Source organism: Salmo trutta, chromosome 7, assembly GCF_901001165.1.
Source record: "Salmo trutta chromosome 7, fSalTru1.1, whole genome shotgun sequence".
Taxonomy (NCBI): Eukaryota; Metazoa; Chordata; class Actinopteri; order Salmoniformes; family Salmonidae; genus Salmo; species Salmo trutta.
Window position 1 is genome coordinate 22436950 of NC_042963.1, and position 57235 is coordinate 22494184.

At 40.9% G+C, this 57235-nt stretch overlaps 3 protein-coding genes and 1 long non-coding RNA gene across 9 annotated transcripts; 1 reads left to right on the plus strand and 3 right to left on the minus strand.

Annotated features, from left to right (window-relative positions):
* Window positions 1-2911: 2911 nt before the first annotated feature.
* bbs4 (Bardet-Biedl syndrome 4) lies at window positions 2912-21158 on the minus strand. 3 transcript variants are annotated; one of them, XM_029758407.1, is made up of 16 exons: window positions 21076-21158; window positions 20094-20145; window positions 18728-18807; window positions 17583-17646; window positions 17339-17450; window positions 17031-17103; window positions 16806-16859; window positions 15387-15514; window positions 9468-9522; window positions 9297-9365; window positions 9036-9188; window positions 8417-8588; window positions 6257-6326; window positions 5963-6098; window positions 3668-3737; window positions 2912-3172 (listed from the first exon to the last, which is right to left on the minus strand). In XM_029758407.1, exons 1-16 carry the CDS (start codon window positions 21097-21099, stop codon window positions 3021-3023), a joined length of 1464 nt encoding a protein of 487 aa, XP_029614267.1. In that variant the 5' UTR covers window positions 21100-21158; the 3' UTR covers window positions 2912-3020. The 3 variants fall into 3 exon arrangements, with proteins under 3 accessions (XP_029614267.1, XP_029614264.1, XP_029614266.1); XM_029758404.1 differs by having other exon boundaries at window positions 3548-3737; XM_029758406.1 differs by lacking the exon at window positions 18728-18807 and having other exon boundaries at window positions 3548-3737.
* Window positions 21159-30926: 9768 nt separating this feature from the next.
* On the minus strand, window positions 30927-33182 carry LOC115197151 (uncharacterized). The gene is made up of 3 exons (XR_003878971.1): window positions 31829-33182; window positions 31568-31736; window positions 30927-31390 (listed from the first exon to the last, which is right to left on the minus strand). It is a non-coding gene; the product is annotated as an uncharacterized LOC115197151 (long non-coding RNA).
* A 137-nt stretch (window positions 33183-33319) lies between these two features.
* On the plus strand, window positions 33320-37273 carry ppib (peptidylprolyl isomerase B (cyclophilin B)). The gene is made up of 5 exons (XM_029758408.1): window positions 33320-33515; window positions 36195-36308; window positions 36407-36500; window positions 36601-36785; window positions 36881-37273. Exons 1-5 carry the CDS (start codon window positions 33381-33383, stop codon window positions 37001-37003), a joined length of 651 nt encoding a protein of 216 aa, XP_029614268.1. The 5' UTR covers window positions 33320-33380; the 3' UTR covers window positions 37004-37273.
* Window positions 37274-37462: 189 nt separating this feature from the next.
* On the minus strand, window positions 37463-54965 carry snx22 (sorting nexin 22). Of its 4 annotated transcripts, XM_029758409.1 has the most exons (7): window positions 54636-54963; window positions 44218-44301; window positions 43936-44040; window positions 42751-42845; window positions 40571-40603; window positions 40067-40134; window positions 37463-38280 (listed from the first exon to the last, which is right to left on the minus strand). In XM_029758409.1, the coding sequence occupies exons 1-7, from the start codon at window positions 54714-54716 to the stop codon at window positions 38126-38128; spliced, it is 621 nt and encodes a 206-aa protein (XP_029614269.1). In that variant the 5' UTR covers window positions 54717-54963; the 3' UTR covers window positions 37463-38125. The 4 variants fall into 4 exon arrangements, with proteins under 4 accessions (XP_029614269.1, XP_029614270.1, XP_029614271.1 ...); XM_029758410.1 differs by lacking the exon at window positions 40067-40134 and having other exon boundaries at window positions 54636-54965; XM_029758411.1 differs by lacking the exon at window positions 40571-40603 and having other exon boundaries at window positions 54636-54964.
* Window positions 54966-57235: the final 2270 nt, after the last annotated feature.

Below are 57235 nucleotides of genomic sequence, written 5' to 3' on the forward strand. Positions count from 1 at the left end.
AATAAATTATAATTATCAATTGATTTTGTTACAAATAAAATCCAGCAAACAATAGTCATGATTTATTTCAATAGCTCTAATTAAGTCTCTGCTTTACGGCTATAGACTTTTTTTATTTTCAGATTTTTTTTTTACACTTAGGAGAAAATGTAATAATTCTGAGAATGAATTTCTTAGTATTAGTATGCCTTGTGAATTCAAGCCCTGAGATCTTACCATCCTCAATAACTTGTACACAACTACTGTTAAAAAATGCTGATTCACAAAATACTTACTGTAAAACTTCAATTAAATGCACACAATCTCAAATAGCTGCCTGTCCCTTTTATTAGCTGCGCATCGGCACACATTTAAGCAAATAAACGCCTGTTTCAATGAAAACATTTATTATGAGTGAAGTACCGTAAAGATTGGGGAAAAGAAGAGAAAGGAGAGCAACATTATTGCCATGGATGAAACAGCAGTCTGGTTTGACATGGTTGGCTCAACTAGCAAGATCTCACGGTCTCACTTCAGTATTCAATGCTTGTCCAGGGGGGATAAACGTCAATGGGTGAAGTGAAAGTAGGTAAGGGTTAAGGTTGTTAAAACAGAAAATATATATTTTTAAAAGCAACAAAAACTTGACGGTTAAGTTGTCCCTAGTGGATGGAATGGGAGGTATCTCCCGATGTCCCGGGGACCTGAACAATCGTTGATTACTGAATTCTATCTGGTAAGAGCATGTTGGTCCTGATGCATGACATTGGGGATGTATGATAGGCAGCCAAGTCTTTGCAAGTCTGATCTGTGATGAATTTCTTATGTTTGTACTGGTCATAAACAGTGTACTAGTCTTTTCAACATTTTATTGAGGAAAAGCTGTGTGCATTAAGGATATAAACACCTGGCTCAAATAGGAGCCTGTCTCTAATAAGCGCCGGTTATGTTCAGTGATTGAAGCAAATAAACGCCCAGACTATTAATTGAAGTTTTAGGGTATTTGGACCACATCATGTTGGCTTTCCAAAAGCATTTTTTCTTATGAAAGGCCTTCCATCTTGACAGTGAGAGGATGAGACAACACACAAGTTAGTAACACTAACAGTTTATACATTTTTATACCACGGTTTTGTTGAACATGCGATTCTGATTGGCTGAAGGGTGCTTGATAGGTGGGCATACATTTGATTAACCATTCAGTTGCAACATCCTCCAGAGTTACACCTTTGTAGCTCTGCCAGAATAAACCTCTCCATATCAGTAGGCTACATAAAAAGACTAGCTAGCTTGCTACTTCAGCAGATGTAAACAACATTTAAATAGTACTTTGTGTATTATTATTGTTTTCTGTGCCAAACTGTGATACAAACGGAATATCCCTTACATACAGGGCATTCGGAAAGTATTCAGACGCCTTGACTTTTTCCACATTACAGCCTTAATGAATACGTTTCTTTCCTTAACAATACCCCCTAATGACAAAGTGAAAACACATTTTTAGAAAGGTTTTCAAATGTATTAAAAATAAAAAACAGATACCTTATTTACATAAGTATTCAGACCCTTTGCTTTGAGACTCGAAACTGAGCTCAGTTGCATCCTGTTTCCATTGATCATTCTTGAGATGTCTCTACAACTTGATTGGAGTCCACCTGTGGTCAATTCAACTGATTGGACATGATTTGGAAAAGCACACACCTGTTGACAGGTCCCACTGTTGACAGTGCATGTCAGAGCAGAAGCCAAGCCATGATGTCGAAGGAATTGTCCGTAGAGCTCAGAGACAGGATTGTGTCGAGGCACAAAACATTTCTGCAGCATTGAATGTCCCCAAAAACACAGTGTCCTCCATCATTCTTAAATGGAAGAAGTTTTGAACCAAAGACTCTTCCTAAATCTGTCTGCCGGCCAAACTGAGCAATCGTGCGAAAAGGACCTTGGTCAGGGAGGTGAACAAGAACCAGATGGTCACTCTGACAGAGCTCCAGAGTTCCTCTGTGGGGATGGGAGAACCTTTCAGAAGGACAACCATCTGCATCACTCCACCAATCAGGCCTTTATGGTAGAGTGGCCAGATGGAAGCCACTCCTCAGTAAATGGCACATGACAGCCCGCTTGGAGTTTTCCAAAAGACTCTCAGACCATGAGAAACAAGATTCTCTGGTCTGATGAAATGCCTGAATGCCAAGCGTCACGTCTGGAGGAAACCTGGCACCATCCCTACTGTGAAGCATGGTGGTGGCAGCATCATGCTGCGGGGATGTTTTTCAGTGGCAGGGACTGGGAGATTAGGATCGAGTGAAAGATGAACGGAGCAAAGTACAGAGAGATCCTTGGTGAAAACCTGCTCCAGAGTGTTCAGGACCTCAGACTGGGGCAAAGGTTCACCTTCCAACAGGACAACGACCCTAAGCACATAGCCAAAACAACGCAGGAATGGCTTCGGGATAAGTCTTTGAATGTCCTTGAGTGGCCCAGCCAGAGCCCAGAGCTTGATTGAAAATCTCTGGAGAGACCTGAAAATAGCTGTGCAGCGACGCTCCCCATCCAACCTGACAGCTAAAGAGGATCTACAGAGAAGAATGGGAGAAACTCCCCAGATAAAGGTGTGCCAAGCTTGCAGTGTCATACCCAAGAAGACTCAAGGTTGTAATTGCTGCCAAAGGTGCTTCAGCAAAGTACTGAGTAAAGGGTCTGAATACCTATGTAAATGTGATACATTTTTTATTTGTAATAGATTTGCAAAAATTTCAAAAACCTGTTTTTGCTTTGTCATTATGGGGTATTGTGTGTAGATTGATGAGGGAAAAAACAAATTAATACATTTTAGAATAAGGCTGTAACCTAACAAAATGTGGAAAAAGTCAAGGGGTCTGAATACTTTCTGAATGCACTGTAACGTCTCCCCCTACTTTTATTCAAAACATCTTAAACCTGCAATTAACAATCCAACCCCAATACAGTACATACTATTCAACTGTAATGTTGCTATTCAACTATCCACTGCTTCGCTTCACATAGCAGTGGATCATGGAACCCTACTCAGCCACAGGTTTAGGCTTGCTCTTCTTCTTTTCTTTGGCTTTGTGATCCTCTGACTCAGGATCCCCTAGGGGAGGGGAAGGGGCATTCTCCACATCATGCTCTTCATCTAGCGGCGTGGAGGTGGACTTGGGTGGAGCCTTAGAGCCTAAGGGATGAGATAAAGGATATTTTACTCTTACAACATCTGACACGCATTCCCGTGGAATCGTATTACATGGAAACTAAAAACGTTCTACTTCATGTCACTTTGTGCAGTGGTGGACAACCGTTAAAAAAAAGGTAGGATCATATGCAATCTGTGTTTGATCAAAGGTGCAAAAAAATCAAGTAAGGTTTGGTGTCTGGATATGGTTGATCCAGACCAGCCTACTGCAGAACTCTCTATTTAGAGAAAGATGACGTGGAATTACAACTAGAATCCAAAGACTCATTATAAATGAACGGGTGAACGAAAACACTCAGGCAGCAACATGGCGTCCATCTCTAAATTTGACCTCTGCTTTCACTACAACACACACACCTGCAGCTAGCTGGATGCTTTTGCTGGCAGCTGAAGACATGGCCTGCCCAAGGGCCTGGTTGGTGCCCAGGGGCTGCAGGGACGTGGTCTTGGAGTGCTGACTGACTTTGGAGTCCTTACCTGGCTTGGTCCACACCGAGGTCTCTCCCACCTGGAGAGCAGATGCCAACTTTTGGGCCATCTCAATGAGCTGGGACAAAAAGGGTACAGACCGCTCAACATTAGAGATGTGTGTTAGACTGGGAGCCAGCTTGAAGTGTTCCAGAAAGGAGCCCTGCTTCAGTATCAGAACATGGAGAAGACGGTCAACACACTAACTGACTTTTTAATGATGTGATTGTGGATTTATCAGGAGTCAACTGCACTGATATGTTTTTTTCTGGCTTTTTGAGTACCCATTTTCCACTTCTTGGTGTTAATGACATTGCATTATGAGCAACATGTTACATAACATCATTACTGCAGTGCAGAATGCACTGGTTACACATTATACTTGAGACTTAGACTGGAGAGGATTAGGTATATGATGTGTTAGCCTAGTAAACTCTTAAAGGGTCAATACACAGTTGAAACAATAACAAAATGGCACCCCGCCTCGGTTTTGGTAAAATTCATAGAGCTATTTATGCAAGGACTGACATTCCAAGATACAGCAATTATCATATTTTTAAAGCTACACAGTGTTTGTTTACGTTTACAATGTTTGTGGTAAAACAAGCTTATATTTTGGGTTTTAATGGTGTAAGACATTTGACTAAGCTCATGAGCATGGGTGATAGTAAGACTGGAAGGTCCGGTAGGGATACGTCGTAACGGTAAAACATGAGCCAATCACAATATTTTTTTTTTTTTAAGATTACAAGAAAACTATGCTATTACACCGTCATTTATTATGACTAACTGTCAGCCACATTACAAATATGGTAGGCCTATATACTCCAAAATGCGGTGTGGTTCGACGTGAACACAAAAATAACTGGCCGATACCGAGATGCACACGGACAGCAGTGGACGCATCCATCAATTCAGGTGTGCCTAATGTCATTACTATTTTTGGTGTTTTAATAGACGTCTCTTTCCATTCATCAAATGGCGTGTGCACATTGCACTGTTGTAGATGCTGGAATTATTTTAAAGTGGACAAACATGGGCAGGTAGCCTACTTTATGAAGTGACTTGTTTGACAATCAGATGAAAACATCATGCCACATTAAAAGGTCAAACATTTTTACAGTTAAATGACATGGTCTTTACTCTTAGGTTTCCCGGGAAGACACTATGGGTCTTTCTCAATAAGCATACTACCGCGCTCCACACTCTCATGCTCCGAGTGCATTCTCAGAGGACATTCTTGTGAGGAAGAGAGTGTAGAGAACGCATAAAACATTACATTTGAGCAGCACTTGCACTCCCTCTACTGTATTACCTCACGCTGCACCTCCCCATTCACTGAACTTTCATCCAGCCAGGACAAATGGTAACAATAGAGACGAAACAAGATACACAAAGCGAACGTTTTACATCATTATTATCAGCTAGCTATATGCGAATCGTAATAATCTAGCTAGCCAGCTAGTTAAACAGGCAAAAATGACCTGAAACTAATGTTATGCAAGGTAGATGTCAATTCTTCGTGGGTAGCTAGCTGCCAGTTATTTGTGTGTATCTAGATAGCTAACAGTAGTAGCTAACCAGATAGCCCTATTGACTTACTATGAGATTGCGATCTTCGCTACAGTGGGTATTGTAGGCAGGTAAACATGCCAAAATTAACACAGTATGTATTTATTAACGTATCAAGATAAAATATTGTAGTCAGGCAACATATGAGATGTGAATGGGCAACATTTTATTCTGATGTCTGGGTTTATTTTCTCTCGCTTCAGCTAAAATAATGGCCGCCATTGATTTCAAGATATGTTGCGCTATTTTTCTGCATGGTTCTACATATTTATGTGCAAACTTTCTATTGAAGCTTGCATCGATGCATGCTTTAAATATGTTCAAACGGAGTACACATCCGAGAAGTGCCCTCCATGCTCTGTTTCGTGTACTTTGATTTAGACTCATACTCCAACCCTCCCGTGCTCCAATTTGTGTGCTCAGAGCAGGGTAGTATGCATTTTTGAGAAACATCCTATATCTACTTTCACACCTGCTTATGAGGCATGTATAAGTTATATTCTTCTAGAATCAATGAGTATACAGTATATCACTCATTTATAAGTCCAAAAATGTATTTAGCAATTGCGGATTGACCCTTTTAAAGAGTCTGAGTGATGGTACCTCAAAAACACAGACACGTACGCATGCACGTTCACACACACACACACACACACACACACACACACACACACACACACACACACACACACACACACACACACACACACACACACACACACACACACCTACCTCTGGGTCAAATTCTTCATTATGGCTGCTTTCCATCACTTTACTCTCCATTACCAGGTACTGCTCTGTGGCTCCTTTTTTGTCTCCTTGATTGTACAACAGGACAGCAAAATTCAGATTGATCAAGGGGTTACAGCTGTAAAAGATAGGCACAGAACAGTATACATGAGTTTAAGAACTATTATACAATAGATTTTGTAATATTAAAAGGCCTGAAAATGTAGGCTTGAGGATGATACCCCCCACCCCGCCGTTCATAAAAAAAATGAAAATGAATTCAGGTAAAATACTTACTCATCCAACAACACTGCTTGCTCGTATGATCGCTTGGCATTCTCCCCGTCATCCATATTAGTAAGTGCAACTGAAAGAAAAATGTTAAAATCTGATTGTCAATCAGTCATGACCAATAAGCCATGAACACACATGAGAATTTAGACATTGCTTTAAACCACAAGAAAGTACGTGTCCACAATAAATTCAATAAATTGGAATGGACATTCAAATGCACTTGGGGGAAAATAGAAGAAGAGAAACACATCGGGCAGTGTCTGCTTGATGCCAAGTCAACAAGGTTAAAACTACAATCTGGGATTAACAGGCAGATATACAGATATACACACACTGCTCAAAAAAATAAAGGGAACACTTAAACAACACAATGTAACTCCAAGTCAATCACACTTCTGTGAAATCAAACTGTCCACTTAGGAAGCAACACTGATTGACAATACATTTCACATGCTGTTGTGCAAATGGAATAGACAACAGGTGGAAATTATAGGCAATTAGCAAGACACCCCAATAAAGGAGTGGTTCTGCAGGTGGGGACCACAGACCACTTCTCAGTTTCTATGCTTCCTGGCTGATGTTTTGGTCACTTTTGAATGCTGGCGGTGCTTTCACTCTAGTGGTAGCATGAGACGGAGTCTACAACCCACACAAGTGGCTCAGGTAGTGCAGCTCATCCAGGATGGCACATCAATGCGAGCTGTGGCAAGAAGGTTTGCTGTGTCTGTCAGCGTAGTGTCCAGAGCATGGAGGCGCTACCAGGGGACAGGCCAGTACATCAGGAGACGTGGGGGAGGCTGTAGGAGGGCAACAACCCAGCAGCAGGACCGCTACCTCCGCCTTTGTGCAAGGAGGAGCAGGAAGAGCACTGCCAGAACCCTGCAAAATGACCTCCAGCAGGCCACAAATGTGCATGTGTCTGCTCAAACGGTCAGAAACAGACTCCATGAGGGTGGTATGAGGGCCCGACTTCCACAGGTGGGGGTTGTGCTTACAGCCCAACACCGTGCAGGACGTTTGGCATTTGCCAGAGAACACCAAGATTGGCAAATTCGCCACTGGCGCCCTGTGCTCTTCACAGATGAAAGCAGGTTCACACTGAGCACGTGACAGACGTGACAGAGTCTGGAGACGCCGTGGAGAACGTTCTGCTGCATGCAACATCCTCCAGCATGACCGGTTTGGCGGTGGGGTCAGTCATGGTGTGGGGTGGCATTTCTTTGGGGGGCCGCACAGCCCTCCATGTGCTCGCCAGAGGTAGCCTGACTGCCATTAGGTACCGAGATGAGATCCTCAGACCCCTTGTGAGACCATATGCTGGTGCAGTTGGCCCTGGGTTCCTCCTAATGCAAGACAATGCTAGACCTCATGTGGCTGGAGTGTGTCAGCAGTTCCTGCAAGAGGAAGGCATTGATGCTATGGACTGGCCGCCCGTTCCCCAGACCTGAATCCAATAGAGCACATCTGGGACCTCATGTCTCGCTCCATCCACCAACGCCACGCTGCACCACAGACTGTCCAGGAGTTGGCGGATGTTTTAGTCCAGGTCTGGGAGGAGATCCCTCAGGAGACCATCTGCCACCTCATCAGGAGCATGTCCAGGCGTTGTAGGGAGGTCATACAGGCACGTGGAGGCCACACACACTACTGAGCCTCATTTTGACTTGTTTTAAGGACATTACATCAAAGTTGGATCAGCCTGTAGTGTGGTTTTCCACTTTAATTTTGAGTGTGACTCCAAATCCAGACCTCCATGGGTTGATAAATTGGATTTCCATTGATTATTTTTGTGTGATTTTGTTGTCAGCACATTCAACTATGTAAAGAAAAAAGTATTTAATAAGATTATTTCTTTCATTCAGATCTAGGATGTGTTTATTTTTTGAGCAGTATATATATATATATATATATATATAAGCCAAGAAATGAGCGAAACAGGCAAAAAAAAAAGTATGTGTTGAAAGACATTGAAGCGGAGATGGCAGCCATAAGGAAAAACACGAGGTAGATTTGTGAAACTACAGTATCACTGAAAATGCCCAGGGGAGCATACAAAAAAATCATCCCTGTATGGTGGCACTAAGAGTCAAAGTAGATTACAACATTTTACAAGCTACTTTGCCCCTTGGTGCCACGGTACTTTTGCAATTAGTTCCCCTGTACCTGCCAGCAGCATATAGAGCTCTGACATCTTTGGCTGCAGGTTGACGGCAGCACTGAGGAAGTGGAAGGCTGAGGCGTACTGCTGCATGGTGAGATGCACCAGGCCCAGGTTGTACAGGATTTTCCAGTCAAACGGAGACAGGTAATTGGCCCTCTTCAGACAGCTGATGGCCTGAGGATGTGGAGGAATAGAAGATAAAAGGCTAGAGAAAACCAGCTACTGGGTAGACAGGCTATGTCAATGGCAATAACACAAAGTGAATGGTTTGGATTTGTAGTTTAGATTTGTAGTGGTCGTAGTTTCACAAATGTATTTCTATGTGGTACATATTTGTAGTTGTTAGGTATTTTCGCATTCTTTTTTTTTAAGTTATGGGACTGAGAGAGACAAATATTGGTTACATGTAACAGTACCTCAAAACACACACACACACACACACACAACCCTCTGGGTCAAATTCGGAATTATGGCTGCTTTCCAGCACATCAAATATTGGGATCAGACTGAAAATGTGGCATCGGTTGGCCAATTGGTCGGAGGGAAGTCTAGTTCGAAATGAGTCGGAGAGATGGCGCGAAACAGGCAAATTGGAGGTTGTCACCCCTAGAATTTCCCTACCGCCACATATTTCTTGTTTCCGAAGCAGCACATGCCAATGTTATTCCAAAGGGGTGAGCTCTCAGGTACAGCATAAGCTGCCACGCGGTACTTATTCATGGCAACATCATAGTCCCCGTGCGTCTGCATCATGCTGCCAGCTGCCAGGATGGCCTGAAGAGGGTAAAATACACACACACATACATTGCTGCAGTGATATTTAAGTCAGTTGCAAATACAGCATCCAATAGGATAAGGAGTATTAGCGAGGGCCTCCCCTACCTTAAAGTTGTTGGGGTCATACGTCAGAGCATTCCCAAGGTGTTCAAAGGCTTTCTGATATTTGCCTTGCTGGAGAGGAAATAGACTGATTTAGTTTCAAACTCACAAACATGACTTGTCCCATCATGGTTGGAGTGTGATCTTAGGAGGGACTGAAAGGCCTCGACTTACCTGCATGTATAGCAGGCCAAGAGTGGTGAGAAGATCCGTGTTTTCAGGAGAAAACCTGAAATAAGAGGATTTTTTTATTTACTCAACTTTATTTAACCAGGATGTAGGAACTCCAAAGTGGCGCAGTGGTCTAAGGCACTGCATCGCAGTGCTAAGCTGTATCGCTAGAGATCTTGGTTTGAGTCCGGGCTCTGTCACAGCCGGCCGCGACCGGGAGACCCATGGGACGGCGCACAATTGGCCCAGTGTTGCCCGGATTAGGAGAGGGTTTGGTCGGCAGGGATGTTCTTGTCCCATCGTGCACCTACGACTCCTTTGGCGGGCCAGGCGCAATGCACGCTGACACGGTCGCCAGGTGTATGGTGTTTCCTCTGACACATTGGTGCGGCTGGCTTCCGGGTTAAGCGGGCAGAGAGGTTTGGCTGGGTTGTGTTTCAGAGTACGCAGGACTCTTGACCTGCGACTCTCCCGAGTCTGTACGGGATTTGCAGCGATGGGACAAGACTGTAACTACCAATTGGATACCATGAAATTGGGGTAAAAAAATATACGTATATTTTTTAAATAATAATTACAAAAAAAATTTTAAAACAGGATGGCCCATTTAACCAGGTCAGAAGACCTCTTTCCCAATGACATAATGTATGTTCGTACATGGCCTAATATACTAACTAGTGAACTAAGCAAGCTCATGGAAATAACGCTAACAAACATTTCCTTGTTAATCTATAAGTAACATTAAAACAACACACAGAAAAACATATACCGTAAAACTTCAATTAATAGCCCGGTCATTTACTTGCTTAAATCACTGAACACAACAGGCGATTATTAGAGACAGGCTTATACACTGAACAAAAATATAAAACGCAACATGCAACAATTTCAAAGATTTTACAGAGTTACAGTCAATTGAAATAATTTCATTAGGCCCTAGTCTGTGGAATTCACTTGACTGGGCAGGGGCGCAGCCAAGGGTGGGACTGGGGAGCCAGGCCAATCAAAATATTTTTTTTCCCCACGAAAGGGCTTTATTACAGAAAAGAAGAAGCCGGATGTGGAGGTCCTGGGCTTAGAGGACGGTTGGACGTACTGCCAAATTCTCTTGATATGCCACACCTGCCAGGTGTATGGATTATTTTGGCAAAAGAGAAACACTCACTAACAGGGATGTAAACAAATTTGTGCACAACATTTGAGAGAAATACATTTTTTGTGCGTATGGAACGTTTTTGACTTTTTATTTCAGCTGATGAAACATGGGACCAACACTTTACATGTTGCGTTTCTATTTTTGTTCAGTATATTTGAGCAAGCATCCATTTCCTTAATGCACACAGCTTTTGCTCATTTGCATAGTTAATTGTTTAATTCCAGAATTCACTTCCAGCATTTAAATATATTTCTTAATTTCCTGCACTAATGTGTTATCATTTACACACAGTAACAAGGTTTCCATCCAATTGGCAACAGATTTTCATGCAAATATTCTAAAATCCATATAAAGAAAATATGCGCATTTTCCCACTGGTCGTGTGTTTCCATCAAACAGACTTGCTGTGGATAAAAGAGAGTGATTATGTAGTGCTCACAAAATGTAGTTTTTGTACCGAATAAAAATCTAAAATTGTGTCACAAAAACTAGTGGTTAGTGCTCACAAAATGTAGTTTTTGTACCGAATAAAAATCTAAAATTGTGTCACAAAAACTAGTGGTTAGAGCATGGGACTTGTAACCGAAAGGTTGCAAGATCGAATCCCCGAGCTGACAAGGTAAAAATCTGTCGTTCTACCCCTGAACAAGGCAGTTAACCTACTATTCCTAGGCCGCCATTGAAAATAAGAATTTGTTCTTAACTGACTTGCCTAGTTAAATAAAGGTAAAATTAAAAACAATTAAAAAAATAGCAAATGTGCCTACTCTGGTCTTGGCACGTGCGCTCTAGCCAACAGCTCGCAGATACAGTGTGGGTAAGCTAGTCTACATGATGAGATTATTATGCAGTCAAGCATCGATCATCATGTCACCAGATTAAGACCCTCGATATTTATTGGAAAGGAGCATCAAGATCACCGTGCACTTTCACCGCCCTGTGAAGTTCATCATAACTTATTTCATCTGTAGCCTAATAAACTGTGGAAATACTCGGAATTCATATCCTGAAAGAAAGAAATTCTCACCACAATACATTTTAATAGAAAGTCAGCAAAAATAGATAAGATCTTGCTTCCATGGAAAGGAAAATACCTCCTGTCTATTTGTGGAAAAAGCACCCTGATTAACTCTAGTCATATCCCAATTTACCTATTTGCTTATGGCCTTGCCTACACCTAGCAACTTGTTTTTTTTTTTTATTATATGAGCAAAGAAATATTAAATTTTATTTGGAACGGCAAGCCAGACAAAATTAAACAGACTATTTATATAATGAATATGAATTCGGAGGGCAGAAATGATTAAATATTAAAGCATTAGACCTCTCACTAAAGGCTTCAGTCATACAAAAGTTCCGAACTGGTTCTCTAGCAGATGAGTATGAATGTCTCACCCCATGTTCAAGAATGGCCTTTTTCCCTTTATTTAGAATACAACCTCTCACTTGTGGTTATTTGAAAAATAAATAATCTCCAAAATAACGCGATTTTTAAAACAAGCCATAGAAAGTTGGTTGCAATTTCAGTTTAATCCACCAGAAAATACATAACAAATAATAAATAAAATATTATGGTTAAACTCAAATATACTAATTGTTAATAAAAGGTTATATATTTTTATTGGGAGGGATGGGGGATGGTATAATCTTTGTAAATTATATAATAATGGTGGCGTTATGTCACACAAAAATAAATGGAAATGTCTGCTCTACCCAAAATTATAGCCAACTAAGGGCAAATGGAAGAGGCAAGTGGAAGGGGGAAAAAAGCAAGGAACTTGTCTGTTGGCCCTGCATTGAATACCAAAATTGGTTAAAGAAAACTGTGATAAGTAAAAAAGTATACCAGTTTCATTTAAGGACCAACAAATTGACAGCTGTGCCATATTCTGTGCATTTGGAAAGTATTCAGACTAGAGGTCGACCGATTATGATTTTTCAACGCCGGTACCGATTATTGGAGGACCAAAAAAGCCGATGCCGATTAATCGGCCGATTATTTTTTGTAATAATGACAATTACAACAATACTGAATGAACACTTATTTTAACTTAATATAATACATAAATAATAAATAATGAAACATGTTCAATTTGGTTTAAATAATGCAAAACAAAGTGTTGGAGAAGAAAGTAAAAGTGCAATATGTGCCATGTAAGAAAACTAATGTTTAAGTGCCTTGCTCAGAACATGGGAACATATGAAAGCTAGTGGTTCCTTTTAACATGAGTCTTCAATATTCCCCGGTAAGAAGTTTTAGGTTGTAGTTATTATAGGAATTATAGGACTATTTCTCTCTATACGATTTGTATTTCATATACCTTTGACTATTGGATGTTCTTATAAGCACTTTAGTATTGCCAGTGTAACAGTATAGCTTCCGTCCCTCTCCTCGCTCCTACCTGGGCTCAAACCAGGAACACATCGACAACAGCCACCCTTGAAGCAGCATTACTCATGCAGAGGAAGGGAAACAACTACTCCAAGTCTCTCTTTGCTATGATACTCGAAATTGAGCTCAGGTGCAACCTGTTTTCATTGGTCATCCTTGAGATGTTTCTACAACTTGATTGGAGTCAACTTGTGGTAAATTCAATTAATTGGATATGATTTGGAAAGGCACACACTCGTCTATATAAGCCATGAGGTTGAAGGAATTGTCCGTAGAGCTCTGACACAGGATTGTGTCGAGGCACAGATCTGGGGAAGGGTACCAAAACATTTCTGCAGCACTGAAGGTCCGAGAACAGTGTCCTCCATCATTCTTTTAAATGGAAAAAGTTTGGAACAACCAAGACTCTTCCTAAAGAGTTCCTCTGAGGAGATGGGATAACCTTCCAGAAGGACAACTATTTCTGCAGCACTCCACCAATCAGGGCTTTATGGTAGAGTGGCCAGACGGAAGCCATTCCACAGTAAAAGGCTCGACAGCCCGCTTGGAGTTTGCCAAAAGGCACCTAAAGTGCTCTCAGGCCATGAGAAACAAGATTCTCTGGTCTGGTGAAACCAAGATTGAACTCTTTGGCCTGAATGCTAAGCGACACGTCTGGAGGAAACCTGGCACCATCCCTACTGTGAAGCATGGTGGTAGCGGCATCATGCTGTGGAGATGTTCTTCAGTGGCAGGGACTGGGAGACCAGTCAGGATCGAGGGAAAGATGAACGGAGCAATGTGCAGAGAGATCCTTGATGAAAACCTGCTCCAGAGCACTTAGGACCTCAGACTGGGGCGAAGGTTCACCTTCCAACAGGGCAACAATCCTCAGCACACAGCCAGACAATGCAGGAGTGGTTTCGGGACAAGTCTCTGAATGTCCTTGAGTGGCCCAGCCAAAGCCCGGACTTGAACCTGATCAAACATCTCTGGAGAGACCTGAAAATAGCTGTGCAGCGACGCTCCCCATCCAACCCGACAGAGCTTGAGAGGATCTGCAGAGAAGAATAGAAGAAACTCCCCAAACACAGGTGTGCCAAGCTTGTAGCGTCATACCCAAGAAGACTTGAGGCTGTAATCGCTGGCAAAGGTGCATCAACAAAGTACAGAGTAAAGGGTCTGAATACTTACATAAAATGTGATATTTCCATTTATTTTTTAATAAAAACAAAAAACGTTATTGCTTTGTCATTATGGGGTATTGTGAGTAGATTGATGACGGAAAAAAACTATTTAATACATTTTAGAATAAGGCTGTAACGTAACAATATGTGGAAAAAGTCAAGGGGTCTGAATACTTTCCGAATGGACTGTATATGTTTTTAAATTATTACCATTTTTTAAACGCTGGGTGGTTTCCTGGGTCATAGTGGGAGGACCACAAACCATATCACCGTGTGACTCCAAGTTTGCACCACCATTTCTCACATAATTAATTTTAATTTCAAATTCACACTTATCAAGAGAACATCCCCAATCATCCCTACTGCCTCAGACTCACTAAACACATGCTTCATTTGTAAATGATGTCTGAGTGTCGGAGCGTGCCCCTGGCTCTCTGTAAAGTAAAATAAACAATAAAATGATGCCGTCTGGTTTGAAGGAATTTGAAATTATTTTACTTTTAATACTTGAGTATATTTTAGCAATTCCATTTACTTTTGATACTTAAGTACTGTATATTTCAAACCAAATACTTTTAGACTTTTGCTCAAGTAGTATTTTACTAGGTGACCTTCACTTGATTGATTTTCTATTAAGGTATTTTTACTTAAGTCTGACAATTGGGTACTTTTTCAGCCACTTTTGTTGTTTTTGTGTTTGCCAGTTAGCTAGCAGTTCTCATCTGCTAACAGTCAATGGCTAGCAGTTTCTTACTGGTGATAAAAATGGATGATTGCCCTAATTTTTTATCATTACTGATTTATTTCATGTAACAAATCAAACGTTAAAAACTGTCAACAATTCATGGTAATCTTGTACACAATTCATTTAGAACCGGCATTTATTTGAAACGGGTATTTATTTGCTGAAATGTGTGCCGTGCCCGGCTATTAAAAGGGACAGGCAGCTATTTCAGACTACGTTTAATTGAAGTTTTACGGTAGATAATAAAAAGGGAACAGATGAGCAATAACCATTCTCAATCACAGTCATGGAAATGCCAACACACTCACTCTCACAGACTTTAGTGGTCCTGTGTGACTCAGTTGGTAGCGCATGGTGCTTTCAACTCCAAGGTTTGTGGGTTCAAATCCCGCTGGGGCCACCATCCATAGGAAAATGTACACACAAGTCGCTTTGCATCTGCTAAGTCCCATATAATACTCACTCAACAGCACTCCTGTACACGTCGATGGCTTTGTCAGTGTCCCCTTCCAGCAGGTGAATCTTTCCCAGCATCATGTAGGTCAGGTCGTGCTTGCTCAACTCCAGGGCGATGTTCAACTGCTCTTCTGCCTGGCAGTACACACAAGCACACAGCTTTTACTTTCATTCATTTACAATGTTTGCGTTTGAAACATTTTAACAATACTACACTGAACAAAAATGTAAACGCAACATGCAACAATTTCAAAGATTTTACCGAGTTACAGTTCATATAAGGAATTCAATCCATTGAAATACATCTCATAAGGCCCTAATCTACGGATTTCACATGACTGGGAATTCAAATATGCATCTGTTGGTCACAGATACCATAAAAAAAGGTAGAGGAGTAGATCATCAGAAAACCAGTCAGTATCTGATGTGACACCATTTGCCTCATGCACCGCGACACATCTTCTCATAGAGTTGATCGGGCTGTTGATTGTGGCCTGTGGAATTTTGTCCCACTCCTCTTCAATGTCTGTGCAAAGTTTCTGGATATTGGCGGGAACTGGAACACGCTGTCGTACACGTCGATTCAGATCATCCCAAACACCCTCAATCGGTGACACGGCTAGTGAGTTTGCAGGCCATGGAAGAACTGGGACATTTTCAGCTTCCAGGAATTGTGTACAGATCCTTGTGACATGGGGCCATGCATGATCATGCTGAAGCGGCAGATGAATGGCACGATAACGCGCCTCATCAGGATCTCGTCACGGTATCTCTGTACATTCAAATTGCCATGGATAAAATGCAATTGGGTTCGTTGTCCATAGCTAATGCCTGCCCATACTATAACCCCACCACCACCATGGGGCACTCTGTTCACAATGTTGATATCAGCAAACCGCTCACCCACACAACGCCATACACGTGGTCTGCAGTTGTGAAGCCGGTTGGACGTATTGCCATATTCTCTAAAATGATGTTGGAGGCGGCTTATGGTAGAGAAATTAACATTAAATTCTCTGGCAACAGCTCTGGTGGACATTCCTGCAGTCAGCATTCCAATTGCTCGCTCCCTCAAAACTTGAGACACCTGTGGCATTTTGTTGTGACACAAAACTGCACATTTTAGAGTGTCCTTTTATTGTCCCAAGCACAAGGTGCACCTGTGTAATGATCATGCTGTTTTATCAGCTTCTTGATATGCCACACCTGTCAGGTGGATAGATTATCTTGGCAAAGGAGAAATGCTCACTAACCGGGTTGTACAGACATTTGTGCAAAACGTTTCAGAGAAATACGATTTTTGTGCCTGAGAAACATTTCTGGGATCTTTTATTTCAGCTCATGAAACATGGGACCAACACTTTACATGTTGCGTTTATATTTCTGTTCAGTGTATTTTCAAGAGGGACTAAAATATGTAACTTACACTGTTGAAGTCTTTGGTATAGATGTAGCACACACCTAAATTGTGGCTGATCTCCTTCAAGTAGAGAGGTTGAAAAAGAGGCATTGAAAATGTGATAGCCTGTAAACTATATTTCTTATCTGGGGATCATAAATATGTAAAATGTGGAGTAAAACTTTTCATACTTGAAAAAAAATTAAAACTGGTCTTCACAAAGTAGTATATTTATAAACCAAAGTTACTTACCCAGTCTTTCTCATTGAGCTGTGAAGCCTCATTGTAAACCTCTATGGCAGCCTTATGCTTACCAAGGAGAAATCTAGAAAAGCAAAAATGGAACAAAATGTCTAAATTGACAAATCATATGTACATACCTGGGATTCAGACTTAGGAAAGTAAGCAATTTTCCATGGATCAATAAGAGTTTGAACATTTTTTATTTAGAAATAACTTGCATGGGCACAACACACGCAAAGGCAGCAAATATCTTAGAAAACATCCTTGAAGCTTGAATTATAAAAAGGCCCCGATTTTTCAAAAAGTGTGCTCCTCACAGGGATCTGGCCACTTGTTTGAGGTTATCTGAGCTGCCAGGGTTGAGTATTGCACAGCTCTGGAACAGGTCCAGTGACTGCTGGATTTTCCCTTCCAGGCGAAGGATTAAAGCTGAACAGAGAGAGACAGACAGGCATCCCATCATGCTGTGAGAATCTAACATTTGGTCAGAGTTACACCTGACCTATTGTAATATACTTGTAACGATTGAACTGGTTCCGTTCCGCTAGACAATCGCCATACCTTGTACATACACAGCATATTCACACATCCCCCCGGTTTCTTGTAGCTGCTCTTTGATGATTGACTGAATGAAAAAGAGGACAGCATGAAATTATACACTTTCAACAAATGCATGTTCCTGTCCATTGTTTTACAATGGCACTTTATATGCAGTGTTGGGGAAGCTACTGTGAAAATATAGTTTACCAAGCTACCAATTACTTCACTGGAAGAAGTTAAGCTACACTAAAGCTAACCTTAAAGGTCCAATGCAGCCATTTGTATCTCAATATCAAATAATTTATATGTAACAATTAAGTACCTTGTGATAGTTTTCAATTAAAATGGTCAAAAATAAACGAAAATAGCTTCTTAGCAAAGAGCATTCTCAAGCAAGAATTTTGCTTAGGACTGTCTGCGAGTGGTCTGAGCATAGAGATCCTATTAAATTACGTAATTAAAGTATTACTGTATATCCATTAACGGCAGAGAGTTTAGAACTCTTTCTTATTGGTCTATTAGGTCATTTACTACCTGGTGATGTTACCAGGAAGGCAAAAACTTGGTCTTTTCAAAAAGCTCTTACACTAAAATGGCATTATCATAATTGTTGTTACAATTTCACAGTATTATTCTAACCTCAGTGTGGAAATATATATAACACAGAAAAATCATGTTTTTGACTGCACTGGGCCTTTAAGAAAAATACAGTTACTTAATTAACTAAAGACACTTGAAAGACACTTCGAAAAACTACATCCAAACTACGTAGTAAATTATATCTAAATCTGAATGTCATAGAATACAAATGGCAAGAACAGATCACTCTGGAGGCAGATGTTAACAGAATGTTTAATTTAGCCTATTAAACACAAAAACTGTTTCATGTGAGAATTAGGAAAGTCTGATGTCAAAAACAAAAGGAAATTCTTGCCTACTTCATCCATATTTTATTTTTGCAAAATAACTAGTGAGTAGTTCGCTACAGTAAAAGTATTGAACTACTAAAAACACTACCCATATCTGAATTTAGTTCAACTACCACCAAGCTACTACAAAATGTAGTTAAATTACTAGTTAAATACATGTAGTTCCCTACTCCTAAACACTGTTAATATGACACTTTCTCTCAGAGACAGAGACCTAATAAACAGATGTCCTCCTACCTTACAGGTCTCATAGTCCTTACGGATGTAGTGAAGATGGATGAGCCAGTTTCTTCTCTCCAAAATAGGGAGCTCAGACGCTGAATAGAAATAAAGGCAGATAAAACCCAGACCTATCTAAAGTATGTAATATTTCCAGTAATTTCAATTAATTAAATATGCTGCTTGATTTGGAAGAATATGACTTATAAATAGCTTAGAGGTGCAATATGCAATAGTTACTGCCGTTCAATAATTACTATTTAAATGAATGATATACCAATTGATTCTTGAAGAATATAACTTAGAAATATCTCAGGAGCTATGAACAACTGTCTTAATGGGCCAGTGCAGTCAAAAATACGATTTTCTTGTGTTTTATATATATTTTCACACTTGAAGATGGAATAAAACTGAAATCGTGAAAATGATAATGGCCTTTTAGTGTAAGAGCTGTTTGAAAAGACTGCCTGAAATTTCAGCCTGTTTTCGCGGGATGAAGTTTTGTCCTGCCTGGTGATATCGCCAGGCGGTAGGTAAATTAGTTGCCAATAACAGCTAGTTTTCAGTTTTTCCCCCGACTTTGACCCCTCCCAAACATTCAGCAAAAATCTTGCTTGAGAAATTGCTCTTTGCTAAGAAACTATTTTAGTTCATTTTTAACAATTTTAATTTAAAACCACAGTAAGATACATAATTGTTACCTAGAAATGATTTTATATTAAGATAAAAACGGCTGCATTGGACCTTTAAGCAACCATAACTCTAAATAAAAGGTTGATCCACCCCTCTGATTGTAAACAACATATGTTTAAAAAGTTATTTACAGGACATCAAAGGCACTAAGGAAGCAAAGTGAATTGACCAACACGGCCTTGCCTTCCAGGCAGCTACCAAATCTGGTTTAGCTAAAGCTGATCTATTTTGGTCTAATCCTCTTCAAAGGGAAATTAACCTGCTCAATAATGACACCCAGTGGACAAAAAAAGAGACCTAGTCAAAAACATGTGTTTCTAATGCATGCAAACAATATATATATATATCTTTAGTAAACCTTTAGTGTGGATTAAATATACCCAAGAAGTAGTCACCTGTAATGTTTGTATTCAGTGCAACGCAAATTGGATAGCCTGAATAAAATCTGTGTTGAATAGTGGCAGCTACAGCTCACATCAGAGCTGTTGGCCTACATACTTCAGAAAATAAAGGGATAATGGCTACTGTAGAACAGTTTACACCAAAGAATATGTCTCCGGGAAATTGGAATGTTTGGTAGGATAGTTCAACTTTCAAGCCCAATGTACATTTCTCTCTCAGTGTAAAATAGTTAGCATATTGGTCAGCAATGTCAATCTAGGAGGCTTCAATATGGGTTTGAACAACAAACCTTTTTTAGGACGAGGCTTCCTGATTTCAGAAGCTGGAGGCAGTTGAACATCCTGGGAAAGACAGGCACAAACCATGCGTTACAAAACACATCACCATCACATGTTTTGCTCTATACTGAAAGTTCTCTATCTTGATATGCACATTTTGGGGGGATCATATGAACAGTGAACTAATGAACAACATATTAAAAAAGATAGTTTGAGTGAACTATCACTTTAACCTGTAGATAACACAAAATAATGAAGTATATTGTGGCCCAAGCCATTTGTAACTCATCTCAGTACTGGGGGGAGGAAATGGAACTGTGTCTTTCAGTCAAAGTAACCAAATTACATCCAAAACAAAGTCATAGGCCAACTGTTTGACTCAGAGTAAATCAATATTTTTACTACAGTATTCCTGACGCAAGGCTACTTTATACCTCTTTCAAAATGACACAAGTGCAATATGGGTTAATTCACTCTGAGTGCAATTAGAGTAGTATTCATATTGACACACATGACATGACTGACATGCAGTGTTGTTCAGATGCAGCAGAGAAGCAAAATAGAGCTTCACGGCATAATAGATGCAATCAATTACAAGCACTGTACAAGCCTCAACAAATCTGATGATTAAAATAAAATCAGTATGCATTGCATATTTTATTTATGCAATCTTTATTTAGCTAGAGTGATTGAGAACTAAGTCTACAAAGAAGAGCTGCACAAGCAGATATTACATAAGTGTACATTTGTTATTTAAGCCTACAATATTTATCAGAAGGCTACATGGGGAGCAGGGGACGTATCTCGAGGTAGGACGCATCTTCTCGATACAACACGCACCTTTATAAATCTTGCAAGGCAAGTTCAACTCTATCAGTTAAGGCTGTAATAATGGATATACTGCTCTATTCGCTAAATAAATGCTGCATATAACACAATTAAACGCAAATGTGCAATGGCAATTTGTTAAATTGTTCTAATTAAATGGCTTACCGCTACGGGATTGTCGTCTGCCATGTTTACATCTATGGTCGGCTTCTTCTTCTTTGATGAGGTTTAACGGCAGTTGGCGTCCAATAAAATGTTGCATTACCGCCAGCTACTAGACTGGAGTACAACTCTCTTATACTTTACTTGAAAAAATAAATAAACAAATACCCTACCATCTAACACTGCACTCACAATTTTTTTAAATGACAAAATGTAACACCACCCTACTCCACTATTTTAATCTATTTAGTCCTACCTCACACTAACTCATTTTTCCCATCGTTCTTTTTTTACATCCGTTATTAGACAGTGACAACGATGATGATTATGAACATGGTATTTTGCCTGCTAAGGCCTGCAATGCAGTGAAGAAAACGATATGACAACAATAACGTCTAATGTAACTGGCCCCTCTAACAGTACAACTGGCCCCAGCTTGGCCCCCCCAGTTGAAATGGTCTAGAACCGCCACTGCTACCTCAGGCCAACAACTTGAAAAGATGGGACACCACCACTTAACAAACCCTGTAACTCTTCTGATGTCAAGTCTCGCACACCCAAATACCTCTCTGCAGCTGCCATCACAACCTCAATTTTCTGTGATTTACATTCCATCCCTACAGTACAGTGGATAACCATTTCTATAAATGCTACAAATCCAATCTTACTGAAGCATATATCACTTGTTGGCCGATCCCTCTGTACTGGTACAGATCTACTACTCACACCACTCCTCTCAGGGTTCCTCCCCCTTGACCCATCTTCCTCTACTTTCTTCACTACCTCAGCATACGACAATTTCTGCACTACTCTAACCCTGGAATCTGCCTCTCTCGCACAGGACATTTCTGATCCCTAGCCCCATGGGCACCCCTACAATTAACACATACCACTACTTTCCCCAATGCTACACATTCCTTTGTCTCATGCCCTTCTGCATACTTCTCACACCTAGGAACCTCCCTCCTACACACTGCTGCCACATGCCTATAAGCTGGACACCTGTAACAACGTTATGTATTCAGCACAAAATCTCATGCAGGATAACTTTAATATCCTAACATCACTTTGTCGGCCAAAGACTCAACATCAAATCTCAAAAGAACAGACAATGACTCTTCTGTTTCACCATTCACTCCACCCTGTCTGCGTCGCACCAAACGACAAGCATCAAAATCACCAGGAATCTTCCCCTTCAGTTGGTCAACTTTTACATTTCCTTTCAATGGCGCCCTTTTCTTGAGAGCAAAAACAATCTAATTTCTTGCCCCCATTCGTTTAACACGGAGCGCCTTCTCCCTCTGACCAGCAGAAACACAAAGAAAATAAGAAAGAGCCCTACTAACTTCAAACAAACCCTTATTTGGAGGGCATATACAGTTGAAGTCAGAAGTTTACATACACCTTAGCCAAATACATTTAAACTCAGTTTTTCACAATTCCTGACATTTAATACCAGTAAACATTCCCTGTCTTAGGTCAGTTAGGATCACCACTTTATTTTAAGAATGTGAAATGTCAGAATAATAGTAGCGAAAATGATTTATTTCAGCTTTTATTTCTTTCATCACATTCCCAGTGGGTCAGAAGTTTACATATGCTCAATAAGTATTTGGTAATATTGCCTTTAAATTGTTTAACTTGGGTCAAACGTTTCGGGTAGCCTTCCACAAGCTTCCCACAATAAGTTGGGTGAATTTTGGCCCATTCCTCCTGACAGAGCTGGTGTAACTGAGTCAGGTTTGTAGGATCCTTGCTCACACACGCTTTATCAGTTCTGCCCATACATTTTCTATAGGATTGAGGACAGGGCTTTGTGATGGACACTCCAATACCTTGACTTTGTTGTCCTTAAGTCATTTTGCCACAACTTTGGAAATATGCTTGGGGTCATTGTCCATTTGGAAGACCCATTTGCGATCAAGCTTTAACTTCCCGACTGATGTCTTGAGATGTTGCTCCAATATATCCACATACTTTTCTTTCTTCATGATGCCATCTATTTTGTGAAGTGCACCAGTCCCTCCTGCAGCAAAGCACCCCCACAACATGATGCTGCCACCCCCGTGCCTCACGGTTGGGATGGTGTTCTTCGACTTGCAAGTCTCCCCCATTTTCCTCCAAACATAACGATGGTCATTATGGCCAAACAGTTATATTTTTGTTTCATCAGACCAGAGGACATTTCACCAAAAAGTACGATCTTGGTCCCCATGTGCAGTTGCAAACTGTAGTCTGGCTTTTTTATGGTGGTTTTGGAGCAGTGGCTTCTTCCTTGTTCAGGTTATGTCGATATAGAACTTGTTTTACTGTGGATATAGATACTTTTGTACCTGTTTCCTCCAGCATCTTCACAAGGTCCTTTGCTGTTGTTCTGGGATTGATTTGCACTTTTCGCACCAAAGTATGTTCATCTCTAGGAGACAGAACGTGTCTCCTTCCTGAGCGGTATGTTGGCTGTGTAGTCCCATGGTGTTTATACTTGCGTACTATTGTTTGTACAGATGAACGTGGTACCTTCAGACGTTCTACAATTATTTTTCTGAGGTCTTGGCTGATTTCTTTTGATTTTCCCATGATGTCAAGCAAAGTGGCACTGAGTTTGAAGGTAGGCCTTTAAATACATCCACAGGTACACCTCCAATTGACTCAAATGATATCAATTAGCCTATCAGAAGCTTCTAAAGCCATGACATAATTTTCTGGAATTTTCCAAGCTGTTTAACGGCACAGTCAGCTTAGTGTATGTAAACTTCTGACCCACTGGAATTGTGATACAGTGAACGTTAAGTGAAATAATCTGTCTGTTAACAATTGTTGGAAAAATGACTTGTGTCATGCACAAAGTAGATGTCCTAAACGACTTGCCATAACTATAGTTTGTTAACAAGAAATTTGTGGAGTGGTTGAAAAACGAGTTTTAATGACACCAACCTAAGTGTATGTAAACTTCCGACTTCAACTGTAAATGCTGGCCCTTGGGCTCTGAGTCCCACCTCTTCTGCCACACATCTATCATAATGGCTTTAATCTAACATTTGTCTTCACCTCCACCCAGTGGAGCATGAATATCAATTATATCCATTTATTCTGTACAGGCTTCCTTCTTTTCACTCTGTCATTTAGGTTAGTATTGTGGAGTAACTATAATGTTGATTTCTCCTATCACAGCCATTAACTCTGTAACTGTTTTAATCCTTAAGAGATATCTGGATGGGCTGCGTCTCAATCCGCAACATCCGCCTATGTCAGCCTTCCGCATTTGCTGTGGAAGGTGGCAGAGCTACAGTGGTGTTTGTCAGACCATGAGACCTCCCGAAAATCGGTCTTCTCACAAAATGTCTGTAGCGTCCGAACGGTTTGCTCTACCGGACTCGTCTGAAGTTAAACCATACAAATGAATGGAAGTATGGTGGTAGTTTTGTGCCAACAAAAATAAGGGGTTAAATATGTGCAAAAAAATGACAAATATATATATATCCTGAGCTTTCTTATATCTTCTAGATATAGGACAGACACTTCAAAACCTTATTCCTTATGATACATTTTTTTACTGTCTTTTTGGCCATTTGTGAATGTGTTATTCAATGCCTTTCTATGGGCTATAGTAGTAATGGCCAAATTCAACATTATATCAAATAATGTTTCTATTTTTTTATGGAAAATGATGAACACACAAAGAGACGAAAGAGAAATTATCACATTTTTATTGGTCAAATATTTGGGGAAGCCTGGCTTCCCTTGGCAACCATGAATGCACACAACTGATACAGACAGGGAATCTGAGCATTCTACATTTCTGACCGTTTGAGTGTCCTCCACCCACTGGAGAGCAGATACTATCGCCAGCAGTTCAAGTCAGTATATTGACAATTCATCAGTTCATCATTGTGAATAAGAATTTGTTCTTAACTGACTTGCCTAGTTAAATAAAGGTTAAATAAAAAAATTATATTATTATCATTCTTTTTATCTGTAAGTCTTCAACATATCTTCACATCAATTTCTGGGTCCTTGATAAAAAAAACAATTAAAGCTTCTACTAATGTAATTGTCAACCAGTTCCCCTATCCCATTCCCTTCTGACCAATATTAAACATTTTTTCTACCAAGATTAGATCAACAGGATCCAGGAGTAAACATGGAGGAACATCTCCCATCACCACAGAAGGGCCAACCTCAAACTCTCCTCAGCAAACTTTCCAACTTTCCATCCAAAGTCACTGCCTTGTCTATTAATATATTCCCAACATTCATCTAGATCAATAACAGTGGGATGATCAATCTTACAACCTTTCAGTAGCAACGGTAGGTTTTAGGTTTTAAAAACAATTCCAATAAATGCAACAGTTGGACAAAGGATGAAGATACTCCAAACGTTTAGAATTGTTCTAATCCATCAGATATTATCTTGTAAGGGAGTGCGTAACTGGCTGCACGGAAGATCAACGGAGCAGTTTTTATTCATAAAAACCACCGGAAACCAGAACAAAGAAATGGGTACAAAACCCATCGCGCACCAGAGAAAAAGTGCACATGCACTTACAATAAACATTTCCGCACAAAGACATGGGGGGAACAGAGGGTTAAATACACAACATGTAATGAGGGAAATGAGACCAGGTGTGTGGGAAGACAAGACAAAACAAAAGGAAAAGTGGATCGATGATGGCTAGAAGACCGGCGACGCCGACCGCCGCCCGAACAAGGAGAGGAACCGACTTCGGCGGAAGTCGTGACATATCTGAATTATAGCACATGAAACCTTTTACTGGCACAGACAAATAATGAATGTATTTCAGTGATTTTGGTGGGAATTCAGGTATTCAATTTATTGTGAAATTTAGAAGGCACTCATATATACATTTTTTATTGTATCAGGTATTTTGGTAACGCTTCATTTTAAGGGGTCCTTATTCAATGTAATTACCCTGTAACAAGTATTGTATAGTTAACACTGTAATAACATGTACCTGGTGGTAATTGCGGGGTGCAACAACAAATGCTTGTTACCATGCTGGTTAAAAATGTTAAGTTTCCGATAGCACCCCTGCACAAACCATGTAATAAGTGTTAGCCAACTGAAAACCGACCACCTCATTGACACAACTCTGCAATAAAGGGCTCTGGAGTCTGATGCCCAGGCCCAATCACAAAAATGGGTTCACAAAGTTTCCACATCAAAAAATCCTTTAAATTGTTAAATAATTTAATGGTGCATTTGAAAATCGGGCAATTACTTTAACCATCAATTAAACATTTTGAGAAACATTAATAAAAAGTTATGGTTAAAATTGTGAAAGTCATTCATGCTTTCCAAATTGTAAGCCTATTAAAAGCTTGTTTGAATAATGGTTTATAAATGCACTTAAAATGGTCATAAGACAAACTCTTATTCCATCATGTAACCTTGCAAGGGATTCCCTGTTGAGGAACATTCTCACTTTTGGATGGGATGCATTGGTGCAAATATTTATCTATCCCAGGAATTAAGTCATCATGTCAAGATCTCAACAATGTATATACTGTATGGCTCTGGCACAGTAGTCAACTGTATGTGGTGTAGCCTATTGCCCTGAAACAAGAATGTAGTAGCATGCAGAGTCCGCCAGTGCTTCTGATGGCCTTGAATCATGTGCATTCCCCTTTTGACACGTGTACACTGAACTTTCTATGATTTGATAATAAAAAACGCTGTAAGAATAGGCTCTTTTTTAGTGTATCCTTTCATTCAGATCCACTCTGACTGTTCTGATTGCTGCATTATAATGACTGTAATTGAGTTTTCCTTGATAGAAAACCTACCCATATCCCTTACCACGTAGGGCAGCACATGTGTAGATATGAGAGGGTTGGATACAGTGGAGGAAAAAAAGTATTTGATCCCCTGCTGATTTTGTACGTTTGCCCACTTACAAAGAAATGATCAGTCCATAATTTTAATAGTAGGTTTATTTGAACAGTGAGAGACAGAATAACAAAAAAATCCAGAAAACTGCTGGTCAAAAATGTTACAAAATGATTTGCATTTTAATGAGGGAAATAAGTATTTGACCCCTCTGCAAAACATGAATTAGTACTTGGTGGCAAAACCCTTGTTGGCAATCGCAGAGGTCAGACGTTTCTTGTAGTTGGCAACCAGGTTTGCACACATCTCAGGAGGGATTTTTTCCAACTCCTCTGCAGATCTTCTCCAAGTCATTAAGGTTTCGAGGCTGACGTTTGGCAACTCGAAACTTCAGCTCCCTCCACAGATTTCCTATGGGATTAAGGTCTGGAGACTGGCTAGGCCACTCTAGGACCTTAATGTGCTTCTTCTTGAACCACTCCTTTGTTGCCTTGGCCGTGTGTTCTGGGTCATTGTCATGCTGGAATACCCATCCACGACCCATTTTCAATGCCCTGGCTGAGGGAAGGAGGTTCTCACCCAAGATTTGACGGTACACCATCCACCGTCCCTTTGATGCGGTGAAGTTGTCCTGTCCCCTTAGCAGAAAAACACCCCCAAAGCATAATGTTTCCACCTCCATATTTGATGGTGGAGATGGTGTTCTTGGGGTCATAGGCAGCATTCCTCCTCCTCCAAACACGGCGAGTTGAGTTGATGCCAAAGAGCTCCATTTTGGTCTCATCTGACCACAACACTTTCACCAGTTGTCCTCTGAATCATTCAGATGTTCATTGGCAAACTTCAGACGGGCATATATATGTATTCTTGAGCAGGGGGACCTTGCAGGCGCTGCAGGATTTAAGTCCTTCACGGCATAGTGTGTTACCAATTGTTTTCTTGGTGACTATTGTCCCAGCTGCCTTGAGATCATTGACAAGATCCCCCCATGTAGTTCTGGGCTGATTCCTCACCGTTCTCATGATCATTGCAACCCCACGAGGTGAGATCTTGCATGGAGCCCCAGGCCGAGGGATATTGACAGTTATTTTGTGTTTCTTCCATTTGCGAATAATCGCACCAAATGTTGTCACCTTCTCACCAAGCTGCTTGGCGATGGTCTTGTAGCCCATTCCAGCCTTGTGTAGGTCTACAATATTGTCCCTGACATCCTTGGAGAGCTCTTTGGTCTTGGCCATGGTGGAGAGTTTGGAATCTGATTGATTGATTGCTTCTGTGGACAGGTGTCTTTTTTACAGGTAACAAGCTGCGGTTAGGAGCACTCCCTTTAAGAGTGTGCTCCTAATCTCAGCTCATTACCTGTATAAAAGACACCTGGGAGCCAGAAATCTTTCTGATTGAGAGGGGGTCAAATACTTATTTCCCTCATTAAAATGCAAATGATTTTATAACATTTTTGTCATGCGTTTTTCTGGATATTTTTGTTGTTATTCTGTCTCTCGCTGTTCAAATAAACCTACCATTAAAATTATAGGCTGATCCTTTCTTTATCAGTGGGCAAACGTACAAAATCGGCAGGGGATCAAATACTTTTCCCCCCCACTGTATAACAATGTGCACCTTCATCTTTGGTCATTCCCAGCCGATATAGATACTGTGCCTATCTGCATTTTGTCTGGTGGTAATGGGGCTGCCTTGGCAAACATGTGAGTGGTCATACCTTCCTGTGTGGTGTCCTAAAGGAGTATACAACAGGAGTTATCTGATCCTGGTGCAGAACATACAGGGTTTGTCCCTCCCCATAATGACTGACACTATTCATTTAAATAATAAAAGACAATGCAAGTAAAATTTGAATGCAGAGAGTGCCAGGTCTCTCTCCATTCAGAGACATAAGTATCAAGCCTGTCTGCCAGTCTGGACTTCATAACATCATCTTGCAAGTCTCCATGTGCAGCCCCATCCATGTTTCTGTGGACACATACAGTCACTGTTCTATTACCAATGGCAGTTAGAGATACCAATGTTTTTTACATTTTATTTTAATTTCACCTTTATTTAACCAGGTAGGCTAGTTGAGAACAAGTTCTCATTTGAAACTGCGACCTGGCCAAGATAAAGCACAGCATTTCGACACATACAACAACACAGAGTTACACATGGAATAAACAAACATACAATCAATAATACAGTAGAAAAACCTATATACAGCATGTGCAAATGAGGTAGGATAAGAGAGGTAAGGCAATAAATAGGCCATGGTGGCAAAGTAATTACAATATAGCAATTAAACACTGGAATGGTAGGATGTGCAGAAGATTGATGTGCAAGTTGAGATACTGGGGTGCAAAGGAGCAAGATAAATAAATAAATACAGTATGGGGATGAGGTAGATTTGATGGGCTATTTACAGATGAGCTATGTACAGGTGCAGTGATCTTTGAGCTGCTCTGACAGCTGGTGCTTAAAGCTAGTGAGGGAGGTAAGAGTCTCCAGCTTCAGAGATGTTTGCAGTTCGTTCCAGTCATTGGCAGCAGAGAACTGGAAGGAGAGGTAGCCAATGGAAGAATTGGCTTTGGGGGTGACCAGTGAGATATACCTGCTGGAGCACGTGCTACGGGTGGGTGCTGCTATGGTGACCAGTGAGCTGAGATAAGGTGGGGCTTTACCTAGCAGAGATTTGTTGATGACCTGGAGCCAGTGGGTTTGGCGATGAGTATGAAGCGAGGGCCAGCCAACGAGATCATACAGGTCGCAGTGGTGGGTAGTATATGGGGCTTTGGTGGCAAAACGGGTGGCACTGTGATAGACTGCATCCAATTTGGTGAGTAGAGTGTTGGAGGCTATTTTGTAAATGACATCGCCGAAGTCGAGGATCGGTAGGATGGTCAGTTTTACGAGGGTATGTTTGGCAGCATGAGTGAAGGATGCTTTGTTGCGAAATAGGAAGCCGATTCTAGATTTAATTTTGGATTGGAGATATTTAATGTGAGTCTAACCAGACACCTAGGTATTTGTAGTTGTCCACATATTCTAAGTCAGAGCCGTCCAGAGTAGTGATGCTGAACGGGCGGGCAGGTGCGGGCAGCGATCGGTTGAAGAGCATGCATTTAGTTTTACTTTCATTTAAGAGCAGTTGGAGGCCACGGAGGGAGAGTTGTATGGTATTGAAGCTCATCTGGAGGTTAGTTAACACAGTGTCCAACGAAGGGCCAGAGGTATACAGAATGGTGTCGTCTGCGTAGAGGTGGATCAAAGAATCACCAGCAGCGAGAGCGACATCATTGATGTATACAGAGAAGAGAGTCGGCCCGAGAATTGAACCCTGTGGCACCCCCATAGAGACTGCCAGAGGTCCGGACAACAGGCTCTCCGATTTGACATACTGAACTCTATCAGAGAAGTAGTTGGTGAACCAAGCGAGGCAATTATTTGAGAAACCAAGGCTGTTGAGTCTGCCAATAAGAATGTTGTGATTGACAGAGTCGAAAGCCTTAGCCAGGTTGACGAATACGGCTGCACAGTAATGTCTCTTATCGATGGCAGTTATGATATCGTTTAGGACCTTGAGCGTGGCTGAGGTGCACACATGACCAGCTCTGAAACCAGATTGCATAGCGGAGAAGGTACGGTGAGATTCGAAATGGTCGGTAATCTGTTTGTTAACTTGGCTTTAAAATACCTTAGAAAGGCAGGGTAGGATAGATATAGGTCTGTAGCAGTTTGGGTCTAGAGTGTCTCCCCCTTTGAAGAGGGGGATGTGTGTCAGATCTCACCTATGTTGAAGTTTGAACAGGTCAGCCTAAACCTAATTCTGTTCTCTCCATCAAAGACTGTTGGTGAGCAGGCAAGATGTGAGGCTGGAGGTGAGGTCTTTGCCAGAGCCCCATTGATGGACATAGTAGCGTAGATCAGCTCCTGGCCCCTCAAAGATACTGGTCGGTCACACACACAGCACTGATTACATTATCAATGGTGGTTATGATTAGCATGGTGGAAATATCCCGATGGCTCCATTCCCCTTTTCTTTTTCACTTCAGATATAACATTTGAAATGAAATAGAATGGTGAACACAGGGATCAGGCTGGTTCAACCAGGCTAGGTTATGCCCTGGACATTATACGCAACTAAGAAGTAGAAAATAAGCTACAACTGTCAGTTTACATAAATTGTTTCACAATTGGGTTATCAAATGTATCAAAATAATGAAGTGTTTGTATTTGTACAAATGATGATCCCGTGAAAGCTGTTGCCGCTGACAGGTGAAGGTTGCTGGTTGGATACTTGTCAGCCACAACATGTGGCTGACTGTTCCATTCATAAGAATGCTCACTGTGAGGGCATGTCTGCATGATGCTGATGAGGGACCCCTTTCTTGTCTTCTCTATGCTGCATGTTCAGTTGCAAACAGGACATCTCTCAAACAACTGCAGCAGCCAATCTTATTAGGTGGTGTTGACTGGAAGTGCCTGTGACAGGGTGATATAATAGACAGCCAAGTGATAAATTGCATTTTGTTCTAAAGGACAAAGCTTTTTGCTAATGCACTTCACAACCAAAATGACTCTACTTGACTGGGGAATTAGCCCATTTTATCAAGCCACGTATTTATATATATTAAAAAAAAAACTTTTTACAAACATTACCTGTCGATGAAGCCATCTGTGTCGTCAGGGCAGTAACTCGGGTCACGGTCAGAGGCCTCATGATGGCGTGTCCTTTTCATCAGAGTTAAGGGAGACTGGCAACAACGGATGAGGTGTCACAAGAGTACTTGTTGTGAAACACACTTATTCTGAGGTCTTGCCTTACAAGCTGTGAAAAAAGCAAGTGAACAGTGAATTCAATTATTTTTGGAGGTCTCTATACCATTGCAATCACATTGCTGGACATGTTATGATACCCACCTTTGCTCCTTCTGGTAGGTTCCAGCATCCGTTCATGACCACGGGATCAGTCTGGCACCCAACGGTGCACTTTGTCTAACAGAAAAACAGGGTCAACGATTGTCATCCTACCTAAATTATAAACACAGCTCGAGAAATAACGTAATCTCGTTTGAAAGCGTCTTCTATATTTTACAGATGTAGATTGACTGTTTGAGTTTGTTACTGCTAGTTGGTACACTGTTGTAGTCAGACATGAGTTAGCTAGTATCGCCATTACTGCATCCAATATTTATTTGTGCCCTAGATGACATGGGTTGCACCTCAGAGGCTAATGTGACTGTTTCCCCTAAATTACACTAATTTCGGCAATATGACATTGCTAAAGTAGGCAAATAATTAGTAGCAAACAACTTTGCCATAATTCTGTCAAATTTACTTTAGATCGGTTGCAACTCATTACTGTTACTATCAAAGTTTGTCAAAAATAGCTAACAATGCTAATGTTAGCTAGCTAAAATACAGCGGTCCCTTCAAATCTGCATCTGAAGTCAATAAATATGGCGACATCACAATCATGACAAAATGTTTTCCTTCTAAGTATTTGCCTTCTTTTGAAACGTTATTTTTTCCAAGCCAAATCCAAGTTGTATTGAGGTAGGCTGACATTAGCTAGCTGTGTCAGCTATGATAGTGATAATGGTTATTAAAAATATACTGACCGTACATAACCAGCAGTCTATGGTCTAACTACCGGTATACTGACATCCACTGGGGACCAACGAAATACAACCTGCATGATGGAGTCCTTCTGCAGGGCATGCAAACCATAGTTGTTGGGTGTGCATCCTGCTGGAAGACTAGGTTCAAAATATACCCACCTTCAACCTAGCTGGAAGCATGCTTTGCATGGTCAATCCGTATAGGGCTTTTCAGTCTCAAACGGCCATGATCGCTTTGGTTTAGGACGAAGAAACAACTGAGCTCCATTCCGTGAAGGGAAACGAAGTGGGAGGGGCAATTTACACGTGGAGTTTGACAAAAGGGGGCATGATTTATTGACATAATTCTAATCGAAACCCAACCTTCATTTACTCGGTGTGATGCCCCGAGGTTCTGAACTCGGTTTTAGACAAGACTGACTTCATGAACAAAATTATTATTTTTACACTTTGTAGTCTAGTTTGACATTATAATAAATGTTTCTGACTCATATCAATGCCACATCGCTGTTTTTTAGGGGCAGTCGCTCTTTAACCATTTTAAATGTAAACTTCAATGGGGTAGGGACCAACCCGGGCCAGATAATCGAATTCCTTCACGGATGTGTCTTTATGTGCGCATTACGCGTATCCATCCAGGATTGGGTTATACATTGCATTATGTGCAGACTAAACCAATCATAGTAAAACGTTTTATTTTGGCTAGATTAAAACTGCACCTCCTCCAATTGGATATCATGGGCGGAGGGTAAAGGCCTGCGTTAGGCAGCTGTCTCCACCCCGGATATACCCACTTTTCCCCCGGCACATATACGTACATTAGGGCCGCCACGGCTACACTTTCCTTGTTCATGGTTCGAATCTGCGAGAGAAGGATGAAGTTTTTGGTTGCGGTCACGGTCATCGTTGGGTCGGTGATATTTCTGCTCTTCCCGAGCGGATCAGACGCTGACGAGAAACAGAAGGGCCCAAAAGTCACGGCCAAGGTAAGGTATCTAGCAAATCCAAAGACGGGAGGGTTTTTTTTGTGCACAGCTAACGTTTGTAGTAAGAAACCGTCTTGTGCTGTCTGGCTTTTCAGGTCTAAAACATTGCGAACTACAATGTCACAAGACGTGATACAATGAAACGAACTCGGCGAAATGCGATGCAGCCGTTGGTTACTAGTTAATGCACGGCCTCGATGCTTGCACGACATGCAGGCCTTAGCTAGCTAGTTTTTTTTAGCTGCTGTAGTTAACTAGGCCACGTCCACTTATTTGGCTTGGGGCTACGTAACTCTGCGCCCAACGTCGTCAGCAACTGTTTTTATTTAACTTGGTAAGTCAGTTAAGAAATGATTTACAATGACGGCCTAACCAGGACGACGCTGGGCCAATTGTGCACCGCCCTATGGGACTCACGGCCGGTTGTGCTACAACCCGTCGTCGACCCATGGTCTGTAGTGACGCCTCTTAACACTGGTGCAGTGCCTTAGACCGCTGCGCCACTCGGGAGCCCATTCACGAGTCTAAAGGAAAACGTGCACACGTAATTGGAAGTCATTTTTGCGTTTGTGCAAGCATTGGGTTTGACCGGTTATAGGCAATGCAGTTGGCGTGTTACTGCCATAATCAAATTTCCGGACAACCTACTGCAACTAATGGTTAAATGAGAACTAAGAAACCGGTTGTTGCAAATCACAACCTTTCAAACAAGCCTTACTTCCAAGCATGCCTGAGCGGAGTCTAACCCCTATACCTTTTAAATGAAATACAAAAACCAGTTTTTAGGTTTAAAGCCACTAAGCAGTAGCGATGCGTGGGTAAAATCAATGGGAAAGCCATTTTAAAACCTGGGTGATAATTGGGTTTGCTCTAGAAAAATGTTTTGCGACCGTGACACACAGGCCTAAAGGACAGAGGCAGAATAAATTCAACCACCTTTTTGTTTCATCACAAAACCGGATGGCAAACTGCCTGGGTTAGTCCACAAATCGCATGTAAGACCGTTACATCACCTACAGCATGGTCAAGGAAGTTAATGTTTCCGTATTTTTCGGACCACTAAACACCAATTGATTTAGCGTCGCAAAGAAACGATCTGCCTGCACAATTTCAACGTCATCAAATCACCTCTGCTGAGTCTAATTCCGTGACTATTAAAATACACCAAACACAATTTATTTGAACGACCCTGAGTCGTTACAGTACGCTAAATATCTGTCCATGGTTCGAATGTGTGCGCTCGTGTTGACTCACCCTACTTGTAGTTGTAGAAGAAACGATCTCACTGTCCTACAGTACACGCTGTTTGTTGTCCTAAGGCTACCTGGCTAAAATGCTTGCTCTAGCATAACTTTCATTCATGGGTAACGTTAGCTAGGTAACACTGCCTTCTACATATTGAACTTCCATCCTCTCAGGCCAGGGGCACAACAATGTATGAATTAATTGTTTAGAACAAATCGCCATTCTTAATCATTGGTCGGTGTTGTGCCGAAAATCCCCCCCCTCTTAATTGCTGCGACTTGCTTGCTAGTTGAGATTTCTGCTCTTCACTCAGTTTTCGGTTTGGCTATTTGTTTCAAGTGGATGTGGCGGTTCTCGCTTGTATGGCGCCCGCACCGCCCCCGCCAAGATGCCTCCTTGGGCGGCTGCCCATGTCGCCCGTACCTAAATCCGCTACTGATATGTATTAGTCTATACAAGTCTTATAGCCAAAATTCATCTCTCCCATATCTTATTCGACTAGTATTTTTGAAAGTGTAAGGATAATTTAGCCGTAGTAGTTCTGAAATATGTATTGCTTGCCAACATTTTACGCCTATGTTTAACATGCATTCATTATTAATTTCGGTTGCCTGTCCTGACGTGAAGTTCGTTCTATAGAAAATATGACTCGAGCCACAAAATTATGGCAATTAGAAGGGGGGGAATTCTGTCAGGGGGGAGATTTGACACCGGCCAGTACGGAGAAAAGTAAAACCACAAGTCTAAAATTTTAGTAGGGATTTAGGAAAGGGCCTACTTTAACTAGCTAGCCACCGGAGGACAACCACACAACGAGATGAAACAATTCAAGTTGTTGCAGTCAATGACGTATGGTCTCAATGCGGTTTGATAGGAGTTACGCCAAAACCCACGCTGGCTTCCCATGGTATGTCAGGACCATTCACAGTTGCGCTAGCTCAGTTTAGCTCAACGTTAACTTAATACTTCTTTCTTTTTGTATCGTGGGAGGCTAAATGCTCGCTGGCTTCCCTTGCATTCCATGCAATGCTATGGGCGGCAACAATGTTAGTCGTTTGGACCAGACCGCATCAGATGGTCTACACGTAGAGATGGAGGGGTGCTGTTTAACTTGCTCAATGCTTTTTCCGGTGAGCTACATTCAGTCTCTTGAGAACTGAAAACATTATGAAACGCGGGACGGAAGATATTTAATTTTTATTCTGGGGAAGCCTAGCATCCATGAATACACGCCACTGTAATTGTGCGCACCATCAGTGGTCCTCTGGGGGGGGGGGGGGGGAGAAATGTATATGCATCGTGACATTTCTCACATGTCACTTGAGTTCCATGATGACCTGCCTATCTGGGGTGCTCAAGGGATGACATTCCAAGATGAGGACAAGTTGCCTCAGAATTCCTGCTAACCTAGTTACTCATGCTTTCCCTTAACAGGTTTATTTCGACATCAGAATTGGAGATGAGGATGTTGGACGAATTGTCATTGGTTTGTTTGGGAAAACGGTACCCAAGACAGTTGAGAACTTCATTACACTAGCAACTGGAGAGGTGAGTCTTTTCATACCCAGGGAATCGATTTAGCAAATGGATATGTTATGGTAGAACCATTGAGGTACTGACTAATGCATTGCTTCTCATCTCCACAGAAAGGATTTGGCTACAAAAGCAGCAAGTTCCACAGAGTTATCAAGGATTTCATGATCCAGGGTGGTGACTTCACCAGAGGAGATGGCACTGGCGGTGAGGGGAATTCACACTTGGATATCGCTCTAACTACCAATAATGACATGGGCATCAATGCAAATGTTGATTTATTATCAATATCCTTGTTTCCCTGAAGGCAAGAGCATCTACGGAGACCGCTTCCCTGATGAGAACTTCAAGCTGAAGCACTACGGACCTTACTGGCTGAGCATGGCCAACGCTGGCAAGGACACCAACGGCTCCCAGTTCTTTATCACCACCATTCAGACACCTTGGTTGGATGGCAAGCACGTGGTCTTCGGCAAAATTTTGGAAGGCACGGTGAGTATTCCCCACCCACCCCAACACAGAACAAATACACACCTGCAGCTGAATCTGTTTGCATACCCCTCACTTGCGGTATTGCTCCCCTACAGGATGTGGTGAAGAAGATCGAGGGCACAAAGACAGACGGCCGGGACAAGCCCCTCAAAGATGTGTCCATCCACGACTGTGGCAAGATTGAAGTGGAGAAACCCTTCGCGATTGCCAAGGAGTAAAAACAAGTCAACTTTATTAAATGGGGGAACAGGACTGTGGGGTGTAGGTAGACCATTGAATTTTCTGTTTTGTTTACCACTGGTCCTGGTGGGGGCTCCTGCGCGGGTTGTCCTGGTAGCAGAAGCTACCCATTGAATTTAAGTGCCAGATCAAAGCAAAGGCACACTGGGTCCATTTCCAAACAGGCATTCCAGTATGGTTGTCGTGCAGCTGATACCTGCTCATTTTGTAAAGAATACATCTTCAATAAAGGATCCAGGTTTTGTTAAGATGGTTCCTAGTGTTCAATTATTGTCAATGTTTTAGTAATTTTATTAGTGTGGTCACAACCTTGTTGCACCTTATGTTTTGTATTCCATTGTTACTGATTACTGCATTGTTGGTTAGAGCTTGCGAGAAAAGCAGTTCTTGTGCATGTGACAACCTAACTTGATAAAAAAATGGCACTTAGTTTCTTGTAAGATTGCAAGTAGAACAATGAACATTTTTATATGAACATGGGCCATCCAAACTGACCACTTGATTGGGGCATATCACATTTTTATATAAAGCTTAACACGTGAAAACATTTACATATGACATGCCAGTGATTGTGAAACTGTCATTCCAGGCAGACTACTGCCACACGGGATAGGTGCAGTGACATGTTTTACAGGGTCAGCCATAGTACAGCTCCCCTGGGGAAAACTAGGGTTTAGTGCCTTGCTCAAGGGCACAACATTTCACTCGGCTCGGGGATTCAAGCCAGCAACCTTTAATTTACTGGCCTGACATGCTAACCACTAGGCTACCTGCCACCCTATTAGTGAGACATCAAATCATTGCATGTGGATAGCTGAAACGTATCGATCTGGCAGGTGAGCTAAGGCAGTTAATGTACTCAACTGCTTACAAACCAAATTGCAGTTACCACCCCACCTTATGACATTGCTTTATCAAGAACATCTTCAATTGGCCTATGTGACTTTAGTCAAGCACCCAGAGTAACATATTTCTATTGTATGGCAGTACACAAGCAAATGGGCCTCTGATTGGATGCATGTCCGAGTCGGCAAATTACTATCAAGGTCATTTAAAATCCACAGTAGATCCTAGTGTCAGGACTTCTGCATTGGCTGCCACTATATAGAGGGAATCACTGGAGCTTTGACGGTACGGGCTGGAGCCAGACTGGGTCTCTCTGGGAGGCTGGGTTTTGTGCAGGCTGTGAAGCTGACACGGATGTCTCGGGGGTACAAGCCCTGCAGGACCCCATCCATGACAATGTCCGGCAGATCTGTTGGAAAAGATTAAAAGTTCAATACCATGGTTGCGTTCTAGGCCGACTAGATTGGTTGCACGCCATAAGTGGATAGCTGATACCAGGCAGGCAACTCCAATGTACACTGAGGCCAAAAGTATGTATATGGACACCCCTTCAAATGAGTGGATTTGGCTATTTCAGCCACACCCGTTGCCAACAGGTGTATAAAAATCAAGCACACAGCCATGCAATCTCCATCGACAAACATTGGTCGTAGAATCAACCGTACTGAAGAGCTCAGTGACTTTAAATGTGGCACCGTCATAAGTACAAGTCAGTTTGTAAAATTTCTGCCCTGCTAGAGCTGCCCCAGTCAACTGTAAGTGCTGTTATTGCAAAATGGAAACGTCTAGGAGCAACAACGACTCACCCGCAAAGTGGTAGGCCACACAAGCTCATAGAACGGGACCGCCGAGTACCAAAGCGCGTAAAAATCATGTCCTCGGTTGCAACACTCACTGAGTTCCAAACTGCCTCTGGAAGCAACGTCAGCATAATAGCTGTTCGTCAGGAGCTTCATAAAATGGGTTTCCATGGCCGAGCAGCCGCACACAAGCCTAAGATCATCATGCGCAATGCCAAGCGTCAGATGGAGTGGTGTAAAGCTTGCCGCCATTAAACTCTGGAGCGATGAATCACGGTTCACTATCTGATAGTCCAAGTAACGAATCTGGGTTTGGTGGATGGCAGGTGAACGCTACCTGCCCGAATGCATAGTGCCAACTGTAAAGGCCTCCCGTGTGGCTCAGTTGGTAGAGCATGGTGTTTGCAACGCCAGGGTTGTGGGTTCGATTCCCACGGGGGACCAGTATGGAGAAAAAAATGTATTAAATGTATGCATTCACTACTGTAAGTCGCTCTGGATAAGAGCGTCTGCTAAATGACTAAAAAGTAAAATGTAAAAAAAATGTAAAGTTTGGTGGAGGAGGAATAATGGTCTGGGGCTGTTTTTCATGGTTCGGGCTCCTTAGTTACAGTGAAGGTAAAGCTTAACGCTACAGCACATGACCTTCTAGACGATTCTGTGCTTCCAACTTTGTGGCAGCAGTTTGGGGAAGGCTCTTTCATGTTTCAGCATGACAATGCCCCCGTGCACAAAGCGTGGTCCAAACAGAACTGGTTTGTTGAGAGTCGTGTGATAGAACTTGACTGGCCTGTACAGAGCCCTGACCTCAACCGCATTGAACACCTTTGGGGTGAATTGGAACGCCTGCTGCGAGCCAGGCCTAAATCACTCAACATCAGTGACCAACCTCCCTAATGCTTGTGGCTGAATGGAAGTAAGTCCCAGCAGCAATGTTCCAACATCAAGTGGATGCCTTCCCAGAAGAGTGGAGGCTGTTATAGCAGCAAAGGGGGAGACCAACTCCATATTAATACCCATGATTTTGGAATGAGATGTTCGACGAGCAGCAAGTGTCCACATACTTTTGTCCATATACTGTCTTTGATCTGGAACACGATCAATAACTAAAACGTAAACAAAAATACTAAAGCACAGGCCATTTAGCGGAGTAAGCTTTCAGCAAGCTCTTTAAAAGAAGACCATCCTACGGAAACATTAACATCCAGCTCACTGTTACTTGCAATGATGGTAGAGAGTGTGGAGATCTCAAAAGGAGGACAGGTCTAAATATACACTATAGGTCCATTATCATTTCTACTTACTCTCTACCTAGTTTTAGACACTTAAGTGTAAGGCCCCCCCATTTAATCATCTGGGTGGTCTAAGGATCTCTAATGCGGAGGCCTGCCGTACCTGAGGGGGACTCCAGGAGATAGGGGTCACCACAGAATCCCACCACACGCTGATGCTGCAGCTGACCGCTGAGGGACAAGAGACCACTGGGTGAGTCGAAGAGCTGAACGAGTCAAATGTATGTTGCTACAACATGGATGTGTGCATTGCAATATGGAGCGTAACCTTTGCAGATTTCAGCATTCTAAATTGAGATTACACTTTTCTTATGCATAAATTTAATTTGCATCTTTTTGTATGGCATTTACATTTGCCCTCTGCTCTGCATGCCCAAACCCTCATAAGCCAGACGTTCTCACTTTGCGCTGATGAGTTGGCAAGATGAATCAGGTGTGCTAGTGTTAGAATAGATCATAGTGGAACTTCAGAGGGTCCCGAGCCCGGGCATAAACCCGAGGATCGGTTCAGAAACCAAAGTACATGTTTTAAGTACAGGGGGACATGTACTGTATGGCACACAGGCAGAATACACATGGCTGTTCACAAGATAAAAGGGAAGCTCACCCATATCCCTGAGGGTCACTATCATCAAATGATCTGAAATGATGAGGAAACCAGCATTTTTACTACAGCCTATTATTTGCCCATGTTAAACAATATACACAGAGTATAACAAATATCAGGAACACCTTCCTAATATTGAGTTGCCCCCCCAGCCTCAATTGTTCAGGTCATGGACTCCACAAGGTGTCTAAAGCGTTCCATAGGGATGCTGGCCCATGTTGCGTCACACAGTTGTGTCAAGTTGGCTGGATGTCCTTTCGGTGGTGGACCATTCTTGATACACACAGGAAACTGTTGAGCGTGAAAAACCGGTCAAGAAACTGTTGAGTGTGAAAAACCTGGCAGCGTTGAAGTTCTTGACACAAACTGGCGCGCCTGGCACCTACTACCATACCCCGTTCAAAGACACTAGAATCTTTTGTCTTGCCCATTCACCCTCTGAATGGCACACACACAATCCATGTCTCAATTGTCTCAAGGCTTAAAAAAATATCCTTCTGTAACCGGTCTCCTCCCCTTCATCTACACTGATTGAAGTGGATTTAACACGACATCAATAAGGGATCATAGCTTTGAACTTGTCAGTCTCATGTAAAGAGCAGGTGTTCTTAATGTTTTGTACAATTTGTGTATATTGGCTACATATAACATGACTGAATTCAATAGAGGTTCTCTACATTTTCAATTGCAAAACACTGCAGTGTAAAAGGTAATCATACGGTGCCTTTAGATAGTATTCACACCCCTTGAAGTATTCCACATTTTGTTGTGTTATAAAGTGGGATTAAAATAGATTTAATTGTCATTTTTTGTCAACTACATACACAAAATACTCTGTCAAAGTGAAAGACAAACTAAAAATGTTTTTATTATTTTGGAAATAAAATGCTAATATATCTTGATTAGATAAGTATTCAACCCTACGAGGCAATACAAGTTAGAATCACCTTTGGCAGCGATTACAGCTGTGAATCTTTCTGGGTAATCTTTCTGTACAATATTTGGCCATTATTCTTTTCAAAATTCTTCAAGCTCGGTCAAGTTGGTTGTTGATCCTTGCTACACAGCCATGTTCAAGTCTTGCCCTAGATTTAAGCAGATTTAAGTAAAAATGGTATCTAGGCCACTCAGGAACATTCAACGTCGTCTTAGTAAGCAACTCCAGTGTATATTTGGCCTTGTGTTTTAAGTAATTGTCCCGCTGAAAGGTGAATTTGTCTCCCAGTGTCTGATGGAAAGCAGACAAACAAGTTTCTCTAGGATTTTGCCTATGCTTAGCTTTATGCCATTTATTTTTATCCCCCAAAAAACTCCCTAGTCCTTGATGTTGATAAGCGTACCCATAATATGATGCAGACACCACCACGCTTGAAAATGTGAAGAGTGGAACTCGGTCATGTGTTGGATTTCCCCCTGGACAAAAAGTTCATTTCTTTGCCACATTTTTTGCAGTATTACATTAGTGCCATATTGCAAAAAGGATGCATGTTTTGGAATATTTTTATTCTGTACAGGCTTCTTTTCACTCTTTCAATTGGGTTAGTATTACAGTCATTAAACTCACCATTGGCCACATGGGGAAATCTCTGAGCGGTTTCTTTCCTCAGAGTTAGGAAGGACGCCTGTATCTTTGATACACCATCCTAAGTGTAATTAATAACTTCACCATGCTCAAAGGGATATTCAATAGGTGTCCTTCTTTACGAACCATTGGAAAACCTCCCTGGTCTTTGTGGTTGAATCTGTGTTTGAAATTCACTGCTCGACTGAGACACCTTACAGATAATTGTATGTGTGGGGTACAGAGATGGCGTAGTCATTTAAAAACCATGTTAAACTCTATTATTGCACACAGAGTCCATGCAACTTGTGACTTATTTAGGCTTGCCATAACAAAAGGGTTGAATACTTATTTTTTATATATCATTTTTAGTTAATTTGTAAACATTTCTAAAAACATAATTCCATTTTGACATGGGGTATAGTGTATAGATCAGTGACAAAAAAAGTCAAGGGGTGTAAATATTTTGAAGGCACCTGTCTACCTCATATCATAAACTCTAGGCTGACATCAGATTCTCCATTCCTAGCCACACGTCATATTCAATATACTTTTTTCTGTCTGATAACTTTATTGAAGTGAACCTGATGTGAGTAGCTGGTTGAGGTGAGGTACATACTCAAGGCTGCTTATTTTGTTCCCAGAGTGGAAATGTTTCACATGCAGGAAGTCCAGCAGCACCTGAGGGACTTCTTCATACTGGTAAATTATATCCTAGAGAGACAGGCCAGTAGAAAATACAAAGAAAATGGTTTTGATCACACAGTCTAAAATTGGATTAGTAACTGTTATTGAAAATTTCAACTATCCCAGACTGCAATCCAGTGGGGCTACTGTAAGCATCAGGTAATGCCCATACGGAACATAGTCCCTCAGTCATATGTAAATATTGTATGTCAATTCATACCTAAATATAGTTTCAAAGTCCTAATATGGCACGTACAATATATTAATTCATTACATTTCATACGTAAATATTACACCTGAATGTGGTAACTGAACATGGTATGCAATTAATATATGTAGTCCTCCTGACTGAATAAAGTAAATACGGTAACACTTTACACCCAGCGTCATAACATGTCATTACAGCTGAAATAACTTGTCATAACATCTATTTAGACCTGTTGTGACATATATTGCATTATTTTATGGCTGGTTATGACACTTACATAAGAGTCTCAAAACCCACCACACAAGGCAAAACATTCCATTACACCACAGCCTATTTGTTAACAATATATTTATGTTCTATAAAATGTTCTGAAATTGACCATATTAAAACATCATTGTAATTGAGCACACATTTCAGGAGCAGGACAAGACACTGTCTTTTTGACTGATGACTGACAAGGGCATGTATGTGATAGGCCTATCTGGCTTAAATGATTTTGACGGTCATAATGCTTCTCGACGGGGTCATAAAGTGTATTTTCTTAGTCCAAGTAAAGTGACACAGGATGGTCAATGCTTCACGAGTGTCAGTGTATTTTCTGCAAGTTATTTAAAATATGATGGAAAAAAAACATGACTGTAAACAGAATTCATTACAACAAAGGACTTAAGAAACAAACTTTCAAAACGAAAGGAAACTTCTTGGCTGGGAAAAAACACATTGGAATAAATGTGGGTTTTGACAATCTTATGTAGGTGTCATAACCAGCCATAAAATAATGCAATATATGTCACAACATGTTTAAATATATTGGCCATGACAGTGTTATGACCATATTATGACACGTTATGTCAGCTGTTATGACGTTGGGTGTCAAGTAAAGTGTTAGTGTAAATACATATATTCTACCTGAATGTAGTCCTCCAGCTGCTGCCTCCTCTGCTCAAGAGGCTTGGTTCTCAGATGAGTGCTCCTCTTGCTGGGAAAGTCTGGGGGATGCAGAATCTTCTTCAGCTATGGAGGCAGGAGGAAACTGTAAATGACATTACGGGGATGGGCCTGTAATGGCTTAATGTCCATCATGCATGCAACAGAGTAGAGTACAGTATACAAAAAGTGGTTAAGATCATTCAGCTACTGTATAATTCTGGTGTCAAGTAAGGGGAGGCAGAGAGTCAGCGATTGTTTTACCTTTCTGTGCAGGGTCTGGAATTCACTGTGTCTTCTGAGCACAAAGTGTTTCCTTCCATTGAACAATATCTCAACTCTGAAGAGCTGGAAAAGAAAAGAGCAGAGCGGAGCTTTGCGCTATTACACTGGTTTTCCGGAAAGGAACATCGATAGAAATATGTTTGCTTGTCAACGGACAGAAACATTTATGTACAAAAGGTAAGTCTTTCCATTCACATAAGAGTTTGCCTCTGTAAAAGGTAGTTCTACACAAACTAGATGGGACTTGATGTTCTCCAATCATGCCTGAGTTTAGTGTCCAGTGTAATGCAGTCAGATATCCAGCAGGGGAAGAAAGAGGCCCGTTTACAGAGCTCAGCATTCTAAACTCAACAGTGCCCACTGGTGGCGATAAAACGAATCCTAGCAAACTTTGCAGCTTTTGCTTGAGGAATTGGACAACAAGTGTGCGTACCAATATCTCCTTTCTCTTTCAGTGTGGACCGGTTCACACAAATGTAAAAGCATTGGATTGGTGCGGGTATAGGCTTGTGGGAGCTCCCACCATATTTCTTATACCAGTAATACCAGTATAGAATCATTGTATCATCTAAACCGCTGTGAAATATATTTTGAAATACCAAAAATAGTATTTTCAGCATTTTGAAGCTGGTGTACAACATTTAAAGTATAAGGGGCAAAAACGAAACTTAACAGAATGCATAGAAAATTAGCACATAGAACATATCTACCGCTTCTTAGATCTTTGATTCTCATTAAAAACGAGTCTCTCTCTCAAATTTCTATGTGCATTTGGTCGGGTCGACAAAAAAAAAGTTACATATTACAGCTTCAAGTGGTCAAAATCAACTCAGTCGTACATGTACTACTGCTCACAAGAAAGGCAAAACAGATCCCCTAGAATGACCATAACCCTAGGTAAAAGGACAACCTGTGAAAATGTTCTTTCTTAAAGACATTCTATAACTTCCTGAATGGGATGACACGTAGGCTACACTGCACCTGCACATCCTTAGCAATCAGTCATTTGGAAGATAGATAACTGGCAGAATGCAGCCCAAGGACAGGAGTTGCGGGATCAGTATTGTTTTTATAACCCAAGTGCACTGTCCACATGTTTTCATCCTTGGAAAATAGTACTGATAGTACACAAATTATTGCAGCCTGCTTGCTTCTACATTACAACAAATCAAACGGGCAGCAATGAAATGCTTCCTTTTCCAGTGAAGCTCCAGTGTGCCATGGTTGTTAATAAACAGGGTTATTTGGATAATGGCAACGCTAGCTGATATTCATCTGGACAAATACACATGAGAATACACCCGTCACCCAGAACTGTGGTTAATGACAACTACAAAAGTGGCCATCTTTTGGTCTTCCCCAGCTTTCTAAAACAAAGAAAACAGGGATATCTTCTCCAAATTGGTCTGAAACCAAGTTAACAATAATACATAAATAGCTACTGACATAAAGAGAGCGGATAGACTTTCAAAAATATGAATAGAAGGGACTCTGTCTAAACATGACAAGGTGTGGTGAACAATGAATGACAAAAATTCTAGCCTACATTTCCAGCAAGCTATTATCTAAATAATCCTTTGAAGTTGTTGACTTAAAGTTGGAGCTTCAGGACATGCTGTTTAGAATCCAGTATTCCGGGTCATGTTCATAAGGGCATGCAGCAGAAAACGTTTTACAACAGGAAACAAAAATGAGCATTTATTTTGGACAAATCCAGGTAGACCCTCCCCGTTTGAGTCTATTTCCTTATATTTACTGCCAAATGAACATGACCCAGGACAGAGAGTGATCCTGACATGGGGATTAGCCGAGTCATGCAGTTGATCCACACTTTTTTTTTGTCAGGCCCTCACGTTAAATATAGCTGACTGGCTACATTCAGGCTATAATTAAAAGGCCCATGCCCCCCCTTTCCACCTAAACTCATCTCTCATGGGTTGATCCAGAGTGATTGCTACAAGGACGATTTTGCCACCCTATAACTGATTTATAGCTATATTTTAATCTATGAACTAGTCTACAACCATCCAACACAATAAAAAAAATAAACTGTACATTAAAGAGTTTACCTTTTTGGTATTTATTCTTGACCTAAAAATACATTTGGTCCTTAATTATTCGCAGCTGGTTCAGCACTCTCTCTGTTACTTCGAAAGAGTGCCGACCCTAAATCAGCAGTGACTCGAGCGGTCAGCCTAGTACAGTACTTACCTCCTCTCTCAGCAAACAGTAATTTGGACTGTCTGTAGCTGTGTAGCCTGGTCCCAGATGTGTCTGTGCTGTCTTGCCAAGTACCAACTCTGGCAAGACAGCACAGACCAATCTGGTACCAGGCTAGCTGTTCAAAGAAGGCACATGGCCTCCATATTCCTGGGTTGCCCAGGCGACTCGCGACCCAGTGGACCGATGGGGCTGGAGCCATGTCATCACATACCAATGATGGTCCCAAACAGATGACCCTCAATCCATGGATGAATGAGCTCTCAGAGCAGGAGGGCTGTGGCCATTATCCAGGCAGCCACGGGATCTAACGTGGATCCTCATGAGCAGAATAATCATCAACCCATGACTACTTATCATATTGGTAAAAGTTATTTTTAAATTGTTCTATAGAGTTATCAAACTCTGCAATCAGTGCCCATTGCCCAGAGTATACATTTGAGATGTTACAAGATTACTGTTTACATAATACAAGATTATTTCCCTGAAGATACAGACTTTTGACCATCACCACCTGAACTGTGATGAATGGTTATTTAGTGACAAAGATGTGACTGACTGTTCATGAGCTTTAAAAGTAACCAATTCCTCTCCAGGGGCGGAAATCCCGGGGGACGGGACGGGGGGACACACGACCCCCCGATCCTGGGAAAAATATGATTTGTCCCCCCCAATATATCACTGAAACATAACTATATCATTTAAATAATATTAATAATACGCAATGAAAGCAATTGTGCTGATTATAGACACTTAATAGCGCGTTTTTAAGTTTCAAAAGATTGCGACCCACCCTTTGCCTCACAATGGTTTGATCCACTGCCAGTTCCTTAGTTGGCAAGGTAACAGAGGGGTCGTATCCACTGTCTGAAAGGCACTCAATGAACGTAACTGACGTGAGGTTAATCCAGTCAATCGCGCACACACACTAGCTGAATATGCAGAGCTAGCGCGCAAATATTAACTATTAAGCTAGCTAGTACCTATTCCATTTATGTGGCCTCGTCAAAGATGGAATCTTTGCTATCGTCAATTTATTCCAAGATCAGCATGCAGATGATGTAAGTTAGTGCTTCAAAGTCCGTGATAAGGTTAGCGATAAACTGGAGTCCAAACTGAACAGAACTACACTCTCTTCTACCATTGTCTTAAATATATTTAATGGTCTCGTTGCAAAAGCTAAATTGTCGCAAGGGAACTTTTATTTATTTATTTTATTTCACCTTTATTTAACCCGGGTAGCAAAGATTATAGCAAACACCACTGAAACGGAATTGGTGCTCGCTAGCTTTGCAAATTCAGCTATTGTTGGAAGCCAGCCAATATGAAACAAACTATTAAAATTACAAAAGGTTGCAGCATATGTTGTGTAAATGGTGAACTCATACAGCTGTCAACTCTTGTCATTTTAATCCATTTCACATTTGCTAGCTACCTTTTAGATCGAAGCCCAAATAGAATGATAAAAGATGATAGAAGCCCATCTCCTACTGTAAATAACCTACACATTGTGTGTGTGTGTATGTGTAGCCAGACAGCCAGCCAGGTAGAAAAATGGCAGAAAAATAAAAGACGGACATCAGACTATTTTTCAATACACCAAAACGCATAGTAAGAACCCTAGTAGCCTAATATCTCAAAGACTAGTTGATAAAATGTTCATAAGAAAGAAATGAAATTCTAATGGAAATGACAGACAGCAGAGTTGGGGACAGATATGCAGGGACAGACTGGCAGAGACAGGGAGTCTCAGGTAAGTTTGTTGAGTCTTTGTTTGGCAACATTATGAAAGGTTCTCAATTTTTTTAACTTGTAAAATAGGAACATAATTGGAAAATGCCATGGATACCCCCACTCTCAACTTAAACTGGTGACTGAACTAATATTTGTTAAAGGCAATGGTATTGCTGTTGTGATTAGTTGTGTAGTTTTGGGTACCGGTAGTTAGGAGTACGGCAAACACCTTATTTCTTTGGATCCTCAATATACATTTACCATATTACAATGTAGGCTGTGTGTCACAGCACTACTTTTGGTGTCCCCCTCAGGAATTGCTCTTGAGAAAATTTCATGTAATTGTCCCCTCCAAAGTTGATATCAGATTTTCGCCCCTGTTCCTCTCAATGACACACAACTTTCCCTTTCCTGAAGTTGCTGTTCTTCCCGCTATGGCGGAACTCACTGGTTTAGTCAGTTCCACAAAGTCAAGTATCACAATGAACAACAAGTACCTGCTTCTGCTCATTGTTCAGCCTGCAGAAGTCAGTCTCAACTTCAGCGCCTATTTCATATGAAATAACTCCCCCGGCCTACTCATTCACACCTTGTGCTTCATTCGTTTACCAAATTACTGTTCAGGACAAGAAGCACATCATTTAATTGAGTTACATCTGCCCAAAAAGGTACTTCCAGTCAAAGAAGAGAGTCTGTCTGCTCACTCGAGACTGGTAAACAAGTAAAAAAAAAACAGCTCATCCACTTTTGATGCTTTAACTCATTAATTTAAGGTAACAAAATGTCACTATGTTCCCCATGTCTACAGATGAGCTGTTTATATATGTCTACAGATGAGCTGTTTATATATGTCTACAGATGAGCTGATGGGACATTCACGCAGCCCATGGGGATGTATAAGAATACAGAGATTGTCATCAGTTCATGGGAAAGACAATTTTCCAAAATCGGGTCTCTTTGTTCTTGAAGCCATACAGCCGGGTTTACAGACAGAACTCCGGCCATCCTCGCTTTCTCGCCATCGGTCACCCTTCCGTCACAGAGCTTTCATTGTTGCGGGTGTGCAGATAGGGCTAGATATTTCCACCTGCAAACCCCTGGCACAGAGGGGCTCGATGCCCCCTCCTTACATAACACAGCAGAAGGCTCAGAGTGGAACACGCAGCACCCCAAATCAGACAAGCAAGACCCATTTTCACACTACTCAGCCGAGCTCATCCAAGGTTTGCTGAACTGGCCTGGATGCGCATGCACCATACTAGCTTGAACCCTGTTTGAAAGGGCAATGTACTGTATGTGCATAGAAAATATACAAGCCAGCACAGAATAGTTTGGGTCGGCATGTTGGCGTGAAAGGGATATGATTGGACTACTTCTTGCACCCCACTCTATTTCAAGAAATTGATAATTGACTATGCCCCTCTGCTTGTTTAAAAGAAGACTGGCACCAGCTATATTATCAGACAAGCTAAGGGTCAGCTCAGCTCACTTTTAGCTTCCCAAGCAATATTAGTCTCATGCTGGAAAGGAGTAGACAATGTGAAAAGAACATATCCAAGCCTACACAGAAAGTGCTGTTCAGGTTGGCACAATAGTATGAACACACGCACACACACCAAAAGCTCATGAGTGACTCGAAGCAGAATTATGCGTCAGTCAAAAACGACTTCAGTCTTACTTTTGTTGATCATGGAGGCAAGCAATTTAGTCATCCTGTTAAGACTACAGCTGCTGTGGGATTTGTAACGTGAACCCATTTTTCAACTGGGTCATGGTTTTGATTCCAGCCGTGGCCACCAATAAGGAAAAGTATACAATTACTGCTTTGGATAAAAGTATCTGCTAAATGTCATACAATGAGTGGACAAAACATTAAAAACACCTTCCTAATATTGAGTAGAACCCCCTCTTTTGCTCTCAGAACTGCCTCAATTCGTTGGGGAATGGACTCTACAAGGTGCCGAAAGCTTTCCACAGGGATGTTGACTCATGTTGACTCCAATGCTTCCCACAGTTGTGTCAAGTTGGCTGGATGTCCTTTGGGTGGTGGACCATTCTTGATACACACGGGAAACTGTTGAGCATTGCAGTTCTTGACACAAACCGGTGCGCCTGGAACCTACTGCCATACCCCGTTCAAAGGCACTTCAATACTTTGTCTTGCCCATTCACCCTCTGAATGGCACACACACAATCCATGTCTGAAGGCTTAAAAATCCTTTTTTAACCCGTCTCCTCCCCTTCAGCTACACTGATTGAAGTGGATTTAACAAGTGACATCTAATTTGGATTTAACAAGTGGGATCATAGCTTTCACCTTATCCATCTATTTCATGGAAAGAGCAGGTGTTCATAATGTTTTGTACTCTTTGTGTATATTGGCAACATATAAAGTGACTGAATTTACTGGCTCAAAGTTCAGTTTCCTTTTGCTTGCTTTTACCATGAAATTAGATCTTTTCACATCAGATATTTTTCAGAAAAAAAGACCAGAATTGGGCTGCCTGTGTAGATGCAACCCAACAAGTAGACAGCTCTCAAGCCAACAGCTCTCAACCAAAACCGGTGGTAAATGACTATAGACATTGTTTGGGGGTTCACTGTCAAAAACAAAAAACGTATTGCCCAAGTCCATGAACTTTGAGCCAGTATATTCAGTCATGTTATATGTATCCTATATAAGCCATTTAGCGGATTCTTTTATCCAAAGCGATCAGAATTGGGGTGCCTGTGTAAATGCAGACAAAAAGTGCACTCAAGTCCCCAGTGCTAGGTAGGTGCAAAAAGTGCTGTCAACGCCAACTTTCTTCTGGCAACTGTCATTCCAGCAGCTAGGTGTAGTCAGTGGTGTAAAGTAACTAAGTACAAATACTTTGAAGTACCATTTAAGTATCTGTACTTGACAATTTATATTTTTTACTGCACCACATTCCTAAAGAAAAATGTCATTTTTACTCCCATACATTTTTCCTGACACCCAAAAGTACCCGTTAGATTTCGAATGCTTAGCATGACAGAAACATTGTCAAATTCACACACTTATCAATAGAACACGTGGTCATCACTACTTCCTCTGTCATGCTGAGCAAACCTCACCCGCGAGCGTTATAAAAATACATTTACACATACGTTAGTCAATCGTTTCATCCAAACTGCTCGTGGGTGTCAGTGTAGCCTGGCTCTAAAAATAGAACTTTGTTCTATTTTAGATGCTTGACGTGCTGCAATTCCCGCCTCTCTCATCTACTCATTGGTTTTTAGGAGCATACTAACCCAACCGGGTGATTGAAAGATGAACAAGGTTCACACTCCAGTCGTTGGTGGCGGTTATGCACCTTAAAAAGTTGGTTGCCAACCGCCATATACAATCCACAGAAGAACAAACGAGGAGAGATTAATCAAGGAAAACTGAAAACGAACTAGGTTTCCCTTATTATCTGTGGATTAATTGTCGGAGTAGAGAACCCACGATTTTGTGAGACTCAAAATGGGTTAAAATTCTACAAAGTTCCAGCAAAAAAAAGGACCATATGCATTTTAGGTAAAATAACAACCCAATATTTTTCTCCCAAGTCAAATTAGGAAGCTAGCTAAATGTCCATGAATGTTTTGTGTGTGTTTTGACTAGAGGTCGACCGAATGATTTTTCGATACCGATTGTTGGAGGACCAAAAAAATAGCCTATACCGATTGATCTCTCTCTCTCTCTCTCTCTCTCACTGAATGAACATTTAACTTAATATAATACATAAAATCTATTTAGTCTCAAATAAATAATGAAACATGTTCAATGTGGTTTAAATAACGCAAAAACACAGTGTTGGAGAAGAAAGTAAAAGTGCAATATGTGCCATGTAAAAAAGCTAACGTTTAAGTTCCTTGCTCAGAACATGAGAACATATGAAAGCTGGTGGTTCAATATTCCCAGCTAAGAAGTTATAGGTTGTTGTTATTATAGGAATTATGACACGTCTACTCTCTCTATACCATTTGTATTTCATATACCTTTGGCTATTGGATGTTCTTACAGGCACTTTAGTATTGCCAGCCTAATCTCGAGAATTGATAGACTTGAAGTCATAAACAGAGCTGTGAATCAAGCATTGCTAAGAGCTGCTGGCAAACGCAGGAACGTGCTGTTTGAATGAATGCTTATGAGCCTGCTGCTCATAAGCAAAAAATAAATAAAAAAAAAAAAAATAAAAAAAAAAAATCTTCACAGAGTTACATAAAAAAAGTAAAAACATCTTGACTGCTCTATCAAATCAGACTTATTTATAATAAACACAGAAATATGATCCTTTGGTCATTAATATGGTCAAATCTGGAAACTATCATTTAGAAAAAACATTTATTCTTTCAGTGAAATAGGGAACCTTTCTCTATTTTATCGAACGGGTGGTAACCCTAAGTCTACATACTGCTGTTACATTGCACAACCTTCCATGTCATAATTATGTACATTTCTGGCAAATTAGTTCACAACGAGCCAGGCGGCCCAAACTGATACATATACCTTGACTCTGCTTGCACTGAATGCAAGAGAAGTGACACAATTTCCCTAGTTAATATTGCCTGCTAACATGAATTTTTTTAAACTGAATATGCAGGTAAAAAATATATAGACTTCTGTGTATTGATTTTAAGAAAGGCATTGATGTTTATGGTTAGGTACATTTGTGCAAAGATTGCGCTTTTTTCACGAATGTGCTTTTGTTAAATCATCCCCCGTTTGGTGAAGTTGAAGTAGGCTGTGATACGATGATAAATTAACAGGCATCACATTGATTATATGCAACTCAGGACAAGCTAGTTAACCTAGTAATATCATCAACCATGTGTAGTTAACTAGTGATTATGTGAAGATTGATTGTTTTTTATAAGTTAAGTTTAATGTTAGCTAGCAACTTACCTTGGCTCCTTGTAGCCACAAGGTCCTTTTGATGCTGCACTCGCGTAACAGGTGGTCAGCCTGCCACGCAGTTTCCTCATGGATTGCAATGTAATCAGCCATAATCGTTGTCCAAAAAGGCCGATTACCGATTGTTGTGAAAACTTGAAATCGAACCCAATTAAAAATGGGCCATGCTGATTAATCGGTCGACCTCTAGTTTTGACATTAATAAATATAGTTGCTTTTGGTATTTTAACCTGCGGGTCATGAACGCGTCTGGAGGGCACAGACAAAATCAACATGCAGACAATAACTCACGTGCAGAGCCAGTTCCGTCAGCATGTGATCTGGCGGACTCACTAAACAAATTATTTGTAAATTGTGTTGGCATGTGCCCCTGGCAGTGGCGATTTTAGCATGTAAATCTTGGTGGGGCAAACCATTTTTTTTTTTTTAGATGCATGCCAGCAAAACACTACATAACACTAAACAATACATGAATTGCACTATAACAGCGACAAGCGGTGCCCAAACTGTTAGGCCTATGTGACACGTATTAATGCCAAAATAACATGCAAAACAGGCAAGCCCCCCCAAAAAACATTCTAAAAATGTGGGGTTCAAAACAGGTGTGTGTATTCTTCAGGACATGCTGTTCAGAATCCAGTATTCAGGGACATGTTAATAAGGGCATGCAGCAAAAACGTTTCAAAACGTTTTACAACAGGAAACAAAAATGAGCATGTCTTTTGGACAAATCCAGGTAGACCCTCCCCGTTTGAGTCTATTTCCTTATATTTAGTGCCAAATGAACATGACCCAGGACAGAGTCCCCGGCAATCCGTAATTAAAAAACTAAATCATGTTCTCTTGTCTACTTAACAAGGAATATGAAATGATTCATAGCATTTATTGTTGATACTTAAGTATATTTAAAACGAAATACATTTTGAATTCTACTCAAGTAGTATTTTACTGGGCAACTTTCACTTGACTCGTTTTCTATTAAAGCATCTTTACTTTTATTCAAGTATGACGATTGGGTACTATTTCCACCACAGGGTGTAGCCTGTGTTTGTGGCAACTGTCCTCTAAAAAAAGATTGGGTGCTTGGCTTCCTTTTGTTTGGCATACAAACTGCAATACTTCTGTGTCTCTTTTTCAAATGAGGCTCGGGGCTTTCAAATTATATTTTAAGGGAAAGTGGGAGAAAGCAGCCACAGACAACTGAAGCTTTTCACAATTGTGTAATACAGGACACAAGGGCACCAATGATTCACCAAATTATAGAAATTATATAATATACACTATATACACATCTATGGAATAGTTGCCCTTCTAGCTTGCCTGGTGCAAAGGAATGGCGCGGCAGCCGGCACGAATGGCAAACCAGGACCAGTGGAATATCGCCTAGCCAAGCAGTATAAATATATTTCAAAAATCTTGACATGACAAGTTGTGGGAAAACATAAGAGAACGCCTGAAAATAAGTATTGAACCTTACTGTACCACACATATCCAGATACTTTTTAAGCCTACAACAGTTTACCTTCCTCAATTTCCCCGACTCGTCTACCTCTCGCTCCAGCGACGGAATCGATACCTCAATCATAGGGGAATCTTGAGCCATTCATCGGACTTTTCTGAGCGCAAACTGTCCAATTACCTTCCTACCGAGTGGTGCTGCGGCTTTTCTCTCTTCAGTCTTTAACAATGTCCCCTTCTAAACATTCGGGAAAATGCAGGTAAGAGAACATAAAGGGATAATGGTCAACGTGACAATATAAACTCGGTTACCGTAAATTCAGGGAAACGTTTTGAGACTCTCTCCAATGCTCCTCCCACAAACTATTTGGAGAATCTGTGCACCCCATCTAAAATGCCCTACGTTAAAAGAAGAAAAAAAACGATATCCTTGTGTTGATTCAAATGTTTCGTGTTACACAGGGCATTAATTCAATAGCCGTAATGCCAAACAACATTATTTTACATGGTGTGCAGAATAACTGGTTTGACAGATTACATATAGCTTCGTCTCTTGCTGAGGTAGGGCTATTCTGCCTTTGTAGAAAGACAATAATGAAAGCATCTGACTATGAAGTTCTATTTGGAATAAAAAATAAATAAATGAGTTGGTCACATAATTGATGTTTAGATGGTTCTTCATCTGTCTGTTAAGTTAGATTTGAAAAATATATATATTTTTAACTATAAAGTTCTATCTGCATAAACCCATTTGAACATGGCACTATATGACTATAAGGTTATATCTGCAATCCAATCACCAGTCTAAACAAATACTGATGGACCGATCAGAACACGTCTTTGCCAATAGAGTACTACAGTATGAGTCATAATACCCATAAAACCTAGCGGTCAAACAAGAAATGGTTCCAATCGTTTTTTCACCATTCATTTTTCCCATAGGGGATTTTTAGAAACAATTCAAATAAGGGCTGTGTTTTGTGTAGGCTTACCCTGGAATCACGTTTTGATAACCATGTAAATTTCTCTAGGACAAAGTGACTTATTAACATATTCACCAATATTTACCTCCCCAAAATAAAATGCTAATTTGGCTATCATAAAGAACTAACAATGCCATGATGATGATCTAAATGTTAGCTAAATGTAGCAATGAACAAAATGGCTACATTTCTTTACTGGACAATTCTGTCAACTGTCTTGTGCAAGTTAGTATAGGTGTCAGAAAGCGATGACGCTCAGGAGCTTGCAGGGATTTGTAGTCTTGCATGATGTCTACGTTGATGCTAGTTAGCATTTTCTAATCTGAGCATAAATAGAGACAAATATATTGATAAGTCACCTTGTCCGAGAGATTTACATGGTTAGCAAAACGTCAAGCCTACACGAAACACAGCCGTTATTTTAAATGTTTCTAAAATCCCCTAAGGGAAAAATGAATGGTGAAAAAACGATTGGAACCATTTCCCTCTTTGACCGCTAGGTTTTATGGTTATGACACCTCCATTGAGGTGCTCTATGGTCTAGGCTAGTCGGTCATCACTTCCACAAAGTCATAAACCCTGCCTATTTCTACAATTTATTTTCTTATAGATGCACAATGCAGAAATCACTCAGCCATTTCCAGGTTGCAAAAATTCTAATAGTTCACCTCATTTCAGTTTGTTACAAAACAAGCAAGTAAAGTGTAGAGAATCATTGTACCATCTAAACCGCTATGAAATATATTTTCCATAACCCCAAAATATTGTATTTTCAGCTGTTTGAAGCTGGTGTAAAAAACTGAAATAAAAAAATGCAAAAACAAAACTGAAAGAACGGGAAGTATAGAAACAGTGCACATAGAACAGAGCTACCTCTTCTTAGACTTGCGTTCAATGAAAGACATAACACACATTTCTAAGTGAATTGTTTCCCAAAAAGTTAAATATTGCAGCTTTAAATTGTGATTTTAAACCTAACCTTAACCACACTGATGATACCTAACCCTAATCTTAAATTAAGACCAAAAAGCACATTTTTTATTTTCATGAATTTTTACCATACAGCCAATGTTGACTTTGTGGCTGTAGTAACTAGTGGAAAATCCAGTCTAGTCAGCAATGATGGAAGGCAAGTAAAAAAAACTATACTGTCAAAAATCTTAGTGTATTATGTTGGATCATTGTTCAGGGATGACAGTAATTAGTCTTCAATTTCTTAATGTATTGGATTATGTGTTCTGACTCTTATATTGGTAAAATAGTGTTATTCTATCATGTATGTATTCAAATAGCTACAGTTTTCTTAACGGAACATGTCTAATTCAGAAGTGTCAGATAGAACCTCATGGCTGAACCCAGAGTGACATTTCAGAGCCATAAGGTTCTATCCGCGATTGCACCACCCTAAAAAAAGAATTTACAAATGTCTCAGGATTTTGATACTCTGCATTTTAGGTACCTTTAAGACCTTAATGGGTTATTAAAGAGAAATTCACTACAAATCAGTTCTGAGATCTGAAAACTATATTGCACAGGTACAACCTTATCTTCCCAAGGTAATTTCATAGGCTACACACACACACACACACACACACACACACACACACACTTTCTAATGTGGAACAATATACTTATTATTGAGGATTGTGGATATAACACGAATTTGCATGTTTACACGAGT

Coding starts and splice junctions, on each gene's coding strand:
- bbs4 (XM_029758404.1), bottom strand. CDS start 21,099: ATGGCAGACGACAATCCCGTAGCG. Junction 9,189..9,296: donor ATGACCCCAACAACTTTAAG/GTAGGGGAGGCC, acceptor TACCCTCTTCAG/GCCATCCTGGCAGCTGGCAG. Junction 8,589..9,035: donor GAAACAAGAAATATGTGGCG/GTAGGGAAATTC, acceptor CCACATCCTCAG/GCCATCAGCTGTCTGAAGAG.
- ppib (XM_029758408.1), top strand. CDS start 33,381: ATGGTTCGAATCTGCGAGAGAAGGATGAAGTTTTTGGTTGCGGTCACG. Junction 36,309..36,406: donor TTACACTAGCAACTGGAGAG/GTGAGTCTTTTC, acceptor TCATCTCCACAG/AAAGGATTTGGCTACAAAAG. Junction 36,501..36,600: donor CAGAGGAGATGGCACTGGCG/GTGAGGGGAATT, acceptor GTTTCCCTGAAG/GCAAGAGCATCTACGGAGAC.
- snx22 (XM_029758409.1), bottom strand. CDS start 54,716: ATGGCTCAAGATTCCCCTATGATTGAGGTATCGATTCCGTCGCTGGAG. Junction 44,041..44,217: donor TCCAGACCCTGCACAGAAAG/GTAAAACAATCG, acceptor CTGCCTCCATAG/CTGAAGAAGATTCTGCATCC. Junction 40,135..40,570: donor AGTGACCCTCAGGGATATGG/GTGAGCTTCCCT, acceptor CTTGTCCCTCAG/CGGTCAGCTGCAGCATCAGC.